At 34.9% G+C, this 69,075-nt stretch overlaps 7 protein-coding genes across 9 annotated transcripts; 4 read left to right on the top strand and 3 right to left on the bottom strand.

Moving 5' to 3' along the window:
- The first annotated feature begins 1,246 nt into the window (after window positions 1–1,246).
- On the top strand, window positions 1,247–4,943 carry LOC108218244 (protein terminal ear1 homolog). Of its 2 annotated transcripts, XM_064092490.1 has the most exons (5): window positions 1,247–1,798; window positions 2,608–2,694; window positions 2,795–2,957; window positions 3,042–3,135; window positions 4,803–4,943. In XM_064092490.1, exons 1-5 carry the CDS (start codon window positions 1,395–1,397, stop codon window positions 4,913–4,915), a joined length of 861 nt encoding a protein of 286 aa, XP_063948560.1. In that variant the 5' UTR covers window positions 1,247–1,394; the 3' UTR covers window positions 4,916–4,943. The 2 variants fall into 2 exon arrangements, with proteins under 2 accessions (XP_063948560.1, XP_017246641.1); XM_017391152.2 differs by lacking the exon at window positions 4,803–4,943 and having other exon boundaries at window positions 1,252–1,798; window positions 3,042–3,608.
- A 948-nt stretch (window positions 4,944–5,891) lies between these two features.
- On the top strand, window positions 5,892–8,029 carry LOC108217356 (protein terminal ear1 homolog). The gene is made up of 4 exons (XM_017390191.2): window positions 5,892–6,492; window positions 7,038–7,124; window positions 7,219–7,381; window positions 7,458–8,029. Exons 1-4 carry the CDS (start codon window positions 6,014–6,016, stop codon window positions 7,605–7,607), a joined length of 879 nt encoding a protein of 292 aa, XP_017245680.2. The 5' UTR covers window positions 5,892–6,013; the 3' UTR covers window positions 7,608–8,029.
- A 3,615-nt stretch (window positions 8,030–11,644) lies between these two features.
- LOC108218952 (nitrate reductase [NADH]) lies at window positions 11,645–15,832 on the bottom strand. Its single transcript, XM_017392141.2, has 4 exons — window positions 14,710–15,832; window positions 14,451–14,591; window positions 13,681–13,913; window positions 11,645–13,291 (listed from the first exon to the last, which is right to left on the bottom strand). The coding sequence occupies exons 1-4, from the start codon at window positions 15,698–15,700 to the stop codon at window positions 11,975–11,977; spliced, it is 2,682 nt and encodes an 893-aa protein (XP_017247630.1). The 5' UTR covers window positions 15,701–15,832; the 3' UTR covers window positions 11,645–11,974.
- A 12,046-nt stretch (window positions 15,833–27,878) lies between these two features.
- LOC108216720 (nitrate reductase [NADH] 2) lies at window positions 27,879–31,158 on the top strand. Its single transcript, XM_017389554.2, has 4 exons — window positions 27,879–28,848; window positions 28,959–29,099; window positions 29,237–29,469; window positions 29,899–31,158. The coding sequence occupies exons 1-4, from the start codon at window positions 27,894–27,896 to the stop codon at window positions 31,147–31,149; spliced, it is 2,580 nt and encodes an 859-aa protein (XP_017245043.1). The 5' UTR covers window positions 27,879–27,893; the 3' UTR covers window positions 31,150–31,158.
- Window positions 31,159–32,499: 1,341 nt separating this feature from the next.
- On the bottom strand, window positions 32,500–45,357 carry LOC108218364 (mitogen-activated protein kinase kinase kinase 1). 2 transcript variants are annotated; one of them, XM_064091341.1, is made up of 10 exons: window positions 44,158–45,357; window positions 41,660–41,744; window positions 41,449–41,511; window positions 40,484–40,641; window positions 40,099–40,171; window positions 39,950–40,009; window positions 37,609–37,716; window positions 35,747–35,809; window positions 33,775–34,016; window positions 32,500–33,097 (listed from the first exon to the last, which is right to left on the bottom strand). In XM_064091341.1, exons 1-9 carry the CDS (start codon window positions 45,186–45,188, stop codon window positions 33,810–33,812), a joined length of 1,848 nt encoding a protein of 615 aa, XP_063947411.1. In that variant the 5' UTR covers window positions 45,189–45,357; the 3' UTR covers window positions 32,500–33,097; window positions 33,775–33,809. The 2 variants fall into 2 exon arrangements, with proteins under 2 accessions (XP_063947411.1, XP_017246767.1); XM_017391278.2 differs by lacking the exon at window positions 35,747–35,809 and having other exon boundaries at window positions 44,158–45,356.
- Window positions 45,358–46,714: 1,357 nt separating this feature from the next.
- Window positions 46,715–55,106, bottom strand: LOC108218363 (uncharacterized). The gene is made up of 9 exons (XM_017391277.2): window positions 54,069–55,106; window positions 53,741–53,816; window positions 53,537–53,599; window positions 52,573–52,730; window positions 52,181–52,253; window positions 52,028–52,087; window positions 51,433–51,540; window positions 49,454–49,731; window positions 46,715–48,562 (listed from the first exon to the last, which is right to left on the bottom strand). Exons 1-9 carry the CDS (start codon window positions 54,707–54,709, stop codon window positions 46,876–46,878), a joined length of 3,144 nt encoding a protein of 1,047 aa, XP_017246766.1. The 5' UTR covers window positions 54,710–55,106; the 3' UTR covers window positions 46,715–46,875.
- Window positions 55,107–60,132: 5,026 nt separating this feature from the next.
- LOC108219309 (uncharacterized) lies at window positions 60,133–66,858 on the top strand. Its single transcript, XM_017392677.2, has 5 exons — window positions 60,133–60,981; window positions 61,102–61,841; window positions 61,950–62,039; window positions 65,538–66,272; window positions 66,390–66,858. Exons 1-5 carry the CDS (start codon window positions 60,882–60,884, stop codon window positions 66,474–66,476), a joined length of 1,752 nt encoding a protein of 583 aa, XP_017248166.1. The 5' UTR covers window positions 60,133–60,881; the 3' UTR covers window positions 66,477–66,858.
- The last annotated feature ends 2,217 nt before the right edge of the window (window positions 66,859–69,075 follow it).

Raw genomic sequence — 69,075 nt, forward strand, 5'->3', positions numbered from 1 at the left:
CTCAGAGTATCTACACTTGTCAAATAACTTGTCTCTGTCCGAGCATCTCCAAGAGGCTCTTCATTTAGAGCATCTCCAAGAGGCTTTTCATTTAGAGCATCTTCAAGAACATTCCTGTTGGCTCCTAAATATAATACTCCCTCCGTCCCCTTTTACTTGTCCCTTTTGAAAAAATAACGCATCTTAAGAAAATGTTAGGTGGATATCTTGTTTTCATACATATCCCTAATAAATGTAATGAATTAGATAGAGTTGTGTGTATATATATGCTAGTCAAACATTGGAAATTGTTACATTTTGAAAAAACATACAAAAAATTGCTTTGAAAAGAGAAGTGGACAAGTAATTTGGGACAAATTTTTTTTTCAAAAGGGACATGTAAAAAGGGAAGGAGGGAGTATAAGAAATGTGGCTCTTAGCAATTTAGAACATAGTTAAGAGTGTAAACTCCAACAATACTCTCTACATCTCTTCTCTATTTAATATTTTATTCATATATTGGGCTCCACTACAACAAAAGAGAGTGAAAGATGGAGATGAATAGGAGGGAAAGATTTTTTTATTGTAAAAAAATAAGTTAGGAGCCATGTGGTGGCTCTTAACTTTGAGGAGAGAGGACAGAGAAACAAGAGGCTCTTGAGATTTAAGAGCCACTTGAGAGTCTCTTGGAGCAACATTTTTCCTCTCCCTCCTCAAATCTCAAGTTAGGAGCCTAAATAAAGAGTCTCTTGGAGATGCTCTTAGGCTCCTAACTTGAGATTTGAGTAGGAAGAGGAAAAATGTTGCTTCAACAGACTCTTAAGTGGCTCTTAAATCACTAAGAGCCTCTTGTTTCTCTTTCCTCTCTCCTTAAAGTTAACAGCCACCACATTACTCATAACTTATTTTTTCACAATAAAAAAATCTTTCCTTCCAATTCACCTCCATCTTTCCATCTCTTTTGTTTTAGTGGAGCCCAATATATGAATAAAATATGAAATAGAGAAGAGATATAGAGAGTATTGTTGGAGTTTACACTCTTAACTTTGTCCTAAATTACTAAAAGTCACATTTTTTATATTATATTTAGGAGCCAACAAGAGGCTTTTGGAGATTCTCTCAGTACAGGATTTCATGATGCATATTGTTTTATGCAAATGACTAATCCATGGTAGCAGTATTATTTATACAAAAAGTAAGCTCATCTCACAAAAACACTCAAAGACAAAAAGCAAACTCACTTTTTCATAAAGCCAAAGACAAACTTCATCTTCTGATCATCTGATCCCAACCCATTGTACTCCTCAACCACCATGTACATACAATATATCTGTCTCTATCTCCCTCACTTCTGAATCCCACTTTTTCACAAGTACCCTGTCCATCTTCTTGCACAACAAAACACAAACACAACCATGTGCCGCAACCAAACCACCATGGGAGTTAAGGTTTCTCCATCTGCATCTCCAAAACACGATCTCAATCCTTATGCCAGGCCCTACAATAAGGCCCCACGAGTCTACTTTGTGCAGCCATTGCTCCCCCTTCGCTACTACTATCCTCATTTCCAGTACACTGTTTATCACAAGAATAATAGCGATCCACCAAAACAAATGGCCAAGAGATGTGATCCCAACCGTCGCTCTCTGCCACTGAGACAACTCCCCAGGAAGGTTTGGAGGCCTAAGCTGAAAAATAGGGTTGCTGAAAATTTATATGCACCAGTTGAATCTGCACCAGCTGCTCCTCTTTTGGTTCATGGTGATGATGATACTCAGAAGACAAGTGTTATGATGAGAAATATCCCTAATCAGTACAGGTTTGATCCCTCTTCCTTTCATGTATAAATTTATGTTAGCTGTTTTTTGTTAGGTTTTTTTAGTAAAACCCACCTCTCATTAGTCCATTTTTGCTCATCAGTCATCAGTCTTGTGATTATACAAACATATGCACACTCTTCAGTTTCTTTATTCACTTATTGTTTTATGATGTTGCTTTATTGAGCTTTGCATTTTATTGATTTTCGAAAGTATTTATGGGATTGTCAATAGAAGAATATGGTGATAATACAGAGTTTGCTGGAATAATCAAAATATGAAAATAGGGCGTTTTGAGTTTTTGATTGTTCGGGCTGGACTTGAGATGTGTCTCGACTCTCGTCTTGTTAGATATGTTGGATTATTTTTCAAACCCGCTCACTTGATTTTATGAGGTTGTTTCTTTTAGCTTTGCATTTTATTGATTTTCAAAAGTATTTATGAGATGATTTTTACATTTTTGTGGCCTATCACCTGGTTATGAACCTTTTATCTGCACATGTATATTTAGCAGCAGATGAAAGGTCAATTAACTGTAAGTTGGATGACCTTTGGGGTGCCACTATACATGTACTACTGTAGTAATTTATCATCTACTGTACATTTATTATTTAGCGTTTCATTTACATTGTGATGATCATTCAATCATTTTCTAGTGTATTTATTGTATATGATTAGCTTATTTAATTTTTCCATCTCAAATGGAGGAGTATAATAGATTTTCTCCAGTAGTACTAGTTAACTGTTTTCTATATATGCAAATGCATACACTAGTTTTGAAATTGATTTTGGATTATTAATGACATAACAGTAGGGACGAGCTTATGAAATTCGTTGACAAGTGCTGTGCCGAGCATAAGCTGGAATATGATTTTTTCTACTTGCCAATAGATTTCAGGTAATAACTTTGAATTGTTATATCTTATATGTGATCATTATTTGTGCTTCACATTGGTTGTTTTTAAACCTGAAACTGATGTAATGAAAAATGCTGGCAGTCGACACCAAAACAAGGGGTATGCGTTTATCAATTTCACAAAGCCATCATACGCCAAGATGTTTGAGCAGGTGATGACTGGTTACATATGGGGATTTAACCAGTTGGGTGATAAGAGTTTCACTTCGAAAAAAATTTGCGAGATCACCTGGGCTAAGATACAGGTAAACCTCAGTTTTTGCCTGAGATCTTTTATCTGAATACTAGGAACTTCTGAATACCTTTTTGATTGTTAAATTTTTGTTTAGGGGATGGATGGGTTTGTCAATCATTTCAAGGGGAGCAATTTCCCTTGCTACTGTGAAAACTATCTGCCTGTGGTACTCAGTCCTCCAAGCAATGGTGATGCTTCTCTTTCAAAACTGACCACTATTGGTTTTTATTGGAATGCTGCATAAAAATGTTGCTGGAACCAAACAACACATAGCCTCCCCTTTGCTTCTTGGGCTGTGGTTGGTTTGGAAGGTTCTCATTTTAAGCTTTAGATAGCAGTCACTGGTAAGGTGAAACCTAGGGTCTAGTGAAGATATGCAATCCTTTTGTGAAAGATGGAGGGTATTGAAAGATGTGTATAGATTAGGACTAGTAAATCAAGTAGTGTTGTTCTGTTGGTGCTTTGAGACCTGTGTTTTCATTATCTCCCCCTGGTTATTGTGGTTCTCTGGTTGGGAGCTTGTAAACTGGGGTGAATTGGAAACATGGGTTCATGAGCTTTGTGTGCTAACTTGTCTCTGGGGACATTAGGTCCCTGCAATAGTTCTGTATGCTGTCTGTCTTGCTAATATTTTAATTTTAGTTTGTAGTATTATGTACTACTACTATATAAACTGTGGTTTAGTACTATTTTGTAGTATAATCATTAATGTGCTTCTATTTTTAAAATTGGATTAACATTTTATTTGTAGGTGATTATAAACTCTTCTTTATTAAAACTGAGAAGCATGTTTGCTACGGGTTTTATATCAAAATGCACACCGAATTCGTTAAAATGTATCAAGTACCTACTCAATTTCCACGACGACTCATTTAACATACTAAAATGTATATATATATCAGGCTGTTAATTTTTTTTAATCTCTTAATGAAAGTATTTTATATCGACTTGTGTTAACACCCCTGAACATGATTATTATCTCAAATTGTTTATCACCTAGTGAAACTGAGCGACTTTTACTTTCATTAACACTATGCTTCCTGAATTATTAATAGACTGGTTTTGTTGGCTCATAGATTTGAGAAGCCATTTATCTCATACATTTATATATAAATGATTCAAGGGTTCTTAGTATGTTAAATGATATATATAATGATTTTAGTATGTTAAATGAGTCATCGTGGAGGTGGAGATTGAGTATGATACTTGATACATTTTAACGAGTTCGGTAGGAATTTTGATATAAAATCAGTTTTGCTTAGGCCTGGCAATTTGACACGTGACACGCTAACACGAAACGAAACGACACGAAAAAAATGGATATGGGTTTTGATTTTCGATACACGAAACACAAAAGTACACGAACACGAAATTACACGATAGATTTCGTGTCGGATATGGGTTTTCATTTGGGGTACACGAAATACACGAAAGTACACGAAAAATTTGTAGATAATACTTATTATATATATGTTATGATATATTAAATATATAATTGAGTAAAAAGTATATATTTATATGTATGTGTGGATATATATTGTAGATACATTAACAAATTTATAGAGAATTGTATACAAGTATAAATATATCATTCACATTTAATAAATTTATAAAGGAAAATATATATTAAATCCATTTTTTGATTAAAAAATATATTAATATTTTTATATATAATATACACGAAAAGTACACGAAATATACACGAAACGATTCGGATCGGATACGGGTTTCAAATTAGGTACACGAAATTAATAACGGGCGGATACGGGTTTCACCTTCGAGTACACGAAACACGAAAATACACGAAACGAAAGTATACGAAACGAAACGATTGCCACCCCTAATTTGATACTAGGCCAAAAGGGAGTTCGGGGCACGTACCTTCCCTTTGCATTGTTCCCGGAAATGCAACTTGTATATTCGAGAATGTGTACAGATTCTAGGTCTGCAGGAAAATATTCCATGTAGTAAATGTGCCCACAGGTCTTCTGCCAAATATACACATTTCTGTTCCAAGAGTTGAGATGGTTCGTTTGAGACCGGATAATACAAATCTCTCACAGGTCGTAACATGTTAATTTTATTGGAGAAACATGTTTTTAAACGCATGCTTTATTCACTCTGTTTAGTTCATTTTTATATCGTTTTTTCTAAATGTCACACTCAAATATATATTTTCAAAATAATAAAATTTTATAATATAAATTTAATTACATCTATTATTTTAAGTTACTATACTTGTTTTATTTATTAAATATTAATTAATTTCACTACTTGCTCACTTTTCTTACCTTCCTTCACTCAAATACACCTTTGTTTTAAGGAAGTTATGTTGCATTTTGTATATGGCTGGTCTAACGTTTGATATAATGTTTGTAACAGAATAATTTACATAGTTCGATATCTATAAATCTCATTAATACTCCTTCCAACATCTTTTTTAATTTTAAACCGGCGTGGTTCATTTCCTTGCTTTCTTTACGCCCAAAATGGACTAGAGATTTTAGTGACTTGGCGAATTTTAATAGGGTCATTTTTCGGAATAAATGACTACTCTCACGCTCTGCATTTAGTCCTTGTGAGCAAAGAAATCTGAAATACATAAAAAGGTACTCTAATCACTGTCGAACTAATAATTTCGTAGTGTCTCATCTCATGGAATGCAATATCTTCTGTAGGACAAATTGCTTGAAACCGGTAGTGCTACACTTAAAATAAATACGCGAGTTTGTTATTCCACAGTTAGCCCAAGAGTCCATTTTTCGAAATGAACATAACCTGCGATCTAAAATGAAATACTGTGTCCCCCTCGAAATAGAATTTACATATTGTCCCATGTAAATAACTACATCCTGCAACATATTATCGTACACATTCAGATAAATCTGACTGTCCCCATTTCTAACCCAAACACATTCTTCATCCCCACCCATTGCCCGTCTCAACACAGTTATACACAACCAATCTCTCTCCCTCTCTCTCTCTCTCTCTCCCTCTCTCTCTCTCTCTCTCTCTCTCTCTCTCTCTCTCTCTGTCTCTCTGAATATCTCGTTCAAGTTTAACAAGATGTGTGTTACCAACACAAACTCAAGCATGGCTGTTGTTTCCTCCAACACATCTCAGAAGCCTCTCAACCCATACGCCAGACCTTTCATAACATCAGCTGCAACTGCCACGGCACCGCCATACAAACCCCTCTTTCCACTCACCCCTGTTGCAGTATATCCTCATTTGCTATGTTCTTCTGCTCTTCGTCACCCCATTCTCAAATGCCCCACCAAACCAAAGCCTATCAACTACAACAATCCCAACCAACGCTCCGCTTCTTTCAAGCTTGCTCATCCCAAAACAATGAGGCTGACTCACAAAAGGTTTCCTAAGTCTCGAGGTTCACGTCTGGTCCTGCCACCGAGGCTGCGAATCCCTGCGCCGGCGCCGGCGCCGGAGAAGATGACATGGCGGAAGAAGTCAGTGAGTGAAGCTGCGGAGCCTGGAGACTGCAAGAAGACCAGTGTCATGATGAGAAACATTCCAAACCAGTACAAGTATAAATTTAAAGAATATATTTATTTATTTTCTGAGCTGATCATTTGGGATTTTTCATTGGTTTTTATTGCATTTTCTATTATGGGTTCTTGAAAACTCACTCTCTTGATTATGGAGTATTATCTAGAGTAGCTTAGCTGTAGTTTAGTGATGTTAATAACAACTTAACAAGCATGCTTCAGTTTTCTATGTGTTTCCTTTCTGCTGCAAGTTGAAAGGGTGGTTGATATTTGAGCTTGACTTTTTTGAGCTCCTTTGGGATGATACTGTTACCAGATTTTCTGATCAAAGATATAATTAGGGGTTCTGTTCATGATCTTTTCTCTGAGTATGGCTCCCTGCCAGTTGAAAACCCACCAAACTGGAAGTTTAATGGTTTTTTTACTGCACTAGCTAGTAGCTCTAGGCTGTCACACTTTGTTTGTTACTGTTCTTATTTTGATTAGCCTGTATTTAATGTATATTCTTGAAGCATTAATTCTAGATGGCCTTTTAAGTACCTATAGCTTTTGAAAATAATTGTGGGTGTTTAATGTTCTTACAGAAGGGATGATCTGATGGAGTTCATTGACAAGTTCTGTCTGGAGAACAATATGCAATATGACTTTCTTTACCTTCCAATGGATTTCAAGTAATGATCTGAACTTAATCTCTACCTTTAAGGTAGTACTAAACACAGTGTTAGTGAGTTAAGTTGATTTAAACTTTGTTTGATGATTTGTTAGGAGGCACAACAACAAAGGCTATGCCTTCATCAACTTCACCAAGGCAAGCCATGCCAGGGTGTTTCAGGACCTGATGAATGGATACAAATGGGGCTGGGTCCATTTGAGAAATTGCAACTTCAAGTCCTCCAAAACCTGTGAGATAGCCTGGGCCAAAATTCAGGTAAAAGTCTTTACAATATTTGTTTTTTAACTGTGTTCTACAAATTCTAATATTTGAGTTCTTGAAATGTGTATAGGGAAAGAATGGGCTGGTGAGGCACTTCTCAAACAGCAACTTCCCTTGTTTCACCAAAAAGTACCTCCCTGTACAACTGAGCCCTCCAAGAAATGGCTCATCATCTCCTTCAACCCTGACCATTGTTGGTAGGTGTTTGAGGGGCAGGTAAAAAAGCAAGTTGTCATCCAAACAGCCCCTATGTTCTGTCTTGGTATGTGTTGTGGGTTTGGATAGATTTTCTTCTTTTAAGGTTTAGATCATGATTACTGAAATCTAGGGTTTGGTGAAGGAAGTGGCTTTTTTTGTGAAATGGGGGCTGTTGGGATGAGGGGTTACTTGTTACTGTAGGCTAGGGGTTTAGCTAGATCATGTAGTGTGTGGAAGCATGCTTTAAGGATTGTTTGGATGTAGGTTAAGTTTTGCTTTGTAACCTGTGTTTTCATTATCTCCCCCTTGATTTTTTAAGTCTGTACCTGTGGCGTGTTTGGTTGGACTTTAAATCTGGGGTGAATTGGAAACACGGGTGTAGAAGCTTAATGTTGTGTCCAAAGCCTTGTAAGAACCATAGATTAATGTTATGTTATTCACTTATTCTAGTAGTTTGGTGCAAATGTGCTTGTATTGTGATTATATGGCTGGACTCTTTGCTCATGCTTGTGTTAGTAATTTGCTATTGTAATTTGTAAGTGTAAAATAAACAACTTAACTACAATTATCATTGCGGCAAAAAAAGAGAAAGATTACTATTATTATTTTTGCTATAAATGTTTGGTTAGTTTGATCGTGTTTTACCAAGTTCGCTAAAGTTAAAATTGGTGTAAAAAAACAGTATAAAATAGTTCTCAAATAAAAATGTAAAGAGTAAATTGCATCTCTGAAATGTAATTTTAGATATTGGAATGGATTTTGTGTTTACATACTGAAAATTTAAAAATGAGCACATATGTATTTCATTATGTTTTTGTATAAAAACTTAAGAGAGCGCCTTCATGTCTGCTGGTTGAACCAGCCCCCAGCCCATCAGCAGGATACATTGGGGTGAAATGTTAAATTGATTTGGGCTGTCAGTTTTTATTCCAGCCCAATCATCTGACTGCATCATACACTCCTCCAGAGACTAGATTATCTATAAGGAAAAATAGACCAGCCCAATTACAATTTGTAATATTTCTATGTTCTTTCCACCTGGTTACTTGAGAACCGGTGAAATTAAATAATCTTAGGGAAAATATCGTAGAAACTAAAACGAGAACCAAACTTTTAAAAAAAACATTACAAAATAACCTGCCTAAATATAAACCAATATTATAACCAAATTATCTAGACCAATGAAATAGTTGGGCCGTTTGACTAAACTCAAAAAAAGTGACTTCTTAGTTAAAATAAAAAAATGAGTAAAAATGAGAAACAGAAGTAAAAATTTTAAATTGTTAAATATTTGGTAACTTTTCAACTTATAATTTTTTTTAGCGAATAAGGCGAGAAATGGGAGAAAAGAAGCTATGACTTCCGACTTTTCAATTGCCACTTCTAAAGCCCATAATAAGTGGGTTTTTTTTTTCTCCGATCGTCCAACTTTTCAATCAAGTTTCTGCTCAAAAGAAGTTACTACTTCTTGATCCCAAACAGCCGCAATATATTTTGTCATGAAACTTATTAATATTGTTAATAACAATTTTATGAAACTGCTGATTTATCTAACTAAATTAATTAAAATTTTGAGATAAATAAAGAAATAAGTAATAACACATGTGTGCATAAAATTGAATTAACTAATTGAGGAAGACAAGATGTAAAATGCCAACAACTAATTAGTCTTGACCTTAAATTTGTATATTTTATAACATCGTCAAATTATTTGGGTGGGGAGATCCAAAACCCAGTGTTCTCGGAGACTTGCAATCATAAACTTCCAAGCTGAGAGGACATTGAACATCGGAATCGTAGTGAGTATTTTGATTAAACAATTAGAGAATCCTAGTACCAGCTAAACATGCTACCTCATTTCTGGTACATGGTATTTGAACGATGATTATTGGATTAGTCAATAATCAATATAAACACACATTTGGTGATGTATACCCAAATTTTATATAATCTGTGTGCTCGCACAATAAAATATATACGTGGTGCTTTCGTGGGGATGTCACATTAGTTAACTTTCTTTTTCTAGATAATGTAAGTCGTAACCTTTCGCTTTATGTATTAAATGGATCTATTCTTTATAAAAAAGACTGAAGTCAAAGTTGCTATGTCATCTAATGAGAAGGAAAACAAATTGGTAGATACTCATGAAAAAAGTTAAAATTATGGAGTGCAAAGTGAATAACTGAAATCTGTTAATTTTAACGGTCAATTAACGGGTAGTGGTCAAAGGGGTGCAAAACGAAGCGCTTTTCAAACTTTAGGGTGCATACTGCCAAAAAAATTTGTTTGAGACCAAATCGAAAAAGCGCCTAAATATAAAGGGTGCAAAGTGTCAATCACTCAAAAAAATATTATTTTAGTGAGGACTTTATCAATTATTACTTAATCGAGGTTCAACTGTATTGGGATTAATTTAAATAATATTTTCTTTATATATATATATAATATGTTTGGTTATTTGGAAATAAATCCATAAAACGGGTAGGGGGAAAATATTAAACGAGAACATTTTGAATGAACAAACTCCTCCTGTAACTCTTGAGACTTGGATAACGGACCAGATGTAGTTAAGATGATTAGGAGGACACTCTCAAACAAATAGATTAATTAGAAAAAACAAATAGATTAATTAGAAAGAGATCAAGATTCAAAATAAGCGCTGAGGACCATAATGACGACTAAACAACATTAATGTAGATATCAGATTTATGAATCGTGCCAGCAGTAATGGATTAATCTGATCTGACGACAGAAAATGTAAGGAAAACAAAACAGAGGCACTGATCGTATTCATATTCATATAATTATAAAATTACATACACAAAATTTGGTGCAAAATTTTGCACAAAATTACATGATTGAAATGTTTAATTGATACTATTATTTAAGTGAATATTTGAGATCCTGAAAAATATTATTTTATGAAAAATTTTACACCCAATTCGATAGGCCAAACATTTTCCTCTCAAGAAAATGGACTCCAAATACTGCACTTTAAATTGATAAATTCCACTTAAACGTGCACTCCCTGAAAGTTTACTGCTAGACTTCTATATATTCAAAAACTTAACTCATTATTTTTCGAAAGTAAAAACTTAACTCAATTAATTCTCTACTTAAACAAGAACAAATATTGAAAAATATATGTTGTCACTAAAATCATCAATATCCCTCTAAATAACAAGCAGATCTGATATATTTGACCACTGGTGGGCAAGCAGCAGGGGAGACGAAGCTACAAGCATTTGAGCAAGTACGAAAAAGACAAGAACAGGAAGTGGATAGGGGTCAAGCAGTTGAGGCGCAGAAACATGTGTTTAGGCGGGGAGAATGGCTTTTCCATGCACCAAAAATCAAGGGCCAATAGGAGCACAAGGCCAAAGGCAAGCCTGTTGATCACGTAACTTGTTCTAGTGGCTCACTTGCACCAGACTCTACTCCTTGATGCAGCTAGTAGCCACCGGGTATGCGGATACTCGATCACTGACAGCCTTGCTACACTCTTACGTTTTTGTCACCATGTGCATTGACAATCAAATATTTAATCGGTGTTTTAGTTTCTGTCATTCAGATCTCATCGCTTGCCTACTAGATCAAGCTGTGTTATATAATAGTATTTTCATGAGAAACTCAAGTTCATTCATTGGTTCATGAAATGTGCCAACATAAGAGTATGTGGTGAATCGACCATCTGTTAGATGTTTTTTTATCTGTTGGATTAAGATACCAATGAAGTTGTGCCTTAAAAATTAGTATCTATTCTAAGAAATTCTCAGGATGAACAAGGTTCGAATCCAGGACCTGGGACGACAGAGGATAAACTTTTAATCACTTGCGCTATCAGCGAAACTCATTCAAGAGAAGAAGGTAGGATTAAATATTACAGAGTTATAAAATCTGTATTTGAAGGGGCCATAAATATTGTTGTTACTTTCGGCTTATCTTACTTTTTATGAAAACATCACTAATTATGATTCTGTGAGTCTGGGTTTTATGTGCACATGAAATTGATAAGATGGCATCTGATGATCTGAATGAAACACCCATTTCACAGTAATAGAGAGGAATTAATTGTGAATCATATATAAGAAAATTTAATGAAAAGCCAAAACCAACTCCACTGTCCTGTACAAGTTTATTATTCTACAAGTTCTGAATCCATACAAATCCAATTCGAGTAGTGCTAGGTGCACATAATTGTGTACAGAAAATTTGTACATAATGATGTGGCAAGTGATGTGGCGGGTTTAATTGGGGTGGTTGGTGTAAATGCAGGGGGGCCATCCAATTAAAATCCACCACATGTCATTATGTACATGTTTTTGTACACAATTATGTGCACCGAGCATTTTCCAATTCATTATTTAGATATGAGCTAAATTAGGCTACTTAAAACACTAGCAATGAGTCCTTGATATCATATCCCATCTTTTCCAGGTTTGGATTAACCGCAAATCGAATCATAGGCGGTGGACCACAAGCCAGTGCCAAAACATCCTCTGACCCTGCCGGAATGTGCTCCCTTAAGATAGCCTCAGTGATGAAACCAGAACTATATTTCCATCCCTCATTTGCTTTCTCCACAACATACCATACTTTCACCTTGTCCGCGTACTTCACAGCCCAAGCATCAAGCTCATTTTTCAGCAATATGTCATCTTCAGTCCTGTTTGCATACACAACATACATTTCTGTTTCATCCTCTGGATCTTTCAATATCGCTTGCATCACTTGATATACAGGGGTGATACCGGTCCCTCCAGAAATCATGGCCAGCTTCTTGGCAAACTTGTGTTTGCCACTAACTGTGAAGTTCCCCCTGCCCGTGTACTCGATATGACCCAAGGGACCCTTAACATCTAAGACCGTCCCAAGCGGTATTGAATCTAGATATTGTGACATTAGTCCTCCATCAGGGAACCGGGGGACTACACCTTTGAAATATATTTTCACGACAAGCTCAAAGTAGCCAACTTCGTCTATGGTGCTAGTTGGCGTGTAAGCTCGCATGCATAGCTTGTCGTTAATAGAAGCACATAAAAATATGTGCTTACCCACAGGTAAACCAAGTACCTGGTCTTCCAAAGGCAACCCAAAACGAAACACCCTCACGTCATGGGAGATTGCGGTCTTGGAAATAAGTTTGCATGGGATCTTCTCTCTCGGAACAAGTGCTACAACTCTGGTTGCGGTTGTCATTTCCCCGATTGGTGCCAACATTGATACCATATTTGTTGCACCATGAAGAGAATTATTAGGAGAATCTGAGATATAGCCGCTTGTTATCAACTCTCCAATTCTGTAGTCTTCCAACATCTTCTTAGCCTTGTTTGAGTGAATGGCCTCAAATTCCTCGGTGCAGTCAGTACCCGCGTTAATCAGGATGCTGTCAGCGCCACCAGGATGATCCTTGAGGAAGCGAGTGCAGTCATAAATGTGACCGTGGACAATTATCCATGCAGACTCTGCTGAGTTGTGTTTCCTGACTTCAGACATTGAGTAAACCTTGGAAGCCGTGTTCATGAAAGGTGTCGACACACTCCTCTTTAACACGTCCATGGGTTTTACAAGCTTTTTCTCCTTTGACATCCATCCACCGGACTGGTTTCCAGGCTGAGTCGGGTGCTCAAAAACAATTCCTATCTCCCCCTTGTGTGGTTTGCACACATTAGTCTTCACTCGAAACCAACAGTTGTTCATCATGCCCTGTATTTTGCAGACATGATCCGTTATTAGACTGCGCTAAACAGGAATTACAAGTGCAATTATTTAAACAAAAAAGTAATTATAAATCTATTCCAAACTGTCAAAGTGCTCGATCCAAGGCGCTAACATGCTCACTATAAAACACACACACACACACACACACACAAAGCGAGTTGCATAATCACATGACCAGCAGGTCCGGCACGTGAACAGTAATTAATTATTCATTAACAATTGTGATTTGTGCCACAGCACAAAGATGTTTCTAGTACTGGCAACCTGTGATCTGGCTCACTAATAAACAATCAAGCACTTGAAATAACTGGAAGAATAACTCATAGAATAGTGAATAACTACTTGAAGATGCAGAGCAGTGAATAAGTGAGTACCATAACATTCCAAATGAGCTTCTCGGGTTGTGTGTTGAGAGTTTCATCCCAAGCCCGAACAGCTATCTCTTTAGCAGCAAGCAAGTCTAGAACCTCCACTTCCAAGGACCAGAAGCACCAGCACCAGTACTTGCCATACTTGTTTGGCTTTTCTGGGTGCTCTAACTTTGACACTTGCCAGCTCTCTCCTCCATCCATAGTTACTTCCACTCTGGTCACTTTTTTACCCCCTCCTGTATTGTATAAGAACACCCATTTTTAATGAAAAAACTGAGGACCTGTAAGTAAAATAAAACATGGCTAGCACCTAAAGGTGAATTTGTAAAATTTGTGTCAACAAAGTCCATTGTTTGGTGATTAAAAATACTGAACAAAAAGTCCCTTTCCGTCAAAAAAGTGGTTGAATTTCTGTGGAACACAACGAAAGCAAAGACCAACTTGTTTTCTAGCCAATACATTTGAATCCCAAGCATCTAAAAAATTCCAAAAGGTACACTTTCTCGTGGCTTTAAACAGTTTGAGAACAAACTATTTTAAAAGTGATGCTGATAGCATATTCCCTGGTCTTTGTATTTTTGGCTCTCACCCTCAACTCCCATCTCAAGTAGAAAATTCATTCTAGTACAATCAATTGTGTATTTTATATCTTACTCTCTTTATCTACATTCGGAACAGATGGCTTAACACGTATTTTTAGATTTCTACGAAGCATAGTTTCAATATTTTTAATCTTAATTTAGAAACACAAAATATGCAGTCAAATAACTCACCGGAATACGCATATCCTTTCAAAATGTAGGGCCTTTGTGTTGTATATGAATTTATAGGCAAGATCTCATCATGGCACGGTGTCGTAATCACTGAGTTTATGTTGAGCTCATTGATGATGTACTCCGGCTTATACCACCAGGCTGCAGACATAAATACACATACACAAACAGTTACCTAACAAAACAAATACTGTGATGCCAATGCTTTAATTTATGTCTAGTAACAGTTGGAGCAAGATAAATATTGAACCAGTTGTACCTTCCGAATTGGCCAGCTCAGCGTCCACATGAGAAGGAAGAACCCTGTTATCATTGTAATGATAATAATTTTCGGATTCTTTGGTTGTTACCACTATCCTTTTCAACCATTTCACCATCCGGCCTCCAATAAATCCCGGAATAATCATCCGAACTGGAAATCCGTGATCCGGTGACAGAACCTCGCCGTTTTGCATGTAGGCCAAGATGATATCTCTGGCTTCATCCATTGCGAATTCCTTTTTAATGCTGGTTCCGTATTTGGATCCGCCTCCGCCTGGAAGATCTTCGGCGCCCTCAAAACAGACGTTGAGGGCGCCTTTTTTTCTGCTGTAGATCCCACACCGCTTCAACAGGTAATGGAGGGGCACGCCCCTCCACACCGAGGTTGAAATGCCAGCAGCACCCCAATTAAATCCAATTGTCTGTTTCACCATGTTCTGTTCCTTTCTCCGATTCCCAGCACAAACCAGACTGGCGGGAAATTCTTTACTAGGAAAATCATTGACAAGTTGTTCCATAGTGAAACAACCTGGCCTCTTCACTAATCCACATACCTCCACGGTCCAGTCAGCCCAAGTGGCCTTGGGTACTGCGCCGTGGTTACGCACATAGTGAAGCGGCACGGGAGTAATAAAGCCGTGATGCATGAGGCGCGCCAGAGGCGCCTCACAATTAAACGGGTGTTTCCCCGTGAGCCGAACCATAGAAGCGTTCCGCTCAATCCAATTATCCGCAGTCCCCTCGTCTCGTAAATCCAACACAGATGGCTCCAGCTCCGACTTGCCCTTATCAATACTCTCTTTAAACTCCGTCATGCATTCCTCATCATCACTAGACGGATACTCAACATTCGTCACAACCTTTTTATCTTCGGAGCTGGATGAAAAAGTGTAGCCGCCGCGAACTGGAGAGGTAGGAGGCTTGAAGCTGCGGACCCCGGCATGTTCGAGACGGTGAAACTGCCTGTTCTCGACGGAGGCTGCCATCATCACGGTGAAAATAAAGGAAATGGAGGTGTGGCTTAGTGTGTTGTGTCAGAATAGTGTGTGTATTGTTCAACTCTCTGATTAAATTTGTTGGAGTGAAGAAAAATGAGAGGGTGCTGCTGGGACTTATATAGCCCATAATAGAAGGAGGTGACATCATAAAAGGGATAAAGCTTGTGGATACGAAAATTAAAGGGGGAGATTGTTACACTACTTTTTGTACTTTTAAACAAAATAGACAACATATATGGAACCAAAGGCTTGGGATAAGAGCCGACTTGAAGCCATGGCTCAGCAAACATGTACAGGAGTATTTTTTATCAATGACTTTTACTGCAATGCATCAAAAATTATAAGTTCAACTAGGGGTGATCAGAAAACCGCCCAAACCGCATAAACCGCCCGCACCGCACCAAACCGCACCACAAAACGTGGTTTTTAATTTTCGTGGTGCGGTTGCGGTTTGAATTTATCACAAACCGCGCGGTGCGGTGCGGGTTGCGGTTTGACATATTAGTAATGCGGTTCAAACCGCACCGCACCGCGATATTATAATATATATATATATATATATATATATATATATATATATATTAGTGATACTTACATAAAATTATATTATATACATATATATTATTTATAATTATGTTATATATATTTGTTAAATCTCTTCAAATAATAGTTAAATATTATTTTATCAATCTCGCATTACTATTATATCAAATTTGTATGAAATGATTATATTATTATAATATGTCTCTTTGTAGTTAGTAGTTAGTACTCATATTTATTATCATATTTACACTTTTGTTTGTGTTTTTTAGTAGTAGTTGTAGTTTTAAAATGATAAATATCATATAAATTCATAATAAGAAAGGATTTTAATTATTGTATATTCAAATGTTATTTCGAACTTCAACTAAAAATATTTATTCTTAAGCATACAAACCGCACAAACCGCACCACACCGCATTTTTGTGGTGCGGTTTACGCGGTTTTTATGCTAGCGTGGTGCGGTTGCGGTTTGAGTTTTGAACCAAACCGCATGCGCGGTTTGGTTCGCGGTTTTAGCGAAAAACCGCACCGCCCGCACCGCGATCACCCCTAAGTTCAACTCTCCATACTTTTCTTCCCGAAATTAGATGTCAGCCGTCAGGAATGAGTTTTTCTCTGTACAGTTTCTTTTTGGGATGTCCCATCATTTCTATACATTCTCAAAATAGCAATTTTTTTATAATACTACCTCCATCCCAAATTAGATGTCACCGTTCACTTTGGGCACGTAACTTTAGGTGCATTGACCGTCTACTTCCGAAATTTATTTTTTTACTTTTTCTTTTATAAATGAAAATTTCATATTTTAATTTTTATTTGCAAAAATAAAATTTTAAAAATAAGTCACGTATCTATGCGGTCAATGAACCTTAAATTGTGTGTCCAAAGTCAACGGGGCCATCTAATTTGGGATGGAGGGAGTATAAAACACTACTACACCCATTACATTCTCTCGCTATCTCCATTCTGTAATAATAAAAACACTATTACACCCCACTATTTTCCTCCACTATCTCAAATCTATTATTAAAAAAATATATGGGTCCCACCACTTTACCCACTTTCCATCTAACTTTACTCATTTCTTACACTTTTTCTTGATCTCCGTGCCCAAATCCCAATGTATATAATTCATTGGGACGAAGGGAGTAGTTGTTTACTGTCTTCTTTCCTAATAAAAATATAGATATTTCATTATTTTACAAAATATTTTTAGTGAAATTATTTCATTATTTGAATTAAATAATTTATAATTATATATTATATAAATAAAAAGAGAATCTATCAAAAATTACCATTTTTCCTATGTTTTTTGGTGATTTTTACTATCTTTTAAAAAATATTTGTAAAAAATAAAAATTTTTAAAAAAATATTTGGAAAAACACGGTCGCAACTTCAGTTAATTAGCTGCAAAGGTTGCAAATATGTTGTATCTGGTTGCAAGTATAGTTGTATCTGGTTGTAACGGGTTACTTAAAATATTTTTGAAAAATTAAATTTTTAACATATTTGAAAAGAAATATTTTGTAAAAAATGTTTTGGACTTTATGAGAAAATCCCTAAATACTTTAATAACTTATAAATTCTAAATTACTCGTCAGTTATAATCTATGTAACTAATTTCTTTTGAGATTTCTTTTTAATCTTTTGTAAAATGATTTCAATGATAAAGAGTTTTTTAATTAGATTTAAAATTATGATTTATTACACTTATGTTGTGATGTATGAGGAATATTTTAAAAAAAAATTGAGTCAATGAAAAATTGTTATGATGAGATTCGAAAAGAAAATGAGTATAGAAAATAAGCTTTCCTTCTCAAATTAGAGGTGTGATCTCTAGCATAGGATCCACGGAAGGGAATAGGAAAAGGATGAAATTTTTAAACATTTGTTTAAATTTCATTCTATTATTTTTATATTCATTCACCCCAACCAAATACAACACTAATGTCATGAGCTGAAAGTTTAATCTATTTCGATAATTTTGACTTATCAATAATTTATAAATTGTGGGAAAATATAATAAGATTAAAAATGATATATGAATAACTTATAATTTATTAATAATTTTATCAAAATAATTAGAATTTGTCTATTTTTGACAATTTTAATTGGTAACTTGTTGGCAACCATACAACTCCAATATGCTCAAACTTGACATGCCATATATGCATGAGTTTGGCAATCTTTTGACAACTTCTTGTTAAAGTTCCTCTGACATGTGATTTAATATGATAAGTTGAGAATTTAAAATATTAATTCAGAATAATTTTGATTTATTGACAATATATAAGTTATTAAAATAAAATATAAGAAAATAATTTATGACCATTATTTATTAGATATGTATTCATATTTTGATTTAAATTTATAAAAATTAAACTAAATTTGTATTTACATTTATTAAAATGCCAGTGTTGAAGTGAATTTGATTATCAAGCCAAATCAAAGCCAACCATAATCATACTCTGCCAGAGCGTGCTTGTCAGGCAAATAAGTTATAACTAAAATAAGTTCTTATACATTTTATTATATTTTTTAATATAAATATTAAAGATGTTTCATATTTGTTATTTTCCATAAATAAGTTCTTATTTGCAGGAATAAATGACAAAAATTATTAACTTGCGTGAATATACATCAATCAGCTTGCATCTGAGGACTGTTTCAAACATACATATAACTATTACTATCTACTACTATACAAAATTAAAGTCCAATGAGGATTAGTTTTACATTAGTCGCTGTATATGCGCTTCTTTCGCTATTAAGTCTGTATGCCATTAGCTGTTTTTGAATTGTTTAAACATTTGGCAATCGGTTCATTGCGTGTTATTACTTGTTTATATAGTAATTAATTAATAATTAAACTTAGGATATTCACAAATTTATACCTTCACTTGGTTTATAATTAATTATTCACTACCATTGTACAGTTAAGACTCAAGATTAGTTATACAAACAGAAACCGTAATTTATGCAAACTAATCTGTTCGTTTAATTGAAAAATCATAGACGTCTGTGTTATTTTATTTCAATATAATAAAACTAGTGACATCATCTACCTATTTCTTCAATTCTTTATACGAAAAATCTATAATTTTCTTTTCATACTCTGCATAGCATAAAACTGGAAAACTGTATAAATTCATATGCTGGCCCTCTATGGGCGGACCCATAGCCTTAGCTATGGGTTCCCGGGCACCCACTCAACTTCCCGTTGAAGTGTAATTATTAGGTAAATTTCAGTTAAAAATTAATTTAAAATTTAGCAGGAACCCTTTAAAATATTTACCAAAATCATAATTTACTTCAATAATTCAGAAATCTTATTAACTATTGGGCTACTGGTGATTGAAATAATTTAAAATCTCGTATTTATTAAGATATTTGTATAAATATATACTTTTTAGTTTCCGGTGCTCTTTAAATTAACATTTAATATTAATATCTAAAATTTAAATATTAATATTTAATTAAATATTTATTATTTATATTAATAAAATAAAACAAGGAACCCACTAAGAAAAATTTCTGGGTCCGCCACTGCCTCTATATGTATCAAGTGAAATAATCGAATATGTAATTTACCAGACACTCACATATAAAAACAATTAGCATTCGTACCGGTACAGTTGACATAAATAAAAAGAAATATGAAAACCATGATAATAAAACAAACTCCGGGGAGTTTGCGTGCCTTCGATATTGGAATACAAAAAAGGTACACATTGTCACAATTGTACTACTTGGTCGGTCTTGCATAAAGAACTCAAGTATAAAACATTAAAAATTCTTGGTGCGAGATTCCAAACTAAACAATAATTAGGAGACTAATCAACTTGAGATTAGTGGAGCAACTGGACAAACAAGTAGGCAGAAAAGAGTAAAATATCTCAAGCAAGCCAGCCGAGTGTTCGACTCAAGCCAAGAAAACGAGAAATAACTGCGGAGGGACAAGAAAAGAGAGGGAGAGAGAGTGAGAAGTGGCGGATGGGAGTAGCCAATGGCCAATGAAGAAAAGCATGGGGCGAGAAGAGGTATGTAAAATACAAGAGGTGGGGAGAGATTGTATTGCAAAAACAGGGAGAGCCACACGAGAGAGAGAGAGAGATGGATTTGTGAAAACACATACTAGAGGTAGATTGGCCTTTAGATGTTGCATGGAGTCACCTAGGGAATTTGCCCGGACAAAGTTTTGTCAAAGCTAAATGCATGTCATCCATAGAATTGCATGAGCCTACGACTGATTTTTTATCTTTTAATTATGTTTATGGACTTATGTGCTTTTTGATCATTAATTTATTACTTTTTTTTTATTCATGTACAGATATTTTTAGTTACATGGAAATCAATAGAGCCACAAAAATCAACATGGTTGGCTGATTGGCTCTTATGGCTATGAATGAATATGACACGATCCTCCTTCGTGAGGATATTTGTGTGTCTAGTTTTTATTGGACTTGATCTATTATTATTTCACTGTAAATGAAAATATTTTTTAAGACTTTTGTTCATAAGTAGTAGATAAATTAAGAATAAACTGGCCCATTTTTACTCAATTAAATTTAATTTAAAATTTATATTTCATATAATAATCAAATAGGTATATATATGTGTGAAATTGTAATCATATTTTATAAATAATAATAATATAAATTATAATTTATTTTAATTCATAGTGGGATATGATACTATATTTTATATTGCTATAATACTATTAGTATGTAACACATTTAGCGGCTTCTATCTGCTTTTATTCATGTAACATAAGAATTTGTTTTTAACAATTATATTACTAACTTACATAAATTAGTGTTTTTCAAAAATTCATTATATTATTCGTATTAAATACATATTAATGTTGTTACTGGTTTCTAAAAGGGAAAATAGATTTTTTCGTCACCCAACTTATTGTGTATTTACTTACCACTAAATTATAATTTTTTTTCTTTTTGTCATTAATTTTGGTTCGGATTTTTTTGTCACTAATGTAGGTTTGGATTTGATTATTAACATTATGTTATTTTTTTAGCATTATTAAAACATAGTGGTAGTCTGCAATATTATGATGATATAATATATATATATTTATATCTTTATATATAATACTTTATAAGTCTCCTGAGTAGTTTAATCTGGAGGCAAGAGTTTGACACGCATTTTAAAACTTCTAAAAGATTTAGTTTTATAAATTACTTTATTTTTTTGGGAATAAAAATTATAATTGTCTATTATCTATATTATATATTGTTTTATAAAAATAAAGGTTAGATGTCATCTGTGCAATTATTTATACTGTTGTACAAATATAAGGACGCATACTATAACAAAAATAGACAATAGATTATTATAAAAAATTTTAACCTTGATTTGATTTTATATGATATCTAAATTGGTGGTTGAACTCCACAAGAATATAGTATCACTTGACTCAATTTTACTTGAGAATTGATTGTAGATGATAAATTGTTTGAAGTCATTGATTTCAGATTGATGATTTAATGAATTTTTAAAATTCGAATTATAATTAATCTGGATTTTACCGCTCATTTATGTTATTATTACTCCCTCCGTACATCTCATTTATTTATAGTTTTTTCCCATTGTTTGGCATGTATTTTGAGGTTTCCACTTCTTATAAAACATAGTTCTATAACTTAATTTTGAGATTTTCTTTTTGTGGATAAAAATTCAAGCTTTAAATTTTTATTCAGAAAAAATATTAAAAATGTATATGGAATTAAATATTTTAAGAGTCTTAAAATGTGTGTTAGACTCTCGTCCTCCAAGATAAATTACCTCAGACACATATGTCGTACTACATATAAAAATATAAACACATATTAGATCACCATGATATTGCAGACTACCACCATATTATAATAGTGCTAAAAAGAATTACATAGTGTTAATAATCAAATCCGAACCTAACGTTAGTGACAAAAAAATCCAAACCTAACATTAGTGACAAAAAGAAAAAACTATAATTTAGTGGTAAGTTTCTATATACACAATAAGTTGGGTGGCGAAAAAATCTATTTCCCTTTCTAAAATCCTGTAAAATAAATCATGCTAAAAAATTTATAATTTATTTAATAATATGTTTTTATTCAATTAAATTATTAATAATAGAGATTATTGCACTTTGTACCCCTAGATTTTGGGTCATTAGCAAATCAACACTCATACTTTAAAATGTGGCAGCTCGTACCCCAAAGTTTGTATGAGCTTTCAGTTTGTAACCTGGCCCACCACTCCGTTAAAAACCGTGGTTGACCTTTGTTTGAGAGGTAAGATTGTATATTAGTTTGTAACGGCTACTTCAGCGCGTGTGACCCCTCAAAGTTTATGTATTATATTTTGAAATTATTACTGAACACACACACAACGATGTAAAAAAAATTAAAATAAATATTCAGATCCTATATATATATATACATATTTTTTTCTAAAAAAAATACGTATTTCTTTACGGCAGTCCCAAATTACACAATGCTACATAATAGCATCTGTCTGAATTAGGCTAGCATCCATTCTGGAAGTTTCACACAGAGACCAGGCTACGATGGACAAGGATCATCAAAGTAAGTTTGTCGAAGTTAGCCTGCATAATATTACCTATTCAATGATCGAGCTTCGATAGCTCAAATAGCCTGCTTGTGATAACATGTTATGCTATTCCGTATACAAGGCTGAAATTATGCTTATCGAAGTAGTCTGTAACTTAAACTCCAGCAGAAATATCCAACAGTGATAGCAGATTCCGTCAAGAAAAATCCAATTAATTGTTATAGTCAGATATATTTTCAAGGAACCTGGGAAATATATTTTCTAAATGTAACTTATGCATGCTTGCGTACAAGAGCCTGAAACCAACCTTTTGAGACAAGAAGGCTTCCATCAATTTTTACTAAAAAATCACATGACAAGATATGGAAACTTGGACACCGTTTGTCAGCTAAAAGATAACTCGATATTGAAAAATATTTTTGAATTTTTGGCACTAAACAAACACAAACATCAAGAAAGTTTTTCAAGATCATACATGCCACAAAACAGACAACTTCTTTAAAAATAATTATTTTCGACCGTCCAAAATTGAAGTGCGAGGGCATATTATGGTCAAAGGAGAACGTCAGCATTTACCTTGGTCTCATTTCCCTTCCAGTTAAATATGATCTCTAAGCCTGTGTGCGAGCGAGGATATGTTGATCCTGATGATGACGAATGAAGTGATCTCTTTACAAAGGGATGATCCAACAGCTGAGCGGCTGTGGGGCGGGAAAATGGGTTCACCTGTAGGCACTGGAGGATGAAATCTCGTGCATCTCTGGATAGAGAATCAGGAACTGGTGGCGGCATACTCCTCCCAATCCTATATACTGCCTACATCTGTAATGTCAAATATAGTCAAACAAATGCATTGCATGATAAGATAAACAACTGCATGCTATGGTAAATGGTCAATCGAACATTGATCATCCGAAGGCAGAATGCTTATGATCATCCGAAGGCAGAATGCTTATGCAATCATGTATCACGTATTTATGTACTCTAAACATCAACTTCACAATTAACACATACATACATGTTACCTTGACATCAGATCATTTGTAACTTTGCTGCATAGCTTTTGATTTCTGTGGTGAGAATCATGTACTTACAGCGCAGCTATACAAATTACAAAGTCTCTGGACATTGTCACTTCTATATATTACTAGCTTTTGATTTCTGTGGTGAGATGGCTATATATACGTAGCCATATTTTTTTTAGGAGTGTTTGAGTATTGTTAGGCTTGAGTATCCTAGTTTGATATATTATATTATTGGTACCGGTGTTGATTAATGATACAGGTTGGCATGTGAGTTTTTCGCGTTATGTATTTTGTGTGCAAGCTTTGCAATTAGAAGGTGAATCTAGTATTTTATCCCTAAACCATATGCATCCACCAATGGACTCACGTATGAAAACATACGTGTAGGTGGATCGACTCACAAGTTCCCATTGAAACAGGATACACACAGGAAAAAGCACTTGTCATTCGTTGGTTGTTAGCGGCACATGTATAGAAACTCGAGTACTCATATTTAGCAAAAAGAAACATACAAAACTTTCAAAACCTTGTTGAGTACGATACTGGACCCTAGCCGAGCTTGGTTATAAGACTTCCCTCACTCCAAAACTCATTATTAACAACCCATTCTTGCGATTAAAGAATGGCTTGCCAGGATCCCGGAACCCTCACTTTTGATAACATTAGATGTACTTAAATTTGCTAACGACCACTCTGGTACAATGCCCAACTTAAGGTGCTAGAGATAGAGTGTTTGCGTGTGTAACAATACTGCGCAACACGAATCAATTCTTAGGTATTGATTATATCAATATATTTTGGCCCAAAATCCCATTAACTTTCTCGTTAACTTTTCCAGATAATCCAAAACGGACCAAATCCAAAATTAAGCTCATGTCCATATTTACATACTTTTAGTTTAAACCTAATACACAACAAGATCTTTCTGGACAGGAAAAACATTATTGTGCTTGAGTTAAGCTCGAACTCGTCTAAAACTTAGATAAATTCGTATTTTTTCAGAACAAACTCAAACTCACACAAGCTGAGATTGACTACTGCAGATTTTAATGGACTTCGGATTCCATCCTAATAATCATGGTAAAACCAAATAGCACATATGAGATTAATTATATCTAGTACCACAAAGTGTTCTAACTTTAATTCTTTCAAAAACCAGGACCATCCGCTCTAAGGCTAAGCAGCCATCTACCACCTAGGGTTGTTCTTTAATACATTTTTTGTTCTCAAGAAATATATACCGGCTCTTATAATATCACATGGAACTATATATATATATATATATATATATATATATATATATATAACTAGAAAAAACTCAAAGGAGTTGAAAATTCAATTTGGATCGATTAATATCGTTTAATTTGGGATGATCAAATAGATACAGAAGCATAGAAAGAAATGAGAAGACAAACAAATTAATCTTTTTGTCCACTATCTGCGTAATGGTCGTCTAGGAAGCACCGACTTAGGTATGGAGACACGGGACACAGGGATTCACCAATTAGCAAAGAGCCTTGGATACGGGACACGGCAAAAAATAAATAGTGACATAAAATATATAATTTATATATATTGAATATTAAACAACTTCGCACTGGAACTCATTGTCCCACTCGTATATTTATATGATTAAGTAATATTTAGTAACTAGATATATAGAATGTATGTATATATAGGCTTTTGTGTATGTATATCAGATTGAAAGATGAAACACAGTGAGAAATAGCTAAATATTTATATACATATAAAAGTCGTGTCGTTGCCGTGTCCCCGGTATCAATTGTGTCCGACACGCATACGACAGTCTTTTTGCCGTGTCCGTGCTTCCTAGATGGCCGTAGACTGTAACAGAAATCTCCAATAAACGACTACTATATAGACGGGTGCATACACTCCAGGAAGAAGGTACAATATGATACTCCCTCCGTCCCAATAGATTATATACATTTGGTGTAGATACGGAGACCAAGAAAAATGGTAAAAAAATGAGTAAAGTTAGATGAAAAGTGGGTAAAGTGGCGGGTCTCATTTGTATTTAATTAATTATAAATTTGTGGTAATGGAGGAAAATAGTGGGAATAATAGTGTTTATATTATTATAAAATGAAGATAGTGAAAAAAGTAGTTGGTGTGATAGTGCTTTAGCTTTTATGTTATTAAAAGTTACTATTTTAAGAATATATAGAAATGATGGGACATCCTAAAAAAAACTATATAGAAATGATTGGGACGTATAAGAATGACGAGACATTCCAAAAAAGAAACTGTATAAACTGGGACGGAAGGAGTATATTTATAGATTGACAGAAATGCTCTTGTAAATTATAGTGGTAGGAAGAAGCTCATTGGGCTAACAAAATAGTAAGCAACTTTTATATTAAGGAAATTACAGCACCCATATGGTAGTTTCAGAATATTAAACTGTTTCACTAATCCCTACTCCCTCCCTCCCCCTCAATTGTTTACATTGCAGGGTAACCAAAACAATGTATAAAAAATGAGTAAAGTTAGATGAAAAGTGGGTAAAGTGATGGGACCTATCAATATTTAATAATATATTTGAGATAGTGGAGGAAAGTAGTGGGGGTAATAGTACTCCATCTAGTTCTTATTATAAGTCACTCAGACTTTTTGCACACAATTCTAGGTGCTTTGACCACACACTTAAAATTATTTTTTTAAAAATTTTCTTTTTCTGAATTAAAATATATATCACATATTTTAATTCAGAAAAAGAAAATTTTAAAAAAAGTAATTTTAAATAGGTGGTCAAAGCACCTAGAATTGTGTGCAACAAGTCTTGATGCCTTATAATAAGGACCAGAGGGAGTAGTTTTTATTGTAAAATATGAGATACTGTGGGAAGATAGTGGGTGTAATGATCAGAAAAACTTACTATTTATAGTAACGTAAAGAAATGAGAGGGACATCCCAAAATAATAACCGTAAAGAAATGAGAGGGACAAAGGGAGTACATATCAACCTTTTGCAGATTTTACCGGAACATGTAGCACGGTATTTATAGTATGATTTGATTGGAATTTGATGTAACTTTATACACAAGATAATATGATAATAAATAAAGAATATCCTCGCAACCATTTTAAATATATTATAAAAAATATATTAAAATAATTAATTTAAAAAATTTATAATCACGTACTTGAAGTACAGGTTATATAAGCTAGTATTTTATAATGTAAAGAAGTGCCTGTATCTTCACCAGAAAAGAAGACAGTAAACAACTAGAAAACTCATTCCTGACAGCTGACATTTTCTAGTTGCGGGGAGAAAAGTCTGGATAGAGGAAGTTGTAATTTCTGATGCACTGCAGTAAAAGTCAGATGATAAAAAATACTAGTTCCTTTTTAATTATTACATTTTTATTTTTTATTGGTCAAATTGATTAATTTTTAATCAAAGATTATAAGTCATTTTTTCATTATTTTAAAAAACGGAAAATTACATCTTAAAATAAATTAAAATTTATTTTCGATGACATATATTTTTTATTTAATCAATTAATAAAATATTCATAAATTTTAGTCAATTTGACTGGCACAAAAGATAACTAAAAAAGGGAGGGAGAGAGTACAACCGGACATGCAGCCATGCCTTCAAGTCTGCTCTTATCCCAAGCCTTCGATTCCAGGGGTGTTGTCTATTTTGTTTAAAAGTACATAAAACAGTGTAACAATCTCCTAAAATTTAGTACATAATAAAATGTGGTGGGTTTTAATTGAAATTAACTTTGTGTATTTATATTAACAACCCCAACTAACACTTACCACATCAATTGTCAGATCATTATACGTTAGTACAAATTTTATGTACACAATTTTGTGCACATACCTTGCTTATTTTGGTATCCACAAGCTTTATCCCTTCTATGATGTCACCTTCTTGTATTATGGGCTATATAAGTCCAAGCACCACCCTCTCATTTTTCTTCACTCCAACAAATTTAATCAGAGAGTTGCACGCTACACACACCTATTCTGACACAACACACTAAACCACTCCTCCATTTCCTTTATTCATGGCAGCCTCTATGGTGAACAGGCAGTTTCATCGCCTCGAACACGCCGGGGTCCGCAGCTTTAAGCCTCCAGCCAGCCCGGAAGATAAAAACATTGTGACGAATGTTGAGTTTGCGTCTAGTGATGATGAGGAGTGCATGACGGAGTTTAAAGAGAGTATTGATAAGGGCAAGTCGGAGCTGAAGCCATCTGTGTTGGATTTACGAGATGAAGGGACGGCGGATAATTGGATTGAGCGGAATGCTTCTTTGGTTCGGCTCACGGGGAAACATCCGTTTAACTGTGAGGCGCCTCTGGCGCGCCTCATGCATCACGGCTTTATCACTCCCGTGCCGCTTCACTATGTGCGTAACCACGGCGCAGTACCCAAGGCGACTTGGGCTGACTGGACCGTGGAGGTATGCGGATTAGTGAAGCGGCCAGGTTGTTTCACTATGGAACAACTTGTCAATGATTTTCCTAGTAAGGAATTTCCCGTCAGTCTGGTTTGTGCTGGCAACCGGAGAAAGGAACAGAACATGGTGAAACAGACTATTGGATTTAATTGGGGTGCTTCCGCCATTTCAACCTCGGTGTGGAGGGGCGTGCCCCTCCATCACCTATTGAAGCGGTGTGGGATCTACAGCAGGAAAAATGGCGCCCTCAACGTCTGTTTTGAGAGCGCCGAAGATCTTCCAGGCGGTGGCGGATCCAAATATGGAACTAGCATTAAAAAGGAATTCGCAATGGATGAAGCCAGAGATATCATCTTGGCCTACATGCAAAACGGTGAGCTTCTGTCACCGGATCATGGATTCCCTGTTCGGATGATTATTCCGGGATTCATTGGTGGCCGGATGGTGAAATGGTTGAAAAGGATAGTTGTCACAACCAAAGAGTCCGAAAATTATTATCATTACAATGATAACAAGGTTCTCCCTTCTCATGTGGACGCTGAGCTGGCCAATTCGGAAGGTACAACTAGTTCAATATTTATCACAAGACATAAATTAAAGCATTGGCATGCATCACAAGTATTTGTTTTGTTAGGTAACTGTTTGTGTTATGTGTATTTATGTCTGCAGCTTGGTGGTATAAGCCGGAGTACATCATCACTGAGCTTAACATAAACTCAGTGATTACGACACCGTGCCATGATGAAATCTTGCCTGTAAATTCATATACAACACAAAGGCCCTACATTTTGAGAGGATATGCTTATTCCGGTGAGTTATTTGACTGCATATTACGCCTTTTTTAAATTGAGATTAAAAAAATTCAAACAATATTCCGTATTCCGTACGTAGGAGTCTAAAAATAAGTGTCAAGGCACCATTGAAAGTGGGTATTTTATATAATACAGGAGGGGGTAAAAAAGTGACAAGAGTGGAAGTAACTATGGATGGAGGAGAGAGCTGGCAAGTTTCAAAGTTAGAGCACCAAGAAAAGCCAAACAAGTATGGCAAGTATTGGTGCTGGTGCTTCTGGTCATTGGAAGTGGAAGTTCTAGACTTGCTTGCTGCTAAAGAGATAGCTGTTCGGGCTTGGGATGAAACGCTTAACACACAACCCGAGAAGCTCATTTGGAATCTTATGGTAATCTATGAGTTATCCTTCCATTTATTTCTAGTGCTTGGTTGTTAATTAGCGAGCCAGATCACAGAGGTTGCCAGCACTGGAAACATCTTTGTGATGTGGCACAATGTTCACGTGCCGGACCTGCTGCTCATGTGACTATGCAACTCGCTTGCTAAGGCGTGTTTTATAATTACTCCCTCCGTTTCAAATTAATATGGAGTGAGATTGATCTAGAAAATATAAATAAGAGATATGTGGAGTAGAATTGACTTTGGAAATATGATTTTACATTGAAAGTTGAAGTGGACAAGTACTTTGAAACAAAAAAATTTCTTAAAAGTGGACATGTAAATTGAAACGGAGCGAGAGTACATTTTTGTTTAAATAATTGCACTCGTAATTCCTGGTTAGGCCAGTCTAATAACGGATCATGTCTGCAAAATATAGGGCATGATGAACAACTGTTGGTTTCGAGTGAAGACTAATGTGTGTAAAGCACACAAGGGGGAGATTGGAATTGTTTTTGAGCACCCGATTCAGCCTGGAAACCAGTCCGGTGGATGGATGTCAAAGGAGAAAACGCTTGTAAAGAGGAGCGTGTCGACACCTTTCATGAACAAGGCTTCCAAGGTTTACTCAATGTCTGAAGTCAGCAAACACAGCTCAGCAGAGTCTGCATGGATCATTGTCCACGGCCACATTTATGACTGCACTCGCTTCCTAGGGGATCATCCTGGTGGCGCTGACAGCATCCTCATTAATGCGGGTACTGACTGCACCGAGGAATTTGATGCCATTCACTCAAACAAGGCTAAGAAGATGTTGGAAGATTACAGAATTGGAGAGTTGATAACAACCGGCTATACTTCAGATTCTCCTAATAATTCTCTTCATGGTGCAACCAAACTCGTAGCACTTGTTCCGAGAGAGAAGATCCCATGCAAACTTATTTCCAAGACCGCAATCTCCCACAACGCGAGGGTGTTTCGTTTTGCGTTGCCTTTGGAAGATCAGGTACTTGGTTTGCCTGTGGGTAAGCACATATTTTTATGTGCTTCTATTAACAACAAGCTATGCATGAGACCTTACACGCCAACTAGCACCATAGACGAAGTTGGCTACTTTGAACTTGTCGTAAAAGTATATTCCAAAGGTGTAGTCCCCAAATTTCCTGATGGAGGACTAATGTCACAATATCTAGATTCAATACCGCTTGGGACGGTCTTAGATGTTAAGGGTCCCTTGGGTCATATCGAGTACACGGGCAGGGGTAACTTCACAGTGAGTGGCAAACACAAGTTTGCCAAGAAACTGGCCATGATTTCCGGAGGGACCGGTATCACCCCTGTTTATCAAGTGATGCAAGCAATATTGAAGGATCCAGAGGATGAAACAGAAATGTATGTTGTGTATGCAAACAGGAGTGAAGATGACATATTGCTGAAAAATGAGCTTGATGCTTGGGCTGAGAAGTACGCGGACAAGGTGAAAGTATGGTATGTTGTGGAGAAAGCAAATGAGGGATGGAAATACAGTTCTGGTTTCATCACTGAGGCTATCTTAAGGGAGCATATTCCGGCAGGGTCCGAGGATGTTTTGGCATTGGCTTGTGGTCCGCCGCCTATGATTCAATTTGCGGTTAATCCAAACCTGGAAAAGATGGGATATGATATCAATGACTCCTTGCTAGTGTTTTAAATAGCTTAATTTAGCTCATATATGGCTTCAGAACATGTAGAATAATAAACTTGTACAGAGCAGTGGAGTTGGTTTTGGCTTTTCATTGAATTTTTCTTATAGTGATAATAAGTGATGCTTTCATAAAAAATAAGATAAGCCGAAAGAAGCAACAATATTTATGGCCCCTCCAAATACAAATTTTATAGCTCGTAAAGTGTAATATATGATCAAACATTCTTCTCTTGAATGAGTTTTACTAATTGTGATTAAGTTCATTATATTTAATTTAATATATTTATTGTTGGGTATTCAGGATCAACGAACACAGCGTCATTGGTATCTTAATCCAACAGATAGAAACACATCCAGCAGATGATCGATATTTATTTCACAAATAATAAATGCATATATATATCATTAACAATTATATTAACAACTTACATAGACCTTTAAAAAAAAACTTACATAAATTAGTGTTTTTTAAAAATTCATTTCTAAATTATTTATATTAAATACATGATTAATGTCGTTACTAGTTTCTAAAATCCTGTTAAATAGATCATTCTAAAAAAAATTATAATTTAATTAAAAATATGTTTTTATTTGATTAAATTAATAATAATTTTGTACATCCTTCAGTATGAAGCTTCCTCCAATATTAAATAATAAATATATTTGAATATAATAATTATATATTTTAATGAGTTGATTGCAAGATTTTTGAATTAGAAGACCTAATTACAAGTCCAGTCTATTCATTGATGTCAAATTTTTAATAATTTAGTCATTTAACTACAAACTTTCACAACAAAAATTCTGTAAGACTCGCATCAATTCTGGGATGACGGTGGATATTGCAAAAGCTCACCTTTCACAACAAAAATTTGTTCATATTTTGGGAGTCTTTGTTGCTCCAATATCAGTCAATATAACTGATAGTTCTGAACGTTGGGCTACAGATGATGCTTATGTGAAGGTCAATTGTGATGCTACCAGTTTCATAGGTGATATAGGTTGGATTGCTCTATATGTCATTGTATTGCTTTTTAGATCAAAGAATTTAAATATTCTATGTGTTAAGCGATCGAAAACAAAACGGCTATTTGGTTAGCTCGTTTTTTGTTTCACAATCAGATTGTAGTTGACAGTTCGGGGGTTTGTCCCGGCTGGGTTCCGATGAGTGATATCCGTTAATAAAATCATTTGTTTGTAAAAAAAAAAAAAAAAACTACAAACTTTCTGAATTTGGCAGCAACTTAAGCAAGTTGACTGATCATTTCGCTATTTAACCAGATCCTTGCCATACCAAATCATCATCTCTAATATCAAATACATGAACTTGGCTGAGATTAAGAAGACAGATGGGAATGTGATCAAACAAAAACAGAAAAGATACAACTCATACAGTCATATCTCTTTTTCAACAAATGGATCAGAAGCTCTAAACATGACTGAAGACTAGGCTCGAATTATAAGCAAAAGTAGAGAGAAAAAGAAGACTAAAAAAATATATTCTCAATATTACAAAAGCGAACAAATATCTACTAATTTCTAGGCTTTTACAAATATAAATATTCACATTCCAGCTGTCCAAGGATGCAGCCTTTGCTGAATCACCATTGAACCCCGCATCTCAACATCATGGCAAATGCTACATAATGAGCACACACAATACTATATCTTTTTCAGAAGAAAGATACTTCCTGCATCTGTCTGAATTAGGCTAGCATCCAATCTGGAAGTTTCACACAGAGACCAGGCTACGATGGACAAGGATCAGCATCAAAGTAAGTTTGTCGAAGTTAGCCTGCATAACATTACCTATTCAATGACCGAGCTTCGATAGCTCAAACAGCATGCTTGTCATAACATGTTATGCTATCCCTGCACAAGGCTCAACTTATGCTTCTCGAAGTAGTGTGTAACTTAAAATCCAGCAGAAATATCCAACAGTGATAGCAGATTCCTTCAAGAAAAATCCAATTAATTGTTATAATCAGATATATTACATTCTCTATTTCACCAATAAGAGCCGGGTTGTAAATTTCAAAGTCAATTCTACGCATACTGACATCATAATCATGTCTATAATGATTTTATTTTTTTTGGTAGGAAAATTGGAATATTTGAACATGCTACTCACTATTGATACTTACAATTTGGGTCAACAAAAAAAAAATCACATGGAGCTAGAAATTTATAGAACATTTTAATTTAAAAAAGTCATATCGAAACTTTTCAAGGAACCTGGGAAACATATTTTCTAAATGTAACTTATGCATGCTTGCGTACAAGAGCCTGAGAGAAACCTTTTAAGACAAGAAGGCTTCATCAGTTTTAACTAAAAAAATCACATGACAAGATATGGAAACTTGGACACCGTTTGTCAGCTAAATAATTACTCGATTTTGAAAATTATTCTTGAATTTTTGGCACTAAACAAACACAAACATCAAGAATATTTTTCAAGATCATACATGCCACAAAAGAGACAACTTCGTTAAGACATCTTAAAACAGGTGCTGCCTAGCTCGAAACTCCACACCTCACACAAGTAAAATCAGTGCAAGTGTGAGTCAAACTATCACGTAACAACTTTTGCATGGGGAATATTATGGTCAAGGGGGAAACTGTAGCGTTTACCTTATTCTCATTTCCCTTCCAGTTAAATATGATCTCTAAGCCTGTGTGCGAGGATATGTTGATCCTGATGATGACGAATGAAGTGATCTCTTTACAAAGGGATGATCCAACAGCTGAGCGGCTGTGGGGCGGGAAAATGGGTTCACCTGTAGGCACTTGAGGATGAAATCTCGTGCATCTCTGGATAGAGAATCAGGAACTGGTGGCGGCATACTCCTCCCAATCCTATATACTGCCTGCATCTGTAATGTCACAGAATATGATTTAGTCAAACAAATGCATTGCATGATAAGATAAACAACTACATGCTATGGTAAATGGTCAATCGAACACTGATCATCCGAAGGCAGAATGCTTATGCAATCATGTATCACGTATTTATGTACTCTAAACATCAGCTTCACAATTAACACATACATGTTACCTTGACATCAGATAACTTGTAACTTCGCTGCATAGCTTTTGATTTCTGTGGTGAGAATCATATACTTACAGCGCAGCTATACAAATTACAAAGTTTCTGGACATTGTCACTTCTATATATTACTAGTTTTTACGATAACTGCATCAAAACATCTGAGCTGAAAATTTAACATTTACAGTAGTTTGTCTGCTGTGTGTGTGTGTTTTTTTTTTTTGGGGGGAGGGGGGGGGGGGGGGGGGTACTTAACTTTCCCGCCACCCCTCTTGAGAGATACTATGACAATTCTTTTTGGGAACGAATAACATAAAAATAAGTTATATTCCATTGACAAAAAAAAGTAATTTTAGAGGGGATTCAGTTTTATATCGGTGTCACTTATGTTAAATAAGCTTATTCCCAATCCAGAACTGCTCCAGCCTTTATTTTGTTGACAAAGCTCAAGGTACCCCCTGCGACTTCTGGTATTTAAACACCTTATCAAATATCTCAATCATTGAATAAAATTTATAATCTGAGCCAGATCAAGTTTTTCCGCCTCTAATCTATATTAGGGTTCATGGATGATGGATATACTCATTTTACAATTCGAACATAAGATAGATAGTTGTATTCTGGCAGAAAGTTTACTACATATATAGATATATAAATGACAGCCGTAGGAGTTGGAACACAACTGGAAATTTTGAGATTAAATCCCATTGTGTATAGAGAGACGGAAGTTGAGGTGGAAAGAATTGTACAGTGATCATTATAAATTACAAGTGAAGCCTGAGCTACTACTATCATTGCTGGGGTGTGCGTGTGTCCTGAAAAAAGAGACGGAGTAGAAGCTTTATTACCCTGACTTCTCAATATTATCTCCATGCCCATGTGGCTGTTTCGGACACTTAAAACTCAGACATGGGTATGGAGACACAAGTATAGGAACTAGAGTACTCAACCCTCGATATTACGCAAAAAAAAAACATGCAAAACTTTCAAACCTTGTTGAGTCCGATACCTGGACCCTAGCCTAGTCTGGGCAACATAGGGTATAAGATATGATGTTTACAGTTGGTTAAGATACCAATGACAGTTGGCACTAACACTATCAATATTCAATGCTGATGATTGTGAGTGTGTGCGTCTCAAGTGACTGTTCCAGGTTGGGTGAAGATATAGAGGTTGAAGCTTTATTACCCTTACTTCTCAATATTATCTCCTTGCCCAAGCGGACATGTCGGGGGACTTAAAACTTAAACGCGGGCAGTGGCGTATCCAGGATTGGAACCCAGCTTCAGCGAAAATACATATTTCTTAATATATTATTTCTTTATTAACAAAAAACTGTGGTTGGTATATCAAGAATATTCTGAATAAAATTCTAAGAAAATAATATGTAAAATAAATTGCAGATTATATACTATTCAAAGAATTGAGAACATTTTAAAGTTTTGAACAAAAAAATATTTAGAAATGAGAAGTAACACGTGAATAATCACGTAAAGAAGTACAGATTATAAGATGGATATTAGGACAAAGAATGGGCACATATGAAGTGGCAGTAACCTGAACAAAAAAGATTATCTTCGGTTCATGCTCTCTGTAGTTAGACCAAGCCAACAAATTATACTGCATCATACGAACAAAGTAGTAGTATTAAACAACAAGTCGGGGTACTCGGCCACCATACGTTGCGTATCAACCCAACATGAATTGGATTCTGATTTGAGCTAGAAATTTCAGAACTGGACTCTAATTGGAGTTGGGTATTTTAGAATTAGACTTTGATTGACTAAGTTTGAGATGGCTATATATACGTAGTCATATTGTTTTTAGGAGTGTTCGAGTATTGTTAGGCTTGAGTATCCTAGTTTGAAATATTGGCTTATTGATACCGGTTTTGATTAATAATACAGGTTGGGACGTGGGTTTTCCGCGTTATATATTTTGTATGTAAGCTTTGCAATTAGAAGGTGAATCTAGTATTTTATCCCTAAACCATATGCATCCACCAATGGGCTCACGTATGGAAACAGACGTGTAGGTGGATCGACTCATCAAGTTCCCATTGAAATAGGATCCACACAAGGAAAAACACTTGCCATTTGTTGGTTATTAGCGGCACAGGAATAGAAACTCGAGTGCTCATATAGAGCAAAAAGAAACATATAAAAATTTCAAAACCTTGTTGAGTGCGATACTGGACCCTAGCCGAGCCTGGTAAGACTTCCCTCACTCCAAAGCTTATTATTAACAACCCATTCTTGCAATTAAAGAATGGCTCGCCAGGATCCCAGAACCCTCAATTTTGATAACATTAGAGGTACTTAAATTTGACAACCACCACTCTGGTACAATGTCCAACTTAAGGTGCTAGGGATAGAGCGTTTGCGTGTGTAACAATACTGCCCAACATGAATCAATTCTTAGGTATTGATTATATCAATATGTTTTGGCCCAAAATCCCATTAACTTTCTCGTTAACTTTTCCAGATAATTTAAAACGGACCAAACCCAAAATTAAGCTCATGTCCATATTTACATACCTTTAGTTTAAATCTAATACACAACAAGATCTTTCTGGACAGGAAAAGCATTATTGTGCTCGAGTTAAGCTCGAACTCGTCTAAAACTTAGATGATTACGTATTTCTTGAGAACAAACTCAAACTCGCACTCGCACAAGCTGAATTTAAATCCTGCAGATCTTAATTGACTTCGGATTCCATCCTAATAATCATGGTAAAAACAAATAGCACATATGAGATTAATTATATCTAGTACCACAAAGTGTTCTAACTTTAATTCTTTCAAAAACCAGGACCATCCACTCTAAGGCTAAGCAGCCATCTACCACCTAGGGTTGTTCTTTAATACATTTTTTGTTCTCAAGAAATATATACCGGCTCTTTTAAATATCACATGGAACTATATAACTAAAGAAAACTCAAAGGAGTTGAAAATTCAATTTGGATCGATTAATATCGTTTAATTTGGGATGATCAAACAGATACAGAAGCATAGAAAGAAATGAGAAGACAAACAAATTAATCTTTTTGTCCACTATCTACATGATGGCCGTAGACTGCAACAGAGATCTCCAACAAACGACTACTATACATACGTGTACATACACTCCAGGAAGAAGGTATGATATGATATATTTATAAATAGACAGAAATGCTCTTGTAAATTATATCTTTAGTGGTAGGAAGAAGCTTCTTGGAGACATAATAGTAAGCCACATTCATATCAGGGAGATTACAGCACCCATATGGTAGTTTCAGAATACTAAACTGTTTCACTAATCACTACACATCAATCTTTTGCAGATTTTACCAGAACATGTAGCACGATATTTATAGTATGATTTAAGAAACTGATAAGGGGAGTTGAGGTAATTTATTGATTATAAGAAAGTTTACATACACCATCCAAAGGGTGGTACGGGAGTTGACCAGTCAACAGCTCCAAAACAGTACACCCAAGACTCCATATATCTGCTGCCAACCCATAACCCTGGCTCCTTTTAACAACCTGCAAATAGAGAAAGACTTAACTGAATCAACTAGTTGATTATAAAAGACATAAAATGCTGACGATTTATAAAATGGCTCATGAGTAATATATTTGGGCTTGGAAGTGTTGCTGACTTAACATTTGGGTTTTGGCATAACAAACTTAAATTTAGTCAAGGTCTCCCAGTTGATAAATGTTAAGAAAATAACATAAGTTTGATAAAGATGCTGACATGTATATATTAACTTAGTTGGCAGCTGATTTGTAAAGAATGTATCCCCCTAATTCAACCCGACTCATCCAACCTTTAGAAGTAGCTTAGATCTTCAGGGCACCACTATCAAATATCTTTCCAAACTGTACCAACAATTATATTATGGTTAATTATCAATTAGGCCACTTGCTTCATTTCAACGTATCAAGTGCATCACCGACAAACTTTTGATCTCATTTGCACCACTCATTGCAAATTAAATTACATCTTCATAATTTTTTTGAAGTCAAGTCAAATAAATGTTTTTTTGTTAAATCATATGACATAATTTTGAATGGAATTTGATGTAAACTTATACACAAGACAGTATGATAATAAATAAAGAAAATCAAAGATTAGATCAGAGAATTTTACACAAATAGAGGTTAAATTCAATTGAAAAGGGAAGACGAGTACATATTTGGTCAGAAAAAGCGTAGTAGCAAGAAAGATGGTATACACTTAGTCGGAAAAACTTCATTTATATCAAAAAAAATTAAAATTAATAAAATGTAATTTCATTTTTAATTTGTGATGCAAACGAGACCAAAAATTTGTCAGCGACCATTCTTGATATATTCGAACGAAGCATGTGACCTAATTGATAATTAACCTATTATATATATATGTGTGAAAAAACATAACTATATACAGACCAACATCAATGGATAATACCATTTTGGCCCTCAAACTCTGGCTGGAAGTGCACATCAACCCTCAAGGTACAAAATTGTACATCTGTGCTCTTAAAGTTTGTCAATTATACACCCAGGCCTTTTTACATTCAAATCTCATATGGTAGCAGATCAGTCATTTACAATATAAAAAAAGTGATGATAGACTGTAGTCAGAGCGGCGGGAACTGGTAGAACTAGGGAAAGGGGAAGTTGAAGGGATGAGAATATTTTCCGAGATTACCATCTGTCTAGTGTATAATTGACAAAGTTAAAGGACACTGAGGCACTATTTTGTACCTCGAGGGCTAATGTGTATTTTCAGCCAAACTTTGAGCACCAAAATGATATTGAGTATTGACCCAGTATATAGAGAGAGAGGAGAAATTACACATAATTGAGATTGGAAACGGGTGAAGCTTATGAGTGGGAAACTTCACATTGCTAAAAATTCTCTGGTAGTAGATTTCGGTTGAAGACTATCCTAAAGAGATAGTGGGAGAGGAAAATAAATATGTGCGTCAATGAATTTTGGGAATGAGGTTGATGAACAGTTTTCATGAATGTTTGGGAAGAGATGGAAGATATTGTGTGAAATGGAGAAACTAGATAACCAGGGAAAAATTACTTGAGAAATTGTGGGATCTGTTAAGGGAAAGGAATAAGTAGAGTACAGATGGTCGCTTGATGACATTTAACCAGTGATGCATCAAATTCCAGAGTTGTTTTGCACAGAAAATATTTAAGAATTTGGGTGGACTTTGTTTTGCGGTTCAGGATACTTACATGTCATTGTCTTATATAGCAAGTGAGCTGGAAGTGACATGGCAATATTTAACGGAATCTGTTAAAGTCAACTCAATTCAACAGCACTGAAGTTTTGTCAGTGTTAAGTTACTAGATTGTACGGTTTAATTGGTTGAGTTATTTATGTATATATTTTTTGAGTGAGATGACCCACCTGCAAGTTGGGTGTCAGTTGGATGACGAAATAGCCATTAAACTTTTTTTATAATGTTATATAGTGCTAGATATTTCTGCTTTTTCAACTATCATGTCGGCTATCACCTAAGACTAAAAGATAAAAATGTATGTTATTTGTTAAAGAAAATAAATAAAGAGGAGTTATATCCTGTATTTATCTCACAGCAAAACAGTTTCCATTTTGCATTGAACTAAAGCAGAGTTTGGTATACTTGGCCAAATGGTTTCCATTTTGCATTGAACTAAAGCAGAGGGTGGTATACTTATTATAGTTGCCAAAATTATGGACCTCCTTTTGCCTCAGTACAGCTGAGGACACATTTTAAGGCTGAGGGCATACCTCAGGAGCCATCCAGAAAGCCGTTCCCTTGCAAGATTGCACATCATTCAACTTAGTGGCCTGTACAACAGATTATGAAGCGCATTTTTTTAGGACTAGCAGAAAAAAAATCAAGAACCAAGGTCAAAGAGGGGTTGTAATGAGAGAACCTTTGCTAAACCAAAGTCAGCGAGTTTCACCGTCCCATTAGTATCAACCAATATATTTGCACATTTGATATCCCTGAAAAAAGCAGCACAATGTGAGACTTCATACCACTCTGCTTGACTTCAATAATTAATCAAGCCCATTCTGACATATAGAAGTTAACAACCACTTTAACTAGCACAGGATTACCCGACTCGTGAAGTAGAAAACAGACAAATAAATTATACTTACAAGTATCAACTGAAAAGCTATACCTATAACTAGGACCAGATCCCAAACTTAACGAGTTATAGCAGAACAACTGAAAGAATACATGGAAATCTAAAACACACACCTGTGTACAAAACACTTCAGAAAAAACTCATAAATTAATCTGCTAATAATCACCTGTGAACAACATTTCTGTCATGCAGATACTTCAGACCATTAATTATCTGCCTCGTGTAAACAGAGACTTGGGAATCTTGAAGGTGATACTGCTGATAGAGACTCAAAAGAGATCCTTTGCTTGCCAATTGAAGAAAGATATAAAGAGTTGATTCAGTCTGCGAAAAGCAAGGGGAGGAAGAGCTTGTAACTTAGAACCCGCCATCTAACCAAACTTTTCCAGGCTCATTTAAGATTAGATACAGAAATAGATATATACCAAGTATTAACAATTAGAAAGCTACACTGCCAATGTAACCAACAAAATTTTAGTTGGAGGAGTTCAACAAAAGTAGTGCTTAGAATCGGATAATCGAACACAGCTAGGTTTGCATACTCCGTATCATGCGGGCCTTTAACTAACCAGTATCGATTTTCAGATCCAACAACAAAAACACGCAGAGGTTATCCCAGAGTCAAAAGCAGGATAAAAAGTCTTGTTTAAGATCAGCTCTTTTACCATGACACTACAACTTTTATCTCCATATCCATGTTCGACACTTGACACTCACACATGGGTGTGGACACGACAATTCATTTTCAACCAATAATATGCAAACCTTTTAAACATTGTAAAATCCGCCACTCATAGACATATTTATGTACACTTCCAGCCGAGTCCAGGTAACATGAGTAGATCTAATATATATCTTTCACTTCTATTCAGATACTTGCATTATACCTTTCCGGCTCTCCTATGACCAATTTGACTTAAAAAACTTTATGTGCCTTGTTAAACACCATTCCACAACATTTGTCTGAGTGGAATCAATTACAAAATAGTACATGAGGAGGAAGGAATCAAGAAACTAATAAATACATATTACATATCATTGTCCTACATAAATGCAGTTGTTCTACAAGTCCATTATAAGTATCTACTGTGCATGTTCTCATAAGCAACGTGAAAAGTAAGAAAAATATACCTGTTCAGTACCAAGATACCGAACTATGTTTTCATGCTCGAGTTTACTCAGAAGATCAATTTCCTGCAGAAGTAAACAAGGAAAGACGAGAATGACATATCAACAGGAGACACAAAGATATGCGCTAAAAATTGTTGAAAAGAAAAGGATTACAAAAGAAACTAGAAATTCAAGTATAAAGATCATAATTTTTAAAGACTTAAGCAGTCACCTGTTCCAGTTGGGAAATACTTTGCCTTCCTTGATCCCCTTGGTCAAGCAAAGAAACTTCTTTCACAGCGAAAAAGAAGCCACCACTGATAAATGAACAAAAGATATCAGTCATATTGACTACAGATATCCATATATATTATTCGTTTTATTTAGTATATACGAATAAAGTGAATAACATGTTAAATTAGAAAATAATGGAGGGCCTTGTATAGAGGCTCTTTTGGGGGAGCTTAACGCTGCCCCATTCCGCTTTAAGTTGTCCAGTGACGTGTTTGTGTACACTTATATATTTGATACTTTATTTTGCTCATCTTTTTCTCACATCAAACTCTAATACAAACAAAAACGTCCAAGGCACCATTACCCCATGTATTATTTAATGTATTTATTTGTACTTTATACATTATTTAATGTTCAAATTAATATAGAGTTGAGTTTTTTAGTCAGAATTTACCAAATAAATTCACTTATAAATAAAAATAGCCAAAACAGATACATTCAACTTAAGCTAAACGATATCACTTTTAACTTAAAGCAAATAAGTTGTGCTTTAATTAATAAGTAACTATTAAGTTAACCCAAACAGGGTAGAGAGGGTTAATAAATCAAAATTAAACCGGAAGATCTTACTAAGTGAAAGAAAACCTTGAGAGAAAGAACCATAATATCTTGACAAAATCTCAATATTTGTTACAAAGTTTTGTTTAAGAGTCTATTATTGGTCACGCAATCACAGATAGAAGGTATTACTTTGCCCGTAGTCACATATTTAATTTTAAAGTGGTAGGTACCACATGTGAAAATGATGTCTGAATAAATGATCAAACTAAATCCAATCGGTACTGGACAAAAATTATGCTTAAATTTTCCTGCTCCATAGCCATGAGTCCTTGAGGGGTGACATTGCACCCTTAAGAGTAGTTGAATGATGTAGAAGGTCAAAACACTTGTGGTTTCTCACTATGACAAGAAATGAACACATGAACACAAAAAGAATCTTAAAATATTGAGATTCAAACTTAGGCTACAAGATTTAGTATAGTTTAAAAGGATGTTTCGCACAAGTTGCGTCAAGAAACAGATCCCTATATTGCTATGTAAGATAGTCCGAGTGCAAAATATTCAACAAGGTGCAGAGAAAAGGTTTTAGACTATTACAAGCTGAAAATTGTTGCAAATCAGTCACTCTTCCTTCTTTAATGCGAATTAAAAGGTCCATAATAGATATGCAATGTGAAATTTGACTTTCCTTATCGTAGTGTAGAACGTAGAATTTAATGATGTGATCACGGTGGAACCTGTATTCCTCAATGTACACATACAGACTCCAAACATTTGATTCATAAAATTTCATTTGTCTAGTATAGTATTATAAGTTAAAACATTTGTTCAGTGATTCAGGACAAAGGATTATATACGAATAAAAACAGTTAACTGATAAATTTAACGGATTAACCGAAGAGGAGCCACAAAGTGATCTAACTGCTGAAAAACCACTACCCCTAAGACTTTCAGCCTTTCAACCACACAAGGGGAGAATTTGCATGGATTGCAACTTATAACAAGAGAGAGAATGATCTCAATTTAATAATCAATCAGAAGTCATTCCATGATTTTAACGATGAAAGTTAACGTATCCATAGTAAAGTAAGACCCTAATATTTGCCCAACAACTAAAATCCTACTAATAGAGGAAATAATCATTGCTATTACTACTAGAATATTCTTAATAAATATATTTTTATCTGATATAATTGTACTTTATAACAAATTACGAGTAACTTTGTTCCTACAACAATAAAATAAAAGGGAAATGTAAACATCGAACCCAAAAAGACTGCAATAAAGTAGGTATAAAGTTGTTGGAAATCCTTTATTATTTCAGTAAAAATTCTTTATATTTTCAAGAAGAAGAAACAGTGTAAGAGCATGTCCAATGATAGTGCTAATATACATATAGTAGCTACATTATGGAATCAAAAAATGTTTTTTAATGTCAAACAATACATTGTGCTCCAATGAATTATGAATTGTTATATATGTTTAGCTGTAATCCAAATACCTCACCTTTAAATGCACGATTAAATCTGTCACCATTACTGCAATTGTTCATTTCCCTTGATTTTTTAACGGGGTATGTGACAATTAAAGCAACATCTATATTGGATCTACATTTCGCAGCAAGATAACATTTTCCTACTTTGCATCCAAGTTTAGCATTGCGCTGGAGTGTAGTTTTTTTTCTTTGGGTACTATACTAGAGATATAGAACCTATTTTAACCACCATTTGACATAAAGTTACAGCATGATCTAACCACTATTTGATATGAGCTACCTAGCAGAATGATAAACCCAACTAATTGACCTTTTTCTGGATATATTTTCTAATAAGTTCCTTTATTGTTGTTGACTTCATAAAAGTTTTGTTTTTTATTTTTGTAATAATCTTCAATTCAGCATAAACTACCATTCATATGATATACTCAATCACTTACTCCGCTATTCCTTCATATACTGATCCGAATGAGCCACGTCCCAATAGCTTCCCCTTCTCCCAAGAGCTAATAATCAGTCTAGATTTCCCTTGAGGCGAAACATTTGAAGGAGGCTCAGTAGTAGTACTAGAGGAATCATCTTCATTAGAAGTAGTGAACAAATTATCCTCCGAAACGACATTCCTCTCTCCCTCACCACTCTCTTCATTCTCTCCGGCATCACCATCATCCTCATCAGTACTAATACCACCTCTTCCATACGCAAGCTCATCCCTCTCATCACCATCCGGCGCAAACGACCTCATAATATCCCAAGTAGAGCTATTATGATCAATAACCGGCAACGCAATAGCCGGAGGAGGCGTCAAAACCGGAGGCCTAGCACCATTAATCCCTCTAACATTACCAACCCTAACAAACTCCTTATCCGCCTCACCACGATTACTAACATTCATCTTACTAACTCCAACAGACCCCTTGTCCCCGTCATCACGATCACTCACAATACCTTTACTAATCCTAACAGACTCCTTGTCCACCTCACCACGATCACCAACATTCGCCTTACTAATCCTACCAGACTCCTCGCCCACAGCATCACCATCACGATCACGAACACGCACATTTTCACTAAAATTATCACTCAATTCACTAACTCTAAAGCTCATATCCAAATTATTCAACCTCGACCGCGGCAAAATATCCGAAGACGATCGGAGCTTCCGGGACTCCCATTCAGCAGCCGGAATCGCAAAATCATCCGGTCCCGAAAGTCCCAAACTCTGACAAATCACATCAAACTCTCCATCAATCCCTTCAATTCGAAAGCTCGTCCGATCGTTAAACGGAGGTATATCAAGCGAGCGAGTCCGGATCGGTGAGTCAGGCGAGACAAAGGAGCCCGAGTTGGACGTAGAAGGCTCGTAATCGACGTTTTTGAGCGCGTTTCGACGATCGAGCTTGGGCTTTCGAGCTTTCTTGTGCTTTGACTCCATTGACTTGTGGTTAAATAATCGAGGTATCTGATGCATATATATGTGTGTGTATAGTTCAGTTATAGTAGCTTCATCTTTGGGGCTCTAGGGTTTATGTGAATTTTAGTTGAGTTTCTCTCTCTAGAAATTGTTTGTTGTTGTTGGTGGCTAGAGACTAGAGAGAGAAGGGGAAATGTTTGACTAGTACTTTTATTACAGGACAGGAGGTAAACGAACATGATAAAAGACGCGGTAATGAAGTGGGGTCCAGAGGAAGTAGTTTATGCAAGAGGAGAGACTGACTTTGTTTTCATTGCGAGACGGCGAGACCGCTACTTCTGACCGCCAACTTATTTCGATTTCGTGCACGAATTTAACTCGGACCTCCGAATTCCGATCTCAATCAATATTCTTCATGTTTCGTGAGATTAATGTGGGTGCTAATTATCAAACTGATAATTATATTTATGTAGATAATGTTAAACTGATCACAGATATTTGTGAAATTTCAATCGAATGATAAGAATGAATTAATGATATTATTTTTATTTTAATTTTAATTTTTTTTGGGAAAAAAATTAATTGAATAATGAAAAATCATACCGCGTCTACAAGAACAATCGGGTCGAACAAATATAAAACAGATCATATTGTTGATTAATCTACTCTTTATAAAGAACAATCAAGTGACTTGTTGAAACTTCGCTTTCACTAAAACCGATTTGACCTGTCAATCATAATTGTCATTCCATATAAATCTATCATCGAATCAAATCCTTCAAAATCCGATAGATATAACTTCTTAGACATTGAATCAAACCAAAACGTATCAAAAACACACACCAAGCTCTCAGAAAGAAAGAATAAACAAAACATAATTAATTGAGAACAAAACTCACCCAAAAAATTTTATAAAAAAAAATACAATCTTAAAATATAAAAATCCTTACATGAAGAGGAGTATTATAAATAAAGAAAATAATTAATTTGGGGTTTTCTACCGATGAAAACGGATAGAAGTCCTTCATGCGGTTAGGATAAAGGAAGAAACTAAGAGGAGCTTTTTTGGGTTCCAAGAAGAGAGTGGTTAATTGTTATGAAGTAACGATATTATTCTTATTATAATTGTTAGATTTTTTTAATACAAATCGTAATGATAATACATGAAACTTACGAGACATGATGTAGTAGTAGTAGTATACTTAAATATTTGAGAAATATATATAAACTAAAGAAGATTTTGTGAATACATGTACATGTATATAGAAATTTTGTGAATACATAAACAAGAATACAAGATATTTTGTCGTTCAATCTACATATAAGGACTGAGTTATTGGTAAAGAAATTTGAAGATAAAAAATCTTGAATCAGAAAATAGTTACGATATAATTTGTTGTTTGAATGAAATTGTGGAGGAAAAAGGAAGAAATTCACGGTAGACATAAAATATGCATGGTATGATTTGTTGTTTCAATGAAATTGTTAAACTACATATAGTATTGATACCGAAACAAATAGACCGTGTTTTGTCATGTAATTTGAGAAAAAATTTGAGAAGTTTTTTGACACAGCTGCCGTAGTTATGATTTTGTAAATATATTTTTATACTCAGTAACATATCTTCATAAAATTATAAAGAGAAGTGCATACAACAACCAAATTAAAGTTTTCAAGGAGGCAACTGATGAACCATTTACATGTAATGAACATATAAAAGAAGATTGAATGATAAGCTACCATGTTAATTAGCAGCACATTCTTCCACAAAGAGGCGCAGTGAATTTCTATATTGCAGTGCAAACTCATCCAGATAATCTTCGTCTGTGTCAAGTTCAGAGAATGCGCGACGTAGATAATGAGGTTGGCCACCATCCCATTCTGGTGTATTCCATTTCAAAGCATCCCACCATTCACTCTCTCCTCTAATTTCTATAAAATCTTTATTGCACATTCCCAGGGAAGGAAGTCTTTTTAGCTTCGGGCAATCATAAATGACTAGATTTTCCAGTTCCGAACCAATGCTTAAGCCACTAGATATGCTCACCAACTCGGGTAGGTAGAGAAGTGACAATTTTTTTAATCCAGGGAGAGTTTCTTTAGATGTCAATTGAGTCGAGTCTTCAGCTATTAGGTTTGTGATTTTGCAGCAATCCTCAACTATTATTTCTTGCAAGTTATGTAGATCTCCTAGTAGCACTGGAGTGAAAACGGTGGTCAAGTTTGGGCACATATGCAGGACCAGTACCCTCAAAGTACGCAAGCAACATCCAGTACCTGGCCCGTTCCAGATTACCTCTAAATTCTTTAGGTAGTGAATGGCCAAGTATTGCAATGAAAGAAGATTCTCTCCTTTGTTAGCTACCCTGTGATTAAAGTCACTACCATCAAAAACAACTTGCATCTCATTGCAATCCACCAACAAGCAGAACTTCAACTCATTAGATTCCTTTAAGATGGAGAGATTCTGCATAGTCCAGTGACGATCTAGATACAAAGCATTTGCATGTTTCAGTGCTTCAGCAAACTGAGTCGTGATGTCCTCGCCATTAATGTATTTTAGACACTTCTTTAATTTCAGGAACTCCTCCTCAAGGTCACTTGGAAGACGAGATATGAAATGCTGAGAACAAGGACCAATAATGAAATTGAAATTTGATAAATTTTGGTAGATAGGCAAGTCATCGTTGTTCCACTTAAGCTCCACGAGATCATTAAGAAGTTCAGTAGTTGGGAGATACAACTTGAGAGTTTTTAGTTTTCTCAGACTAGGCAGGTCTTCAATGATAGCCTTCATTGCAGCATTACACCAGACATCCTGTGGATCAACAACTATGCTTAGTTCCTTCAACCGACTGAGTTTTGACAGTACTGCCGCCGGGATTATGGAAACTATTTTCTTGCTTTTTCTGTAGCTCTCAGCATCATACAAGGAAATCTTTAAACACTTTAAGTTAGTTAACTCTTTGAGTTCATCTGGTAAACAAACAAGGTCAGTTCCTTCAAGATCCAACACTTTGAGATTCGTAAGGGCACTGATTTCAGGTGGCAGTTCCATCAGAAGTTCACAACGTCGCAAAATAAGTTGTTCCAGTGCGAACAATTCAAAAACAGGTGGCGCCAAATTTTTAATACTTGTGTCTGACATATCTAGGACTTTCAGAGCTGGCATATGCTTAAAGAATGAAGGAGGAATATAACTCAAATGAAGGTTTGAATGCAGATATAACTCTTCGAGATCTGGGAAGCTTAAATTATCTGGAATCTCGGGGATTTGGGAATTACTTATGGAGATCACCTTAAGGCTCCTCACTGCTACAGATTTGGATTTGAGGAATTCATATTGCACTCCATTTTCCAACAGACTAAATAAGTCTGTAATGTCAAGAAGACTACCCTCACTTTTATGGAAGTCTAGTAGTACTTCCATTCTGCATCACAAAAATTGAGGTATAGACATGAGTATATTACACATACGCAATTTGTCCGCATATGTACAAGTTGACGACATAACTAAGTAAATAACAACAACAGGTTTCTTCATTGACACATTTCAGATATCTTATATTTTTAGAGCTGCGAGAAGAATTTTTTTAATACTCGACTGACCAGATCCATTGGTCAGTATTTTTTATTGATACTTGGACGAATTTCTATAACTAACTTGGCATTTACACAATATAGCAAGACATCAGCATAGATATACAAGTATTTTTCTTTTGGTAAGAAGTTGATGCTTGCAAGATATTCCTAGCACTTGCAATATTAGTTTATTTGTAATTCCTAATTGCTTATGTCCCGTCCATTAGGGTTTAATTTCAGTACTTAAACTACGTTGCATTTCCGTTCCTAGACATGGTAATTGGAATGCTAGTGAATTGCCTAATTGAGATCCATAGTTTTTCTCCCTTCTGCAGTTGGGAGCTCTTGGGATACTGAATTTGCAGTGGTTAATCCACACAAGTCAACTTTATACTTTTTAAATAACAAATATTTATCTCTTCGCAATTCTATCCTCCATCACCCCTTGGCCTTGGTCGATTAGAATCCTTAATATTTCAAGAAGAAGATAAAATATAACTTTATGACATGATTATTAAGTGGTGATGAAGTTGTGTTCCTACATTAACCAGGGCCTTTTTAAAAGCATATCCGAAATACGCCGGCTGGCAGAACAATCTCCCCCAATTTTTTTTACCAGTTTAAGAAAATCTGTTAATAAGTACCTTAACTGTTGTTAAATGTTTATAAAAGCTATTCTGTAATATTCTTTGACACGGAGATAAACAACTATCTATATAATAATATAATCAGTCACTTACTCAGCACTTCCTTCATATACCGACCCGAACAAGCCAAGTACCAATAGCTTCCCCTTCTCCCAAGAGCTTATAACTGGCCTAGACTTACCTTGAGCTGAAACAACTTCTCCGTAATGAAATGATTTCTTCACAAAAGGATGATTCAACAGCTGAGCAGCTGTGGGACGAGAAGATGGGTTAACTTGTAGGCACTTGAGGATGAAATCTCGTGCCTCTATAGAGATATATTCAGGAACACGTGGCGGGATACAATTCCCAATCCTATATACTGCCTGCATCTGTAATGTCATGGATATTAAATATTGTCAAATTTTAACTCTAGTCAATTTGTAATGCATTGCATGATAAGATAATCGATAGAAATACTCTGATAAATGATCCAAAAGAAAGAAGTTCTACACAATCACGTATTAACATTGCCTACTCATGGGGAGTATAGAGAGGTAATTTCTGCCTCCTCCGTCTCGACAAAAGTATGCTCCTTCAGGCTCTAGCATAAAACTTGTACTCTAATATCAACTTCACAACCAAATTCTGGTGTAAATATAAATGTTACCTTGACATCTGATAATTTTGGTAACTTTATCGCATAGCTTTTGGTTTCTACAGTGAGTATTATATTCTTCTGGCAAGCAGCCATTCAAAGTATCTAGGACATTATCATTTCTATATAGTACTAGCAATCTATCATAACTGAATCAATGAGACAAATTTATCTTCCTGCCCATGAATATGACATTCAGTGTAGTTTGTCTGTTGATTGCAAGGGTCTGGAAATGAACTTCCACACCAAAACTCTTTATAAATTGTAAGTACTATGATAGTTTGGGAACAGTTAATATATAGAAAAATTATATTCCGTTTAAAAAAATTATTTGTGGAGCAGATTCAGTTCTATATTGGTATCACTAATGCTAATTTTAATTTTATTTTAAACCATCAAATCTGAAATAGTTCCTCATCTAAAACTGCTCCGGCCTTCACTTCGTTGATGAAACTCCAGTTTCACCCTGTGATTTCTTGTCTATAAACATCGTATCAGATATCTTAATTGTTAAATAAGATCTAACATATGACCCACAGGCCACATCAAATGGAACCCCTATTCTACATTAGGGATGATGGATATTATCACAAAATACATAATAATTTTTTAAAAATACATACGCAATATTTTCTTAGCACAATTAATAAATTTTAATTAGTTAAATCTTGCAAAAAAATTAAACATTATTCTTAATAATTTATAAACAAAGTGTACTTTAATTTAATTATTTCCACTAAATCAAATGTGAAAATAATAAAGTATCTATAAAATAAAGAAAACAGGAATTGTATAATTTAAAATATTCACATTTCAAAAACTTTTACAAGCACAAGTTCCGTTCCTCTTAATGAATATCATGGAATGGACGAACACATACCTCATATTAAAAATATGACGAACCAAACAATCCCAGAGAGTTTAAAAAATCAACCTGGATCAATTCATCAGTCGGGACGACTACAATACATAGAAAGAACATCAATTGAAATTTTTTTCTTTCTGTCTACTATCTACATGATGGCAGTAGGCTGTAGTGAAATTCCCAACAAACGACTACTATACATAAAAAGAACATCAAATGCAAATTTTATCTTTGACAGTATGATTTATGAAATAGCTTTTTAGGCTGGACATAGGGGTTGTTTGGGTAATATACCTCTTATACGAGAGGAATGAAAGAGTACCTTTCCTTTTAATGGCCACTTACAATAAAGCAGATGTAGATCAGGGAGATTGTAGCACCGACTCAGTGGTTTCAAAATATCAAACTGCTCACTATACATCTTTTTTTTCTTTTTTTGCAGATTTTAGCAAAAAACTATGTATGTTGAATATCCATACAAAGCATGGGAGTTGGGACTTGAGTAGAGGGATATTATTTTGGGAGGGGGAAGTTATCAGGGCTTATTAATTTGAAAAAAAAATTACATACAGCATCCAGAGGGTAGTAAGGGTGTTGACCAGTCAATATCTCCAAAACAGTGCACCCTAGACTCCATATATCTGCTGCTAGCCCATAACTCCGGCTCCTATTAACAACCTGCACATAGAGGAAAAGTAAACTTTAATCAACGAGTTGGCTGTTACAACACATGCTGACAATTCATAAAATGGCTCACAAGTCATTTATATTTAGTTTCTTTTAAAATAGTGTTGGATACTTGCAGTATTTCAAATTTTCAACTAACATCTCAACATTATCACCTAAGAGGTAAAATGTCCGATTTGTTAATGAAAAATTAAAGAAGAGGTTATCCCCTGTGTATTAATGCAGAAGGGTTTAAATTTTGTATCAAACTAAAGCGTAGAGTGGCATAATTGCTAGCTGCAATATCTTGGACCTTCTTTTGCCTTAGATGAGGACTTCTGTTCTCCAATCCTTTATCGGACCTCTAAGATAAATAGCTGAGGTGTGATGAATAAGAAAGTGTTTACATTGAGAACTCAGCTAGTGGTCAGTCCAATATGTACAACCAAATGAACACCTCTGACCTCTAACAAAACACAAACTTATGGCCAAGGCATACCTCAGGAGCCATCCAGAAAGCTGTTCCCTTGCAGGATTGCACATCATTCAACTTAGAAGACTGTACAACATATTAGACAGAAGCGGTTAATTTTTTAAACGAGCATGAAAAAAATCAAAGAACAAGGTCATAGAGTAATTGCAATGAGAGAACCTTTGCTAAACCAAAGTCAGCGAGTTTCACCGTCCCATTAGTATCCACCAATATATTTGCACATTTGATATCCCTGGAAACCAAGCAGCAGAATGTGAGACTTCATACCACTCTGCGCTTGACTTCAATAATTTGTCAAGCCCATTCTGACATATAGAAGTTAACAACCACTTTAACTAGCACCGGATTACCCGACTTGCGAAGTCGAAAACAGATAGATAAATTATGCTTATAACTATCAACTGAAAAGCTATACCTATAACTAGGACCAGATCCCAAAGTTAAAAAGTTATAGCAGAACAACAACTGAAAGAATACATTGAAACCTGAAACACACACCTATGTAGAAAACACTTCAGAAAAAACACATGAATTAATCTGCTAATAACCACCTGTGAACAACATTTCCATCATGCAAATACTTCAGACCATTTAATATCTGCCTTGTGTAAACAGAGACTAGGGGATCTCGAAAGTGATACTGCTGATAGAGACTCAAAAGAGATCCTTTGCTTGCCAATTCAAGAAAGATATAAAGATTTGATTCAGTCTGCAAAAAGCAAAGGGACAAAAGCTTGCAATTTAGAACCCACCATCTAACCAAACTTTTCCAGGCTCAGTCAAAATTTTAACAAATAATACCAAATACAGAAACATACTACATATTACTTCTTAGCAATTAGAAAGCTAGACTGTTATTCTAGCCAAAAAAATTTTGGTCAGAGGAATTTATTGTACGTGGCATGTTCAATCAGATATTAAACACAGCTAGGTCTCAGATACTCGCTATCACCCGGACAACAGATAACCAGTAATCACTTTGCAGATCTAACCAGGATATCACGTCCCAAAGTCAAGAGCAAGATGAGGAGATGTTTTGTGTAAAATCAGCTCTGACCCTGACAGTACATTTTCATCTCCGTACCCATGTCTACCACTCTACACTCAGACATGAGTATGGACAATCGAAAATTCATTTTAGGCCAATAATATGCAAAACTTCCAACAAATAGTCGAGCTAGACACTCAGACACATCTATGTTGCTCAATTCTGGCGGAGTCTGTGAGTAACATAGACAGGATCTAATATAAATGTTCCATTTTTTGTTCAGATACTTGTGTCAATCATCTCTGATTACCGATTTAATGTTTGAACTTAATTTTTCTCGTTAAACACCATCCCAGAACATTCGTCTTAGTGGAATCAGTTAAAAAATAGTATATAAATAGGAAGAAATCAATAAACTATATATATACATTATATATCATTGTTTAAAATAAATTTAAATTATTCTGCAGGTCCATTATACAGTATCTACTATGAACTTATTTTAAGCAACATAAGAAGGAAAATACCTGTTCAGTACCAAGATATCGAACAATATTTTCATGCTCGCATTTACTCAGAAGATGAATTTCCTGCTCAGGTTAACAAGAGATGACGAGAATATTATATCAACAGGAGACACCAAAATAACATTATGAAAAAAAAGGCTTCTATAAAAAACTAGAATTATAAGTACGAATATCACATTTTTCTTAACAAGGTTGAACAGTCACCTGTTCAAGTTGGGAAATACTTTGTCTTCCCTGATGGAGCAAAGAAATTTCTTTCACAGCAAAGAAGAAGCCACCACTGATTACAGGAGTAAGGAGCAGTCATGTTCACAACAAATATTTAAATATATATTTTATTCCATTTCACTGTACATGAATATATATATAGTGAATAGCAAATGAAGCCACTGATCACATGAGCTACCTGAGCAAAACGATCTACTCAGAACAATTTTTACTAGTTTAGGAATTATATCTTGTGATAAGTACCTCTTTCACTGATAAGTAAACATAAAAGAATTATTCATATATTAAATAATCAATCACTTACTCGGTAATTCCTTCATATACTGACCCGAGCGAGCCACGTCCCAGCAGCCTTCCCTTCTGCCAGGAGCTTATAGTTGTTCTAGATACAGTAGTGGTGGAAGAATATGTAGTAATACTGGAAGAATCATATTCATCAGAAAAATATGACTCATTGTCCATGTCATCATAGTCACCAACATTACCAATTAACTTATTCTCATTACTAATCCTAGCAGACTCCTTGTCCACATCACCATAATCACGTACATTCACATTCTCATCACCATGCGGCGCAAACAACCTCATAATATCCCAAGGAGGAGGCGTCAAAACCGGAGGCCGAGCACCACTAATCCCTCTAACATTACTAACCGTAACCCTAACATTCTCACTAAACTTATCACTCAATTCACCATCTCTAAAGCTTTTACCCCAAGAAGATCGGAGCTTCATCGACTCCCAATCAGCAGCAGGAATCGCAAAATCATCGGGTCCGGAGAGTCCCAAACTCTGAAAAATCGCATCAAACTCTCCATCAATCCCCAAGACTCGAAAGCTGCGATCATCAAAGTCAGAGGTCGTCCCCCTGGAAGTAAAAGTATCGTAATCGAGGTTTTTGAGCTTCGGATATCGTGCTTTCTCGGGCTTTGACTTGGACTCCATCGATTTTAAGTGTGTGATGCGTATAATTGTATTACATCTAACTACTCCAATAGTAATTTACTACCTTGGAAAACAATCTTGTGTAATTGAGACCAACATTGGAGAAAGAGATACAAACGGAGAGAAATAACTAATCGATCAAAGAACATGAAACCATTCTGCTTCACTAGAGGTAGGAGAAAGGGTTGGGGGGATTCAAGTGGTTGGATTCTGTATATCTGTGTACGAAGCATTTTTCCTCTTCCGACAGTCTTATGAATTCTGTCCACTGGTTTCGACTCTTATCTCCAATTTCCTCCGTCAATAAAAGTAAAAGATAAACCTCCATTTTTATCGACTAACTTCGGTTCGATCTTCAATTTTCTCTGCTAATAATAATAAAATATAATAAGGATTAGATGCAAAAAATAATGTTACGTTATTCCATGTATTAATAATTTGTTGAGGATATTTTTATTGACTTTTTGTAAGCTCTTTTTGACAAGTACAATAATATCCTCAAAAAATGTATTCTGTGTATTCCCCATTTTTTTACAGTTTTTTCACACTGCTCGACACGCGTTTTAAGACGCATATAAAACATAGTTCTATAGCTTATTTTTAAATTTTTTCTTTTTTGTATAAAATTTTAAACATCAAATTTTTATTCAGAAGAAAAAAAAGTTCAAAATAATTTATCGAACTACGTTTTACGTGAGTATTAGAATGAGTGCCGAGCCATCGTCCCCCAATGTAAACAAATGTGGGACGGAGGGAGTATTAAACTAAATATAAGCCAGGTGAAAAAAAATATGAGTGTTCCAACAATATATTGATGGTGTCTTAAAACACTAGAATATTTGATCATTTTTATCGATTAAAAATTAATTTCCCTCTATTTCAACATATCTCTCTCCTCTCCTCTTTTCAACTCCTTCCCATACTAATTCAAATATATTATTATTTTAATAACAAGAGTCATGTTGTTCGAATTCATACATCAGAATAATGATGTCCCAAATTACCATTGTTTATCATATTTATAGAACACTTGCTAAGATATTACTCCCTTCGTCCCAAAATAAGCGTCGTTTTGATTTTTTGCACGTAATCTAAGGAGGAAGAAAAACATAATTCTACACATTATTTTTCAAAATTTTTTTTTCTGAATAAAAGTTTAACATCTATGTTTTTATTCTAAAAAAGAAATTTTGAAAATAATATATAAAGAAATTGTTTGCTTTTGGATTAGTTTCACTCACCCTTAGCTAGACCCACACAAAAACAAAACAAAAAAACAACGTTTAAAAAGTACTTAATCAATGGAAAACACGAGACCATGATCGTTATAAAATCGTAAATCTCTCGCATATTCTCCATTGGTTAGGGTTTGAGCGAAGAAAAAAAGAAGGGAACTTGCTTAAGTGATGAACAAAGAAGTTTGTTGCAAGTTAATTTTTGACATTATCATGGTAAGTAGTTTGTTTCAAAATTTTCGGCCAAGAGAAATAGCTAGAAGAGTTAAAAGAATGTAGTACATATTGATTATGTTATAAATGATAAACTTAATTTAGGGAAAGAGTTTATCATCATAAAATTGTGATGGTCATGGCGTTGATGAAGATAATATATTGGTTATAAAATTTTTGATGGAGATTAAATTGACGGGAATAGTTGAAATATGATGATGTATCTTGGAGAGAAATGAAAATATCGACATTCATACTTAAATGAAAGACTTGATAGTTTAGATGTGACAGATAGATATTGAGGGACATATGTTATAAAAAAAATAGATTTACACCAAAAATCCAACAAACACATAAACACGCCAAATTAAAAAAAATTGTGTGTATGTTTCAAGACTAAATAATATAATAAAAAAAGAAATTTATATTGTTGATGAAGAAGTTTTTTTTGTCATAAAACGGTTGTATTATACCAAGATTAGAAATTACAATATCCGGATGAACAGAGTTTCCTTCATTCAAGAAAGTATATCATCTAATCGAAAATATGTAAATACTCCGGACGTTTAGATAACATTGACTTTCAAGTCAGAAGAGATAACCCACAAAAAAGGGTCTCGTTAAAACCCCTCAAGAGTAAAACCCTGTGGGGGAAAAACTCAAGGGGGAAAAAAAGTGCCCTGCAAAATTACATCATTTACAAATAGACTAAAAACTGATGTCTTCTTTATTCCCTTCATCGATATTTATAGCTCAATTGTCTTGTACACTCAAGGATCGTGTGATTCTTGAAAGTAGCCTTAATAAGTAAAATTCATGAAATCTCTTTCAAACCTCCTGAAAATAAGACAAACTCGAAAAAAGAATATGAGTGAATATGAAAAAACTATAATAAAAACATATATAAGCCAACATTATGGCACTTAAATGCCTCCCAATCATGGTCGCCATAAATGGTACAAAAAAGCACTTAATTAAGAATAAATAGTATTCTTAATAAAGGCACAATTGTAGCCAATTAACACCCTTCTTCTCCGCCCTTTCTGGATCTCTCCACCACCACCACCACGGAGTAAACAGTTAGCATCCTATTTATGAGCTGAAAACTAGTAGAGACGATAAAAACAAGGGAATGGATCCTGAAAAATTGACAAACTAACGCACAGGATGTGAAATGGCTACATTTGGACTCATCGGTAATGATAAAAGGCGCCACGATAAATTTCAAAACTATTACATTTCGATTTTGTATTATAATCACACTTACTTTAGAGAAATTGTCCATTTTAAAAGTTTTTAAACTCGTGGTGTCCAAATTGACACTTTCCGGCAAACGTGCCCTTTATATCTGTTGGAACTTGCTTGTTCCTTATACGTATATCTATTATGAATATTGTGACTTTTCTCATGCCCTCGAACATCACACTTTCATAACTTTCCGTTTTTGTTTTCATATGTGTATATATCACTTTCAATTTTAACTTGCATGGGACTGCTAAAGAAACTTGACAGAGCTATTTGAGAAATATCATGAATAGGTGGAGTAGGGTGATCGAAAGTGTGGAGGTTGGATGGTGTATATTGGAGGAGAAGTTGTTGTTTATTTGTGGGTGAAGATATGAATAATAAAGGTAACATCACATAAGTATGCTACAAATGCATATGCCTTGCCATCACATGCTCTTCATGTGTGTGTTAACTATGGGTGTACGCGGGCCGGGTTGGCCCGGTTTAGGTTTTTTATCGACCCAACCTATTAAATTCGGTTTGCTAATTTTCGAACCGAACCCATTAAAATTAATTTATAACTTAACCCAATTTGCCATACTTCGGGTTGGGTTGGTTTTAGTCGGTTTGACGGGTTACTAACTACTAAATCACATATTTTGCAGTTTTGAAATTGCTACACAACCTACAGATTATAGAGCATTAAAACAAGCTCGGACTTTTAAAGAATAGTAGCTTCACTATCGAACTCTCAAAAGGCAAGCAGACGAATGATAAATGTGCAGGAAAGATATTTCAAAGAAAACTCGAGGAATGATACCAATGTTATAGTTCAGTTTTATCACACTAATGTTATAATTTCAATTGGGTAGCTATATTTTACATATATAAAGTTTTGTTAGGTATATATATTATATATATAATGTATTTTTATTAAAATACCCTCGGGTTGGGTTGGGTTGGCCAAATAAAATCTAAAATCATGTCCAACCCATTAAAATCGGGTTGGAGCCGATTCAACCCAATTAAAGAACGGTTTAAAATTTTCGGTTTAGTTCGGCTGAAAATAGGGCCGGTTTGGATCGGTTTAAACGGTTTGGTCAACCCGTGTACACCCCTAGTGCTAACGCCATTTCCACGTCCGAAAAATATATACGAATACATATATGTAGTTATTTGGTATTACAAAGACAACTTACATACATATATGTTGGTTAACACATTCACGGAATATGTATTCAAAGTAGGCCTGACAATTTGACACGTAACACGCTAACACGAAACGAAACGACATTAAAAAAATGGATATGAGTTTTGATTTTTGATACACGAAACACGAAAGTACACGATAGATTTCGTGTCGTATATGAATTTTCATTTTGGGTACACGAAATACACGAAAGTACACGAAATATTTGTACATAGATTTCATTATATATTATATATATATGTTATAATATATTATATATATAATTGTGGTAAATAAATATATATCTGTATGTATATGTAGATATATATTATAGATACATTAACAAATTTGTAGATAATTGTATGCGAGCATAAATATATCATTCATATTTAGTAAAATTATACAGAAAAACATATATTAAAGCTATTTTTGATTAAAAATATATTAATATTTTTACACGAAAAGTAAACGAAAAATACACGAAACGTTTCGGATCGGATACGGGTTTCAAATTAGGTACACGAAATTGATAACGGGCGGATACGTGTTTCACCTTTGAGTACACGAAACACGAAAATACACGAAACGAAAGCATACGAAACGAAACGATTGTCACCTCTAATTCAAAGTGTCATTTTGAGTATTGTACGCAATAATTGGAATTTCGGACATTATTCTATTTAAAATTGATATAATGTGCTTTCAATGATTTTAATTTCATAAGATTTTGTAAAATTTACATGATTATTTTTAGTTGTTTAAAAACTCGACTTTCTAATAAGGTAAAATATCAATAATTATATTGACATAATTATTCAGGGATATGTAAATACATCATTGTTTTAATAAGATAATATTAATGTGAAACAAATATTCTATAATATATCATGAAATAAATATAAGGTAAATCTTGGGTTTTTTTCTTGGTGCTGTATTCAATCGGAATTCTAATAGATTATTTTCACCTTTCAATTTTTTTTTTTTAATGAATTGTATGAGATTTTGTTTTTTTGCGGATTCTAAAATGTTGCATAGTTGATATAGATTTTTTAGGAGTTAAGTACAATATTTCAAAATCTCATGAATTTTGGTGAGATTTCAAAAACTTAAAATACATTGAACAATCTCACGGAATCCATCATTTCATGAAATTCAAAAAAATCCATCAGTATTTGAATACCATCATATTTTAATGAATTTTAAACAATCTCAATTAAATACCATCGAATTTTAAAACACAATTTAAAATTCTGATGGAATACTATCAAAGTGATATAATTTAAAATTTCAATTAAACAACCTAAAATTTTGTTATTTTTTTTTTTAAATTCAAATTTGAGTACCCACAGATTTCACGGATGAAAAATCTATTAAAATCTCAATTGAAAACAACCCCTCGGTGACAAAGAAGTATCTATTCCGAATAAAGGAACATTATCATAAACTCATTCTTCAAATATTTTGAGCTTTTTTTGCTAATTATATATAAGCAAATTTCCCTTATAATTAAATTATTAAATTACTGTATAATTATAATTAGAGTTAAGAAAGCAAAGCGCATTGTTCTTGTTGTTGATGTATGTATGTATCACAACACTCTGAAAACCTAACAGAAATTTCCATACCATCACCCACATTTTGTCTCCTCTATATCTGCCCTAATTTCGCGATTTCTCACAGCCCCCCTTCACCATCGTTAAACCAATATACATACACATATACATACACGCGTCTTTGCATCAAAGCCCAGACCTTTCTTTCTCAGGATCTCACCCTGTTTTCTGCATTCAACAGAGGTACAATTACTCGCCTTTTTCATTGGATTCTGCGTCTATTTGAACCCTAGGTTGTGAATTCTTTGTAATCTAGGGTTTGTTGTTGATTCACATTCATTGTGTTTCATTGTTTTTAGTGTTTGGTTGATGGTTATATGTCATTGTTTGTGTGGGGATTGATTGATTGAGGGTGAAACTTAGGGTCTTTTCGACTCTGGTGGTTTAGTTTTTTGAGTAGAATATGGATGTTTGTTGAAAGTTTTGATTTTGATCGAGATTAAGGATATAGGTGGTTGAAGGTTTGATTTTTATCCTTCAAGTGTTGTTGAGTGCATTTGGGGTGATAGGGCTGTTTTGTGTTTGTCGGGTGTTATTGAATTGATCAGTTGTTTTAAAGGAAGATATTCGGACTAGGTTGCAGGGTGGGTGTGATTTGGGGTAGTGTTCGATTTTTATTTTTTTTAAGAATTGGTGAGGGTGAAAAGCAAGGTCAGTGGAGATTTGATCTTGTGGCCTGATCATGTTTGGTACTGATGGAAAGAATTGAACCTGCGTTAGTTCCTGAATGGTTGAGATGTTCGGGAAGTGTTACTGGCGGTGGCTCTTCAGCGCACCATTTTGCATCGTCATCAGGTAATGCATTCTGATGTTTTAGCTGTTTATATTCACAATCATTTATTTCTATAATGTTTATTTTTTGACTGGTTTTAAGGTGCATGACTAAATCTATGTTTGACATGTAAATGGTTGCAGATGTTAATTCATCCACGCTCTCCGTAAGGAACAAAGCTTTTAGGAGCATTAATGATAAGGACAGCCCACGTTCTTCATTTTTGGACCGAAGTGGTTCGTCTAATTCTAGACGTAGTTCAAGCAGTAATGGCTCTTCAAAGCATCCATACAGTAGTTTCACTCGAAGTCATCGTGATAAAACACGGGACAGAGAGAAGGAGAGACCAGCTATTAGAGACCTCTGGGATCCGGACCCTTTAGCAAGCATTTTGGGCAGTAGGGTTGAGAACACCCTTAGGCGTTCTCAATCTATGGTGTCTAGGAAAAATAGTGAGGCATTACCTCGAAAAGTAAGTGAACTCAAAGGTGGTAGTAGCTCAAACCGAAGTAGCGACAATGGTGTGCTTTCTGGTGGCAGTAACATGAGAGGAGTGCAAAAGGTTGCCTTCGAAAAAGATTTTCCCTCTCTTGGAGCTGAGGAGAAACAGGTAGTGTCTGATGTTGGGAGAATGACGTCTCCTCTTATTAGTACAGCTGTCCAGAGCTTGCCTATTGGAACCTCAGGGTTGATTGGTGGTGAGGGTTGGACATCTGCTCTAGTTGAAGTGCCTGTTGTAACTGGAAACAGTATTACAGGGACCATATCTTGTCAGCAGAGTTCTGTTTCCAGTCCAGCATCTGGGGTCTCAAGTTCTATGGGTGCCCTTAATATGGCTGAGACCTTGACACAGGCTCCTCTACGTGTACGTACAAGTACTCAGGTAACTAAGCTTTATACATGGCTGATTTTTTATTTTTTTTGACTGATTTATTAAGTGGATGTTACTTTCGTCTGATTTATTAAGTGGATGTTACTTTAATATTTGTAGCTACCTGATAAGATCCAAAGGCTTGAGGAATTGGCTATAAAGCAATCCAGACAATTGATACCTATGAGACCTTCAACGCCTAAAGCCTTGGTAAGTTATGTATACTTGAATGACTGATACATTTGCAGAAGTTTTTTGCTAGTAACTACTATGTATATGTATATATTTATGGGCAAGTTGGATTATCATTAATGATGTGTTTTATTGGTACTTTATTGTTGCTTTTACTCTGTGATCATAAACTAGTTACTCCACTACAATTTTAAACTAAATGCTTGATCAGAAGTTCTCGTACTCCTGGAGTCCTGGTTGATGGGGAATGGAAGTGAAAGTAGAAGAGATAGTTATATTTGTTAATATAAGACAAAAGCTTTATGTGTGTTTGTGTTTCTTTAACTAGTAACAGGCTGTTGGGGTAACTGCTTATTATTTAACTTATGATAGTAGTGGCCTGTTCGGGTCACTACTTGTAATTTAACTTGTGACTTATAAGAATCAGTTTAATTGTGTCTGTTTGTGTAATAAGTAAACGTAACCGATAAGTAACTTGTAAGTTGTGTTCTGAAACGTTGAAGATGTGTACTTATGTCAGTTGGTTTGTTATTTGCAATTTAACTTCTTAAATTTGTACACAATCCCTGTAAAAGGTAACTTTTGCTAATTTTTTGTTAGTTTTATGCATAATAAGTAAATAATAAATCGCTGATCTATCCAAAATGATTACAACTCGTAAGTAAAGAAATTCAGTGACTTGTAAGTAATAAAATACCTTTTACGTGAAAACTGAAAAGCAATTTTCTTAAAGATAACCCAAACGGAAGGGTCTTGCAATACATTTATATATAAATGTGCTTATTTAAAATAAGTCTAATTGTTGTGCATTGGGTCTTCTTACTGGATATTGTCAAAGTAATGTAAACCCGATGTAGTGAAGTTTAGACTTGATGAATTTAGATTGTTGAATATAGTCCCTCGTTTTATGGGTTGTGATCCGCCGATCCATTCTGCATTCTGCCAATGGTAAGAAAATTATAAGGGCGGTGCTTCTACGGTTGGATAACATAGGAAGAACGTCAAGATCATTTGTGTGAGAGAATATTTGCTTACTGATAACCAGGTTTCATTATCTGTCAATCTGGATTATATAAATAATTCATATCTAATAATCTAATGGAATTAAAGTCATTATCTATTTGGACTCTTTTACTGGGGTAGGCCTTCAACGATTTGCCTAAGTTCTAATTTGTTATAATAATTTTATTACATTGTCATTATAGGAACATATGGTGATACTCTATAGTAGATTAACATTTTGTGTTTTAGGCATAGTTGCATTGGCGTTTAGGCATAGTTGCAAATTGCAAATTGCTAATGCCAATATGTATATAGTTATGCTCTCAACGAAGTATTTTTAGTTATTTTTGCTGAATCTCAACACTCTTGGGCTCAGTTTGAGGGATATTTTTCCTTTCCTGTAATCTTGACTGGTATCTTTATCCCTTTTATGATTTGCTTCAAGTAATACGATTAGATGAATAAGGAAACAGTATATAATCCTAACATTATTAAACTGCCAAGATAGGGAAACAGTTAATTTTATTATTGTTAAGCTGCTGAAATTAGCCACAATTGATTCAAGTCTATTCGAGAATACAAAATCAGTGGTAAAAGTTCTCATTTGTTACCCCGCATCAGTTATTGTTTCATTGTATGTGTATACATTGTTTTACTACATATTAACTTGTAAATAAAAATTTCTCTTTCTCCCTCATATTTGTGCTTGCATTTGCATGGACATATATAGACGGTTGCTATATGTTATATGTAGCTGGACCGCAGGGGTATGGCACTCTTGCACTTTTCCAGGCTTCCAGCCACGCGCATATTAAGTTTTTATAACTTTATTGAGACATTTTAATGTTATGCATGAACTCGAGGCTTATTTTGGGTCCAACCCAGAACAGGTCTGGTTGTTGTCACTATGTTTAACCTGTAAAATAATCATATTTTCTATATGTGGTTTTTCTAAATTAATTATGCATACTTTGCATATTATATTATCAATTTGAAAAATTGGTCAAAACAGCCACTTTGGGCATCTCAGGTTGTTTTGGGTCGAACTTGTCAGTCTGAGCACAGGTCTCGTCAGATTGGACAGAACCTGTTAATTTATCGAGTTAAACAGGCCAGATTGGGGAACCCCCGTGGTCAAACGTGTTGTGTTACTGTTTTATTGTATGTCCTAGTCGAGAATAAGGATTAGTTGTCTTTTTTTGTCTACCATTTTCTTTGTAATATGCCTCGTTGTCATATTTTTTATTGCTCTGCACTTCAATTCTCCTAGTCACATAAAATTGACTTCTAAAAACTTAACTACATCTTTTATGCATCATGTATGAAGTATATAGATGTAGAGAGGGGTGGGAAGAGAGAGAATATCGGAGAAGGTAAAGACTGCCGGAGAAGATGACCGGGATTGAAAAAAGTTGCTGGGAAAGATCGGAGAAAGGGAAGGAGAAGAAAAGGGGTGGGGAAGGAGAAAGAAGGGACCTGGGGGTGGCGGCGGTGGAGTTGCAGCAGGATGGGTGGGTTTGGGCTGGTGAGGGGTGATAATTAATGGTTGCATTCAATTAATTGTCGATCGTTTCTAGTTTCTATTTAATTTGGTTTCTATTTGATCACTTCTTTGCACTGGCTACTGTATGCTGATACAAATCATTATACTTTTACGTATCTTGTGGCATATGCGCGCGCCCGTGTGTGTGTGGACCCCTCGTTAATAAAAATAAATGAGTACTATTTTCATTCCAATTTATTGCATGATTTTCAATTATTTTATTGCTAACTAATATCGACAGAACCTCTACGGCCTCTTAAGTACTTGTAACCACTGTGTTGACAGGAAACATGTGAACTTGATCAGGAAGCCGTGTGGTTACTTATGAACTTTTCCATGATTTTCAATTATTTACTGTTAACTAATATCAATCAGTTCCTCCAGTACCTGGACACAACCTCTACGGCCTCCTAATTACTTGTAACCACTGTGTTGACCGGAAACATGTGAAATTGATCAGGAAGCCGAGTGGTTCCTTATGAACTTTTGGTACTGTACTAATTTGTGGAACAGATTAATAGAGTTTTATTCCAATATTTATCTGTTATATTTAAGGGTTGATACTCTCACAAGTCATCCTGGTTTAGTTCAATTCAACCTCTGTAAAATATATTATTTGATAACAATTCTTAAAGTAGGACCGGAGGGATATCACTACAGTCATGAGGTATATGCTGATTTAATTTTATAAGGAATATTAATCTGTGTCGTTATAAACTAAGCTTCGCATGTTCTTTGCCTAGAAAGAAGAGTAATGACCACTATCATAGTAGTGTATATCAATCATCAGTGACCGAGTCTCTGGACTTCCTAAAGCTGGTTTTACTTTTGTGAATTGTGGTGATATTTTGCTGGAATATACAAATAATTATGTGAATCTGTAGTAATGTTGAATGAATATTTCTATAGGGCACATCCCAACAGATACCAATGCGATAAATACATCTGACTCCACCTCTTATCTCATTCAGGTTGTTAATTCTTCTGATAAATTAAAGCAGCAGCCAAAGACAGTCAGGACCAGTGAGACAATTGCTGCTGTGAAGATTGGTCAGCAGCAGGGCTTACAGTCACAGTCTAGTCAGTCTCTTCGTGCTGTACAGATCAAATCTGATGTTCCAAAGACGTCTCATGGTGGGAAGTTTCTTGTTCTCAAACCAGTGTGGGAGAATGGTGTCTCTTCTACTGCAAAGGATGGTAGTTCTATTTCCAGAGTAGCAAATAGCCAAGTTCCAGTTCCACCCGTGGCTCCAGCTCCTCCATTGTCGAGCCCAAATCATGCAACCATTGAACGTAAGGCAATTGCTTTAAATCCAAAGTCCATTGCAGAGAAGAGAGCTTCATTGGCACAAGCTCGAAGCAGGAATGATTTCTTTAATCTCATGAGAAAAAAGAACTCTTTGAACACATCTGGCATTACTCCAGATTCAGGTCCTGCTGTTGAGAATCCTTGTGTAAATAAAGTGGTTGGCAGTTCCCCTGAAAGTCCTTGTGTTATGACTGAGAATGGTAGCAAGATAAATAGTAATGGTGATAGTCATGAGGGCCACGAGTTTTTAAACAATGTAGAGAAGAGTTCATGTCTTGATGAAGCAGTTTATCCAGATGAAGAAGAGGCTGCTTTTCTTCGCTCTCTTGGTTGGGAAGAAAGCAGCGGAGAGGATGAAGGCCTGACAGAGGAGGAGATTAATGCTTTCTATCAGGAGGTAGCTTATAATCAAGCATTTTAATTATATTTCAGCTAAAAGAAGTTCCAAGTTCTCTTTTAATTCTATCAGAGCTTTATCTCCACTTCATTGATTTCTCTTTCTAATCTTGTGCAGTACATGAAACTGATGCCATCCTTGAAAATCTGCCGAGGTGTACAGCTAAAAACTGCAGTGTTGTCTGAATCTTATGGGTCCAAGTGAATGCTAGGTATTTTCCAACAAAAGATCTCTGAATTGCACTTTTGTTGGTTCTTTTTTTCACTTAATGACTTTCACCGCAATCAAGAACTCATGGTGAGTGAAGTGACGGATCAGACACTTGGATGCATGCAATGGGAATTAGTAGAATAAATTCTTGGCACTCTAGACGTAAAGGCTCTATTTAATATGTTTCAGATGTCTAGGTTTAGTTAATGAGCTATTTTGCTACACAGCTTATGATGCACTGAGATGTTGCATCTTTTGGTATATGTTTTGTCCTTTGTCCTTATTTCTTTCAAGGTCGATTAAAGGGTACAAAAGAGGAAACATCTGATATTTTGGAAAATTTTATGAAAGAAACGAGAATTGATGTATTTTTTTCCGCCTTGACATTGCTTCAAAGGTCTGTTTGCATCCATTTTGATTATATTCCTTGCACGCATTGGAATTTCAGGATAAAAAATAAATTTGGGCGAAACCAGTAAAATATGTGTGTATGCGCACCATTATTTCTAGATTTGTCAATGTAAAGGTGCGCGACAATATTTGGCAATTAACAGACGAAAGCTCTGATAAATAAGTAGTTACTGGTAGATAGTGTTGTATTTAGTTTTTTATGGTTAATTTTGAACATTAGAAAAGTCTCCCGTAGATGGTCTGGAGGAGAATTAGAAGAATGGAGTAGCACAAGGATTTACTAGGTATTTAGTTTGATATAAGTATTCTGTTGAAATAATTTTTTGGTCAACTTACAACACTTCAACTATTTTTCTTATCTATATCAACTTTCGTCAAGGAGATTGAGATATAACTCTTTTATTAATTATAATTTTGTTTTCAACCTAGTTTTAACAACACTTTCCCGCTAATAGCTTTACCATTGAATTTAGATTTTTGTAATTTATTTAGTTTTAATGCTTGACTAGTTACGGTTAAATCTCAGTTAAGTAATAATTAATAGAATAATATCTTTTCCACTCGGGTTGTAACAGTGATCTTTGGGCTTGGAGTAAGTAACAACATACAGTCGGGCTTAATATAATGGGTCAAACGTGAAAATAAATGAGAGAGTATGTTTTTAGAGCAGAGACAACCAACAAAGCTCAACTCCTAATACCGGTGGAGGAAGAACCGGGCGGTAAAGGAACCCCGCCCATTACAATTTGAATCCAAATTTTATTTCTTCACCTTGCAATCCACCAAATCTGAATCCAAATCTTAATTCTTTCACCTAGCTTCTTGCATTTGCATATCACAAAATTTGAATCCAAATTTTCCATTTTTTTTTGCCAAATTCCATATATTTTTATATACAAAATTTGGATCCCGCTCTGAAAGAGGATTTTCTTATTATTCACAAAGAGCGTTAAATTATTATTTTTTTCTTTTTATGTTATGAGCTCAATTGATCAATCCGCGAGTCAAGAGATTTATTTCTTACGATTATGAATGATCCAGCCAAGATAACAGGAATTAGACATGACACAGAATTTAAGTAGAAAAACTTGGAACTCCACTTTCTTGTAAAATAGTCATCCCTCCATTCCAAAATAATAGTCGCTTTGACTTTGTGCATGTATTTTGAGATGTACAAAAAACATATTTCTACACATTATTTTTGAAATTTTCTTTTATTGAATAAAAGTTTAACATCTCTATTTTTATGCAGAAAAAAAATTCAAAAATAACATGTAGAATTATGTATTTTTTGCACCTCAAAATACGTGCACAAAGTAAAAGCGATTACTCCCTCCGTCCCATCAGGTTCTTTACAGTTTCCTTTTTTGGATGTCCCATCCAATTCTTTACATTTCAAAACTTACAAAAAATAGTCAATGGGTCCCACCACTTCCTAACTTTTCCTCCCTTTTCACACTACTTTTACTCCACTATCTCTCTTTTATTCATTAAAAATTGATGGGTCCCATCACTTCATCCACTTTTCTTCCTCTTTTCCACTACTTTATACATATTTTTTAACCTCCGTGTCCAAACCAAACGTAAAGAATTGGCCGGGACGGAGGGAGTATTATTTTGGAATGGAGGGAGTAAGATATTTGGCGCAGGAAGAAAAACGGATCACGTATCATCTTGGCTCATTCACATAGGCATGTTATGCATTTTTCGCTTTGTGCTGATATGATAATTCCACTTCTAAAACTCTGAAACAACTAGAAAATTAAAAAAATAAATTAAACAATTCATTCTGACGGATTCTTTCATTTCTTTGGGCAAGTGGCCATCTATCGGGAAACTCTGTCGAGGAGTTTCGGATATTGATATTTTAGCAACAGATAGATCTTATGTTTTTCTTTCGTTAATACTGTACAAATAAAATAAAGTATACCAAAATGAAATCATTTTCCTGTATCCATTCTCCATTCTCCACGACGCCGTTGGAACAAAATTATCATTCATATATATATTTTTATACCCACAAAATTCAATTGACATTTTTCAAACTCAAATTCTTCACTTTTTCTTTTTCTATATGCTCAAATTCTCAAAATCAATTTCCATATCACCACAAACACATACCGTATGTTTTATTTAAATTAATTTCAAATATAATATAAATATTGCAGACGGGTGACAATGA

Source organism: Daucus carota, chromosome 4 (assembly GCF_001625215.2).
Source record: "Daucus carota subsp. sativus chromosome 4, DH1 v3.0, whole genome shotgun sequence".
Classification (NCBI taxonomy): domain Eukaryota; kingdom Viridiplantae; phylum Streptophyta; class Magnoliopsida; order Apiales; family Apiaceae; genus Daucus; species Daucus carota.

What these genes read in the sequence shown, in the direction of transcription:
- LOC108218363 (XM_017391277.2), bottom strand. Translation starts at nt 54,709, where the DNA reads ATGGAGTCCAAGTCAAAGCCCGAGAAAGCACGATATCCGAAGCTCAAA. An exon ending in GATGGAAATGTTGTTCACAG is followed by an intron (nt 52,254 to 52,572) that starts GTGGTTATTAGC and finishes CTTGGTTTCCAG; the next exon opens with GGATATCAAATGTGCAAATA. An exon ending in GTATATGAAGGAAGTGCTGA is followed by an intron (nt 48,563 to 49,453) that starts GTAAGTGACTGA and finishes TTTGTGATGCAG; the next exon opens with AATGGAAGTACTACTAGACT.
- LOC108219309 (XM_017392677.2), top strand. Translation starts at nt 60,882, where the DNA reads ATGGAAAGAATTGAACCTGCGTTAGTTCCTGAATGGTTGAGATGTTCG. An exon ending in CCATTTTGCATCGTCATCAG is followed by an intron (nt 60,982 to 61,101) that starts GTAATGCATTCT and finishes AAATGGTTGCAG; the next exon opens with ATGTTAATTCATCCACGCTC. An exon ending in CTTCAACGCCTAAAGCCTTG is followed by an intron (nt 62,040 to 65,537) that starts GTAAGTTATGTA and finishes TATCTCATTCAG; the next exon opens with GTTGTTAATTCTTCTGATAA.
- LOC108218244 (XM_064092490.1), top strand. Translation starts at nt 1,395, where the DNA reads ATGTGCCGCAACCAAACCACCATGGGAGTTAAGGTTTCTCCATCTGCA. An exon ending in TCACCTGGGCTAAGATACAG is followed by an intron (nt 2,958 to 3,041) that starts GTAAACCTCAGT and finishes ATTTTTGTTTAG; the next exon opens with GGGATGGATGGGTTTGTCAA. An exon ending in ACTCAGTCCTCCAAGCAATG is followed by an intron (nt 3,136 to 4,802) that starts GTGATGCTTCTC and finishes ATTTGATACTAG; the next exon opens with GCCAAAAGGGAGTTCGGGGC.
- LOC108218952 (XM_017392141.2), bottom strand. Translation starts at nt 15,700, where the DNA reads ATGATGGCAGCCTCCGTCGAGAACAGGCAGTTTCACCGTCTCGAACAT. An exon ending in TGAGCTGGCCAATTCGGAAG is followed by an intron (nt 14,592 to 14,709) that starts GTACAACTGGTT and finishes TTATGTCTGCAG; the next exon opens with CCTGGTGGTATAAGCCGGAG. An exon ending in AGCTCATTTGGAATGTTATG is followed by an intron (nt 13,292 to 13,680) that starts GTACTCACTTAT and finishes TGCAAAATACAG; the next exon opens with GGCATGATGAACAACTGTTG.
- LOC108216720 (XM_017389554.2), top strand. Translation starts at nt 27,894, where the DNA reads ATGGCAGCCTCTATGGTGAACAGGCAGTTTCATCGCCTCGAACACGCC. An exon ending in GAGAGGATATGCTTATTCCG is followed by an intron (nt 29,100 to 29,236) that starts GTGAGTTATTTG and finishes TATATAATACAG; the next exon opens with GAGGGGGTAAAAAAGTGACA. An exon ending in AGCTCATTTGGAATCTTATG is followed by an intron (nt 29,470 to 29,898) that starts GTAATCTATGAG and finishes TGCAAAATATAG; the next exon opens with GGCATGATGAACAACTGTTG.
- LOC108217356 (XM_017390191.2), top strand. Translation starts at nt 6,014, where the DNA reads ATGTGTGTTACCAACACAAACTCAAGCATGGCTGTTGTTTCCTCCAAC. An exon ending in TACCTTCCAATGGATTTCAA is followed by an intron (nt 7,125 to 7,218) that starts GTAATGATCTGA and finishes ATGATTTGTTAG; the next exon opens with GAGGCACAACAACAAAGGCT. An exon ending in TAGCCTGGGCCAAAATTCAG is followed by an intron (nt 7,382 to 7,457) that starts GTAAAAGTCTTT and finishes AAATGTGTATAG; the next exon opens with GGAAAGAATGGGCTGGTGAG.
- LOC108218364 (XM_064091341.1), bottom strand. Translation starts at nt 45,188, where the DNA reads ATGCATCAGATACCTCGATTATTTAACCACAAGTCAATGGAGTCAAAG. An exon ending in GACAGAAATGTTGTTCACAG is followed by an intron (nt 40,172 to 40,483) that starts GTGATTATTAGC and finishes TGCTTTTTTCAG; the next exon opens with GGATATCAAATGTGCAAATA. An exon ending in CTTTCTGGATGGCTCCTGAG is followed by an intron (nt 37,717 to 39,949) that starts GTATGCCCTCAG and finishes CTCTATTTGCAG; the next exon opens with GTTGTTAAAAGGAGCCAGGG.